The 71,703-nt window shown below is 39.5% G+C and overlaps 5 protein-coding genes and 1 long non-coding RNA gene across 8 annotated transcripts; 2 read left to right on the top strand and 4 right to left on the bottom strand.

Annotated features, from left to right (window-relative positions):
* Positions 1-28,992: 28,992 nt before the first annotated feature.
* On the bottom strand, positions 28,993-32,118 carry LOC147861634 (uncharacterized). Its single transcript, XM_087323123.1, has 2 exons — positions 31,888-32,118; positions 28,993-29,859 (listed from the first exon to the last, which is right to left on the bottom strand). Exons 1-2 carry the CDS (start codon positions 32,047-32,049, stop codon positions 29,299-29,301), a joined length of 723 nt encoding a protein of 240 aa, XP_087179249.1. The 5' UTR covers positions 32,050-32,118; the 3' UTR covers positions 28,993-29,298.
* Positions 32,119-35,515: 3,397 nt separating this feature from the next.
* Positions 35,516-40,286, bottom strand: LOC147861633 (esterase/lipase/thioesterase family protein). The gene is made up of 13 exons (XM_087323031.1): positions 40,072-40,286; positions 39,800-39,872; positions 39,123-39,193; positions 37,662-37,776; positions 37,486-37,565; positions 37,317-37,401; positions 37,143-37,223; positions 36,751-36,845; positions 36,539-36,589; positions 36,382-36,462; positions 36,201-36,273; positions 35,887-35,964; positions 35,516-35,771 (listed from the first exon to the last, which is right to left on the bottom strand). The coding sequence occupies exons 1-13, from the start codon at positions 40,236-40,238 to the stop codon at positions 35,736-35,738; spliced, it is 1,086 nt and encodes a 361-aa protein (XP_087179157.1). The 5' UTR covers positions 40,239-40,286; the 3' UTR covers positions 35,516-35,735.
* A 1,048-nt stretch (positions 40,287-41,334) lies between these two features.
* DPMS1 (Nucleotide-diphospho-sugar transferases superfamily protein) lies at positions 41,335-46,845 on the top strand. 3 transcript variants are annotated; one of them, XM_087322988.1, is made up of 9 exons: positions 41,335-41,415; positions 44,513-44,641; positions 45,031-45,130; positions 45,217-45,250; positions 45,342-45,418; positions 45,520-45,545; positions 45,821-45,985; positions 46,099-46,213; positions 46,468-46,845. In XM_087322988.1, the coding sequence occupies exons 2-9, from the start codon at positions 44,529-44,531 to the stop codon at positions 46,570-46,572; spliced, it is 735 nt and encodes a 244-aa protein (XP_087179114.1). In that variant the 5' UTR covers positions 41,335-41,415; positions 44,513-44,528; the 3' UTR covers positions 46,573-46,845. The 3 variants fall into 3 exon arrangements, with proteins under 3 accessions (XP_087179114.1, XP_087179113.1, XP_087179115.1); XM_087322987.1 differs by having other exon boundaries at positions 41,340-41,415; positions 44,527-44,641; XM_087322989.1 differs by having other exon boundaries at positions 41,353-41,372; positions 44,527-44,641.
* A 1,558-nt stretch (positions 46,846-48,403) lies between these two features.
* MEE50 (ARM repeat superfamily protein) lies at positions 48,404-51,178 on the bottom strand. The gene is made up of 2 exons (XM_087322850.1): positions 50,366-51,178; positions 48,404-49,415 (listed from the first exon to the last, which is right to left on the bottom strand). Exons 1-2 carry the CDS (start codon positions 51,159-51,161, stop codon positions 48,505-48,507), a joined length of 1,707 nt encoding a protein of 568 aa, XP_087178976.1. The 5' UTR covers positions 51,162-51,178; the 3' UTR covers positions 48,404-48,504.
* Positions 51,179-57,033: 5,855 nt separating this feature from the next.
* Positions 57,034-57,482, top strand: LOC147861630 (uncharacterized). The gene is made up of 2 exons (XR_015529993.1): positions 57,034-57,160; positions 57,194-57,482. It is a non-coding gene; the product is annotated as an uncharacterized LOC147861630 (long non-coding RNA).
* Positions 57,483-58,357: 875 nt separating this feature from the next.
* LOC147861629 (uncharacterized) lies at positions 58,358-70,867 on the bottom strand. Its single transcript, XM_087322276.1, has 13 exons — positions 70,738-70,867; positions 66,651-66,730; positions 66,347-66,439; positions 66,090-66,271; positions 65,859-65,994; positions 64,816-64,917; positions 64,527-64,583; positions 63,681-63,808; positions 63,323-63,521; positions 62,554-62,737; positions 62,382-62,437; positions 61,484-61,567; positions 58,358-58,749 (listed from the first exon to the last, which is right to left on the bottom strand). Exons 1-13 carry the CDS (start codon positions 70,829-70,831, stop codon positions 58,582-58,584), a joined length of 1,563 nt encoding a protein of 520 aa, XP_087178402.1. The 5' UTR covers positions 70,832-70,867; the 3' UTR covers positions 58,358-58,581.
* Between the last annotated feature and the right edge of the window lie 836 nt (positions 70,868-71,703).

Raw genomic sequence — 71,703 nt, 5'->3', positions numbered from 1 at the left:
ACTGGCACCTGAAGGTGTTTGGTTGTCTCACTTACGTGCATGTTGCAAAGGACCGGAGAGCAAAGTTGGATCCAAAGTCCCGGCCTTGCATATTCCTCGGATACGGCAATGATGAGTTTGGCTACCGAGTGTGGGACTCCGTCGACAAGAAGGTTCCGGAGTCGAGATATTATCTTCATGGAGGAAAAGACCCCTGCCGACTGGGAGTCGGAGAAGAAGATAATGAACTCCGAGTCGACTGGTAAGGATAGGATCGATGAGATTCGGACCTACTCGGCTAAGAGCCGGTTGACACTAGAAGAACCGGCCGGTTACGGAAAGGACACCGAAAGAAGAAGAAGAGGAAGCAGGAACTGGAACCGGCCAAGATCCCAAATCGGATTGGGATGAAGAACAAATAGAGGAGCCGGTTGCCGAAAACCGAAGACGCAGATACCCTCTCAGAGAGAGAAGAGCCCCCCAGAGATTTCCGGATGCAGAGCGCGTGTTGCTAACTGATGAGGGGGAGCAGGAAAGCTTTGAAGAAGCAAAGGAGGACACCCACAACCGCAAGTGGTTGAGTGCCATGCAGGACGAGATGGATTCCCTGCATGAGAACCACACGTATGAACTGGTGGAGTTGCCGAAAGTAAAGCGGGCACTCCGGAATAAGTGGGTGTACAAGTTGAAATCGGGAGATGCCGGCAACCCCCCAAGGTACAAAGCCAGGATCGTGGTGAAGGGGTTCCAGTAGAAGAAGGGAGTGGACTTCAACGAGATATTTGCCCTGGTAGTAAAGATGACTTCCATCCGGATGGTGCTGAGCATAGCGGCAAGCATGGACCTCGAGGTAGAGCAGTTAGACGTGAAGACGACATTCCTCCACGGCGACCTCGAAGAGGAGATCTACATGTAGCAACTGGAGGGATTTGTGAAGAAAGGGAAGGAGCACCTGGTTTGTCGGCTGAAGAAGAGCCTCTACGATTTGAAGCAAGCTCCCCGACAATGGTACCGGAAGTTCAACTCCTTTATGACCGATTAGGGGTACCACAAGACGCAGGCCGATCACTGCATGTGAAGAAGTTTGAAGATGGAGACTTCCTGATACTCCTCCTGTATGTGGACGATAGGTTGATCGTTGGACGAGACCAAGTCAAGATACGGGCGCTGAAGAAGGCTTTGAACTAGACCTTCTCAATGAAAGACTTGGGTTCAACAAGACAGATACTGGGGATGCATATCATCCGGGACCAGTCAAAGAAGCAATTGTGGCTGTCACAGGAGAAGTACGTGACAAAGGTGCTTTAGCGATTCAACATGTCAGATGCTAAACCGGTCGGATCGATACTCCCGGCAAACTGCAGGTTATCCGGTAAGCAAAGCCCGAAGACGAAGGTAGAGAAGGCGGATATGATATCTTTGAACATTTGGCACAAAAGCATAAGCATCACAACCAAAAATATGAAGGTTACTTAAGTTAGGTTTGTGACCATGCCATAATTCATAAGGGGTTTGGAGCCCCAAAGATTTATGAAATCCTCGATTTTGAATGTAGCAAGCGGTGCCAACCGCTTCCTCCCAAAATTGAGGCGATAATTGAGCAAATTGTAACATACACCGAACCATATTGAGAAGTGTTCTATTCTTCCTTTTAGATACACCATTTTGTTGTGGTGTTGATATTCTATGATGTATGCCTTCATTTTGATAGAGTGTTTGAAAATTCATGAGACATATACTCACCACCACCATCAGTTTGAAGACTTTTAATTTTTGTTGATGTTTTCACTTCGACTTGAACCTTGTATTCTTTAAATGCTTGATAAGCTTGACTTTTATACTTTTATGATTGTAAATCGACTAAAGACATCTATAAAGCTAATGAAGTATTTGGCTCCACTAAGAGAAGGGGTTGGAAAGGTCCGCATAGATCACTATGTACTAATGTAAGAGGGGTAGAGGCTCTAGATCTATGCGTTGGGGAGGGCTGTTGGGGCATTTTCCCAAGGATACAACTTTCACACAAAGAGATGGGCTTGAAAGGTTCTTTTGGCAAACCATGGACTAGATTATTACATTGTAATGTTTTTAGAGCATTGAAATGCATATGACCTAGATGAAAGTGCCAAAGAGAAGGAGAATGAAGATTGGTTAAAGATATGGAGGATTGTATTGGAGTAGAATGATGTGCTTCTAAAATAAGAGATGTAGGAATATATTTTATGGGATATAAGCCTCCTTCTCATTTACAACATGTTCTAATAAGTTCTCCATTGGAGGCTTTATGTTTAATAATGGCATGGTTAGGATGAAATTCAATGGTAATACCATTTGTCGTTGCTTGACTAATCGATAGCAAATGTTTGGTGATGCCCGAGACATAGAGAACTTCATTTATTGTGAAATGTCTTCCTCCTGTGACATCAAAAGAAATATCACCCTTGCCAATAGCTTGTTTAGTCCCATTATTTCCAAATCTTACAATAATAGGGGGTTCAACTTCCTTATAATTACATAACCAATCTTTCCTATTAGTTAAGTGGTTAGTGGCACTAGTGTCAAGATACCATATGCCATTTACATTACTTGGATTTGGAATCGTGGCGGAAAGTTATTCGGCAATGAATGCTTGATTCAGAACATTGTCATACTTGTCACCATTTTGATAACCATCTCCTATGGTTTTATCATCATCCATCTCTTCTTCAACAAGATGGGCTTGCACACACCTCCAAGTTTGATAATTCTTGAAATTTGACTTTGCGCGACAATCTTTTGTTGCATGATTAGTATGTTTGGATATTTTACAATAGGTGTTGTTGAACCGCATTCCTCTTTGTTTAGTGTTTTGATCTTTCTTTATCCATGGCTTTGAGCTTTCTCCTCTTTGAGTGAATTCTTTTTTTTTGTATGCTACCATTGCCACACTTGGAGTTGAATTTGAAGACCTTTGTGAACACATTGAAGATCAATTAGAGTTGGAAAATTTATAGAGTTTTGGGTGGTTCTGAAAGTGGACCACGAGTGAGGAAGAGCCCCAAGAAGGAGAATCTTTTGTAATTATCATGGATTTCTAATCTTGAAGTTAACACATCATCTAATTTCTTTTGCCATATTAATAGAAATTCACCAATCAGTTGTTTGTCATTCATCGTGTAATTAACAAGCGCTTGAAGTGTATGCACTTGTTGGGGATCGTTTTTCGGTTTGTAGATAGTTTGTAAGTGCTTCCACATTTCTTGAGCCGTCTCCATTTTTCGCAATGTTTCTCCAGTGCCATCACTTACATACATTAGAATTTCCGTTCTTGTGCATAAGTTTTTTTCCTCAAATTCTTCAAGTTCTTCACCTTTTTCAGGTTTTATCGACGATCCTGAAATTATGTCCCATAATTTATTATATTTAAAAAGTAATTCTAATCTTGCCTTCCATATTCGATAATTTGTGTCGGATAATTTCTCGATCGTAAATTTTCGCATGTTGAGTTGCAACGACAACATAGATTGTGCCATTATTGCAAAGGGTTGTCCGGATCAACGCACGACAAACACCAAATTGTCTTTCGTTATTTGACGATTCTGGACACTATGAATATGATTATTTTTGTATGGGCATGAAAGTTAAATTATGATAAGGGCATGTGTTTTGTGATTTAAGAAAGGCATAAGCTATGAGGCTATTAGGTCATTTGGCTCTGATACCATGTAGGAAAAGAAGAGAAAGAGAAATAGAAAGGAGAGAGAGAGAAAGAAAGATATATTAACGTCTTCTAAGGACAAAATTGACCCATGAGACAAATGGATTACAACAAAAAATTGGATATTTACCCATTCATCAAAAGTAAAAAATAAAAATAAAAATAGAGTTTTAAGCTAAATAGTTCTAGTAAAATAAAATAACAAACATGTTCTACAAGGAAAATGATGTTATACTAGGCCTAATTTCATTTCCATCCAAAGTCTCTCGAAGAGAAGCGGGAGGTCAAAGGGTTTCGATGTGGATGTGGCTCATGGCCCCAATGTAAAAGGTACCCCAACCATAGCTTCTAGTCGACGTAGCTCACGTTCCCTTATCTTTTTAATCCTTTCTACTCCGTGTCGACTTGTTTTGAACCCCAACATCCGAGGGCGTTTGGTTGTTCTTTGCATTTTGGCTTCCTCAAGAGAGAGGTCGGGTGGCATAAGTGTATCCACATTCATCGTCTCCCCTTGTTCCTGAAAAATTACACTAGTTACAAGTTGATGAATAGTAAAAAGGTTATGGTTAACACTATGTAATTTATTCTCCCTATGTTGTTTTAGCTCTAAGATATACCTACCTAGTCTCTTTACATCCGGGGTATCTAATAGTTTGGAGAGGGTGGGAGAGGGTCCTAATATGTCTTGGTATTCCACTCGTATCTCGGCATAAGTTGGGCACTTGCATGTGAAGTGATACTCATCCTCTATCTCTATGTGGCACAACCTACATAGCCTTTCCTCCCTAGGGACTCTATTAGCCCGACTATTCTCAATCTCAAGTTGGTGAGATGACATCCTAAGTTGTCCAATGGCCACCCTTAGTGCATTTGATAATAATGTATCTAGATATCTTGGTCGTGTAATAAAACCTAACTGAGAGAAGTGCAAGAAGTTTTCCTTATAGTACAACATTTTATATGGGAGTGGCTCTCGTGGGGTGATCCATTTATATCGAGTGTAAATTTGCCATATTTCTTGCCCTATCACTTTATTATGGTTTTCATGAGATATTAGATTTTGGTCAGTCCCATAGTTGTACTTAAGGGGGGGTAGGTTATTAATGTCTATGTCGTTTGCAAGTAACCTACTCACCACAGTGCTATACCAAGAGCTAGTGTCTCCAGACGCATGTAGGGATCGGGATGCCCCAAAGGCTCAACAGGATATCCTATTTTGTGGTTGGCTATGTATCCAATGAATAAAAACTACCACTGAAACAATGCTTCTACTAACATCAGGGGTAGACTGAACTCTGTTCTAATAATGTCATATGGTATTGTCGATTTGCTTCGGAGTTGACATGATAACATCGTCACCAAAGGTCTCTCTAGTTGTGTCCACATGAAAGATGGTAGACCTGGAACCCATACTAGTGATGCATACATGAGGGAAGGGGTCACTAATGAGTCGAAGAGCCATCCCTTAGTCTGTGCCTCTTGAAAGTATGCTTGGTGCCATTGTCTCTCTAAGAGTGGGAGGGATGCATACCCTCTTGCTAGCTTATCTTTGGTTTCCTAGGTCATCGAGAATTTACCTGAGCGAGCACTAAAAGTGACTCCCAAGTATACATATGATCCAACTACCTTAACTACCTTATGAGAGAGGATTAGGTGACATTTATTCCTAACTCGGGATGATGTATGAAAGATAAGTACTTTAGATTTCGTTAGATTCACTACCAGGCCTCGTTGTGTACAAAAGTCATCTAGGGCATTAAGATGCTTTTGTAGGTCATGTTCCGACTCCGAGAGCAAGACAATGTCGTTTGTGTAGAGTAAGAGACTAACTTGCGTATCCCCAATAGTCACTCCCTCCCGTACGAGCAATAAAATCAGTGATCTCATCAATGTAGATCCCAAAAAGAGTCGGTGATAGGGGGCAACCCTGTTTTACACCAATGGTGCTAGTGAAACAATCGGATAGGCCACCTGGGCATCTTACGCACCCAGAGACTTGCTCATATAGGGCATAAATGGCCCAGATCATGTCATTTGGTGTCTCCAAGTTGTTAAGTCTATCAAACAACTTCTCCCTAGGAATTGTGTCAAAGGCTTTGCGGAAGTCCACAAAGCAACAATATAGTTTCTTCTTACGAGCCTTCGTCTGGTCAATTAAGCACCTAAGTGTGAAGATATGGTCAATAGTGGAGAAGGCTCGTCTAAAGCTAGCCTACTCAGGTGCTCGAAGACTTAATGTTTCCATATAATCGCTGAGCTTAGCTTCCATTACTGCACCATATAGTTTAGCGACTGTATGACCTATCATAATGGTCCTATATGTATTTGGGTCCATTGGGTCCCTTCCTTTATGTATAGGGACCATTGTGTTCATGGTCCATTGTGGTGGAAAACCCTTCGTGAGGGCACGGTTGAAGATTAGAGTGAGAAAGGGGGCTAAGCACTCTCGAGCATATATGATGTGCTCGGCTCGCAATCCTGTGTGGTCCATGGATTTCCTATGTTGTAATTTTTTTATGACCTTTGTGACTCTAGAGGTCGTGAAAAGTGTCCCCATGTAAGGTCAGGGTGTGGAAGGCATTGGAATGGGTGGTTGGTTCGGGACATGGTAGAGTCTCTCGATATATGTGTGCCAAATATTGGGATCCTCAATGGGTGTTTGTGGTCGCGGTTCCTGTAGTCTCTTCCATGCAAGGGCGCAATCCCTACTCATGAGCATATGGTAGAGTTCCCAATATTGGGATGCTTCCCAAGCTCGTCTTTTACAACGTGTCATCTTGCGCATCTCTTTTCGAGCATGTACTGAGGAAATAGGACCACTAAGTCGCGACACTTTAAGTTGTCTAAACAACTCTCTACAATCCTCATCATACCACTTGTTCTATGGCATAGACCCTATTCTACTATGATTGGAGTGTTTCGTGTATGGGAAGCTACTAATTGCTGTTGAGTGAAGGGTGCGTGCAATTCTGTAGTGAGGTTCTCTAAAGGCAAGGAACAATCAAAAGAGGGGAGATGGGCTTGAACATGTCAGGAGTAGATGTCAGCAAGCTCATGCGTGAAATGTATTATGGTGTGATGGTTTGGTTTACTAGAGTTGTTGGTGTGGGAGATGTCGCATTTTAGCTCAAAGTATATGAAGCTATGGTCTGCACCAATGGGGCATGGGGCCACCCGGAAGGAGTTAACCATGTGGGTAGCTTCAGGGCGTCCTATTAGGTAATCAACTATGCTTTCCCCTCTTCCATGTGGGAAACATGTGAGCGCTTCCAAGCCCGGCCACTTGGCTAAGCCATTATATATGATCATCTGGTGTCGGCTTCCAAGTTCAAGCAGATGATGGCCAAAGTTTGTCCTTTGATGTACCTTTGATCCTTTGATGTACGTGACATTCACCATTTCGAGGTTTCTATCCATGTGAAATATTGTGCATTGTCGGGGTTGGGTTCTCGCATTGAAATCTCCTACAAGGAAGACTTCCCCTTGAGAAGAATATCGGATTATGTCATCCGATAAAGGTTCTTATGGAGAAGGTCCATGCGGCGTTCCTTCATCAACTATACTCGCCTCTCCAGCCATATTATACCAGAACCCTTTCGGGGGGAAGTAACACACGACGATAAATATCGCTTGATCCTTGCTAGTGAGGACTTTCACCCACATAAAACGGGCTTCTAGGACTTTCTTTAGTATTTCTATCCTATTATGTATCTCTCTCCGAAATAGTATCGCAACCCCTCCAGACTCTCTAGTAGTATGTCGATGTGAGGTTTGTCTAAAGACAAATTCCCAACGAGAACCGTCAACTCATGGCAGTCCTCGATTTGGACTCTAATGTTTTTCTACTAAAAAAACTATGTCAAATACCTTCAAAATCTCCTCTAGATGGCTAGGGTGTGTCCAATGTGCACCGTTACAGTTTCATAAAGTCATCCTAAGTTTATTGTCTGTCACATGGGCCACACGCCGTCAATTGGTGGCGCGATCATTTATTATCACATGCCCATCTCGGTAAAAAGTGTGATGCCCCTCTTTACGAGCTTGTATGACTCGCGGCATACAAGTTTTACGATGCTCAATTTGCATCTTGGTCAAGTCTTCATCGAGGTAGATAGGGATCCCGCCCAATCCTCGAAGAATTGGTCTCTTGTTAAAAAATGTGATTCATCGAGTCTGTAAAGAATCAATGGTGATTCTTGTGTGTTATGTGTGAGCGGAAGAGATGTGTGTTATGTGTATGTGTGAGAGGAATTAGAGGAGAGAAGAGAGAACACAAGATAGAGGGAAAAAGGAATACTCAAGAAGAAGATGTATATTCACACATACAATAGCAAATACAAAATGTAGCATTACAAGGATTCACAACCGACTTCGTATGAAGTGTGAGGGTGCTTTATATATAGTCACCCTCTCTCTTCATTAACTAACTACATCAACCACTCTCTCTCTTGGGGAATGTGAAGACTCATAGTCATGGGGAATATGTAACTCATTAGTTATGTGTCATAGAATATGATTCTATGACACAGTTTAATGTGTAGAGAGTGGTATGACTCTTGACCTTTGACTGCACATAGATTCTCAAAGGTGTGTTCACACGTTGTACTATGTTGAGCTTCATTCTCAACAAAGTCCTTGAACTGAAGGACCAAAGCTCTTTTCCTAGTGGTGTCACGTCCTACCCTCCAAATTTTAGTGATTGGTAGGGTTTCGTACCCCAACATTTTCCTTAATGTTTGTGCATCTTCGTCAGGAGATGTCCCTTCCTTGAGCCCAGTAGTTCGTACATTTAGGCGTCGAGCTTGACGTCGTATTTTTTCCTCCTCAAGGGTAGTGTTTACAATATTTTCATCCTTTAGTTCCTTTTTAATATTACGTTGTCGTGGAGAAAACCGGCCATAGGAGGAAACGGGGGAAAAAGACACAAGAACCGGCCCTTACGCGTGGCTGCACTATTTATTAAGTTGTACATAATTAGGTCTGATTCAGGCGATGTAAATATACTAGGTAGTACACATTAATGTCTAGGGGATCCAAGCGTATCTCTGTCCGACGAGACAGAGGATAAGTGCATGTAACCAAGGGTGTAACGATCTTCCTCGATGGCCTATAAAAGGGAGGGGAAAAGATTGATACAAGGATCACACATTTTTTTTGAGAGGACGAAGTGTTGTCGGACTGGGAACCGAGCTCTCTCCTCCACCATCGTTGTTGCTTCTGTAGGGATTTGGATTAAGTTGGTTGCCTTTTCTGCGTGAAAGACCATGTGCTTCCGGTAGAGGCTCCACTACGAATTTCAGTGTGTGTTCATCCATGTTGAGTCTATCGCCGGCTTGCCGGTTGTAACATTGCAAGCTCTTTAATCTATACTACGACTGGAATTGATTGTCTTGTTTCTGTCTCTCTGTGTTTTCTGCGACTCTCTCTCCCTCTCATCTCTCACGCTCCTCGGTTCAGGGCCCCCACGGTCCCGCCTTATTTCATACGCGAAAGCGTAACAACACGACATTAATTTGGTGAACCCGACGTGAAACAAGGCGGCAGAGGAGTTCAAGATGAGGGGATCGGAGCTCGCCGAAGCCATGGTGGCAGCGGTTGACCGGATAGTAACCTCTCGCGAGGGCACGGGCACCCTTGACAGGGCCATCCAAGTAGTTGTCGGCGCGATAGGCCAATTCCATGGTAAGAACGCCACGAGTTATTTGGAGGCCTACCGAGCCGAAATGGTGATGAGGGACGTTCCGGAAGATAGGCGATTGGCGGGTTTCCCTCGGGTGGTGACGCCAGGCATTCACGCATATGTGCTTGAGGTACAACCTGGATGTCGGACCTGGGGAGAGTTTGAAGGTCGGATCCTCGAGAAATACGGGCTCGATGACTCGCTTCGGCTATCAAAGCGAGAGTTCATGGAGTGGTTGGAGACCCCCGGAAAGGCGAGGAACACGTATGCGTTCCTCCAGGAATTTAAGAAATGGTTCGCTTGGTTGTCGGCACTGGACCGGACTGTGCTCAACACGAGCCGGGTCCTGTTGTTCGTCAAAGTGGTGGACGCATTGGACCGGGAGAAAGTGGGTCTCCTATTGGAGACGGACGAAGGGCTCACGATAGACTGGGCTGTGGTAAAACAAGTCTGTAGTCGTTTCGACAAACGGCGTGAATGGAGCGTCGAGGGATCACCAGCAGCAAGGCCGGTCCTGGCAAGGAAGTTCGAGGAGCCGGCATCGGTAAGGAAAGATGAGACTCGAACATGGCTTGAGTCGGGTGCGGGCCCATCCGACGTGGTCAAGGGTCTCTCTGGGGGATCGGCTCTAGCAGAGCTGACACAAATGGTGTGGGATCTCCAGATCGCGCAGACCCGGAGAGACAACGGCGAACAGCCTCGTGACCGGAGACCGCCGGCAAGGCAACGGTGCATGTGGTGTGACACGGTCGGTCACATTCGGAAGGAGTGCACAGATTTTGCAGAAGCACTTAGGACTAACGCAGTGTACCTCTAGAATGGGCGGGTACATGTGAGCAAGACTCAGAAAGCCCTGGAGTTGAATACCGGGCGCGGCGGAATGAAGTGGTTGATGAAGGAAGTCGCGGCGCGACACGCTGAGGCCGTCCACTACTCAGCGTCGGCGGGGATCCGGGTCGGGGGCGACGAGGATCAGAAGGCAAAAGACTCCGGGTTTTGGACGTTGGTGCTAAAGGGCCTCTCCGGGGTCCGGCTAAAGGAGGAAGAGGCAGAGCAGCGGATCCAGGAGGTCACCGGATGGGACAATCCGGTCGAGGAAAAGACTGGTTTCGTGGAAGCCACATGCCAAAACTATGAGGTTCTAGTGGAAGATAAACGTGCGGGTAAGGCCGTAGGGGCTGGACCCTCACAACGATACGAGACCCGGTTCTGCCCAAAGAAGAACGATGCCGCCAATCCCGGCGCGCCGGACAAACCCAAGCCAGCCGGTTACCGGCTAAGCACTCAGATTGAAAGAACCACGAACCTACGGAAGGTCCTAGAGGAGCGGATTCTCGACAGCAAGGTTGAGTTGTCGCTATGGGAAGTGCTTGGGATCGCAAAGAAGGAGTTCCACGATTCTATCGTGGACTTGGTGAAGCGGAAGCGGCTCTCGACAAAGCTAGAACCGGAGAAGCCCATGGAGGTGCGGACGACGCACCTGGAAGACACGGCCCTAGAGGACGAGTTGGCGGAAAGCCATTATTCGAAATTTACACTGGGCCAGGGCCACGCCAGAGACCCCTATTCGGATCGGCAACGTCCAGGAGCTGGTCGTGGCTTTGATAAACCACGGCTCAGAAATCAACTTGATGTCCATGGACTTTTACAAAAAGGGGAAATGGCCAATCAATACCAAGCACGACTAGAAGATACGCGCGGTGACCCGTGCTATAGAGTTACACGGGGCGTGCCCGAATGTACACATCAAGATCGGCAACGTTGAGATAGATCAACACTTTTTCGTGCAGGAGACGTCCTCGCACCCAGTGATTCTTGGCGAACCGTACATTACGGTAGCACGCATGGAAACAAAGGTGTTGGACAACGGTTCAGTGTACACGGGCGTCAAAAGCCAAGACGGACGACACTCCGTCCAATTCCTGACCGTACGACCGAACCATGAGCGTAACCACGAGACCCTCGACGGCGACAGCCGAGGGTATTTTTCAAGAGAGCTATCAAGTCGTGGGGCCGCGATAGTCCAGACACCCCAAAGGAACCCCACATGTGTATAATAGGTAGGAGGTTTTGGTTCTCCGAAAGCAGAGGTTGTACCATAACCGACATCAGCAGCCGGGAAAGGAAGCGGGCGGAGGGAAGACTCAGGGCGTCCGGAGTCCTCACCCCCGACGAGGAAATTAGCGACACCATGGAAGCGGTCTCTTTCAACGACACCTTAGGGGAATTACTAAAGGTATCTGAAGAAGGCCTCGATGAAGACCGGATGATTCCAGTTAGCTCGGTAAAAATGTATGAAGTCATTACCGACTTCGGGAAAAGGGTCGGGTCGGATCGGATGGCCCAAGTGGATACGAGGTACAAGACTGTGGACCGGAAGGTGAGGCCAATCGCGGCTCCCTTGCCGGAGGGCAACAAGGAGCGAATAAAGGGGGTCGCGTCCGACCCAAGTTTGCGGAATCCGGGCGGCATAGGACACTGGTTCACCGACGTAACGCTACGGGAGCTCAAGGTTGGTGGGGGTGGGTTTCTACTGCCGGCAGAAGAGAAACGGTTTTGGAGGATGCTCGGGAGGCACGGGAAAGCCTTCGCATTCTCGCCGGAGGAGATCGGCTGCGTAGACCCGACGATCATAGAACCGATGGTGATATTCACGGTGCCACATGTGAGGTGGAATCTCAAATCTCACATCCCGAAGTTGATGGAGTTGTTGAAGCAGAAGGTGGAGATGGGCATCCTTGAGCTGTCGAGTGCCCCATATTCGAACCGGTGGTTTACTGTGCCAAAGAAGAACGGCATGATGCGCTTCATTCAAGACTTGCAACCACTCAATAAAGTGACCATTCGAAATGCAGGTATCGGGCCGACCATTGATGAGTTTGCAGAGGCCTTCGTCGGAAGGTTGATCTATTCGGTCTGGGATCTATACTCGGGGTATGACCAGTTCCAACTAGCCGTGGAGAGCAGGGATATTACGATGATGCGGACTCCTCTCGGCCTAGTGCGGATGTGCACCTTGCCGCAAGGGGGACCAACTCGGTGGCGCACATGGTGAACGCTATGAACAAAGTACTGAGAGATTGCATCCCAGACATCACCATTCCGTTTTTGGACGACATACCGATAAAAGGGTGTCCAGTGGAGGATAAGGATGAGTCGGTTGCACCGGACGGTTGTCGGAGGTTTGTTGTGGACCACATCAAAGACTGCGAAAAGGTGCTACAAAGGTTAGAGAGCGCATGACTCACCTTCTCTGGAGAAAAATCGGCGTTCGGTCAATCAAAAATCTTAGTGTTCGGTCACTTGTGCGGGCCTTATGGCTGGAAACCATCACCGGCAAAGGTCGAAGCCATTTCCGCGATGAAGGAGGAATTCAAGTCGGTAACGGAGGTGCGGAGGTTCCTGGGGGCGTGTGCGTTCTACCACATCTAGGTTCCGCATTACGAACATATTGTGGAACCTCTCTACGGGCTGCTAAAGAAAGGACGCAAATTCGACTCGGGTGAGGAACATACGGAGTCAGTCCGGAGATTGAAAGAAGCGTTGACCGCGGCACCGGCACTCCGCAAAGCGGTTTATGGCAGAGACGTTCCAATCTATGTAACCGTAGATACGAGCCCGACCAGGATAGGATGGGTGATCAGTCAAGAAGACGAGGGCGGCACACGGTTCCTGATCCGGTTCGAGGCGAAGGTATTGAGCGCGCGGCAACGAGGATACGCCCAAGTCAAGCGCGAGCTCTGGGGTATTGTTTCAGCAGTCAAGGCAAACAAAGATCATCTTATCGGGAAGGAGGTAATAATCGAGACAGACTACCTACCGATCCTCCGAATGGTTTATGGATGCGCGATGCCGGACCTGGCAATGCTCAGATGAATAGCGTACATCAAATCTCTGAGTCCGAAGATACGGCACATCTCCGGAAAGGACAACGCCATGGCCGACATGCTTTCAAGAGCGCGGTTTGACGACGAGGACGACATGGTTTCGGAGAGCAAAGAAGTCGGTGAGGACTTCTTCAAGTCAGCTTACCTAGAAAGGGTAGGTAGCACCCCGATGCTTAACGAGTTTCACAAGGGTGAACACGAAGGGGAGTGGCTCAGGATTGGTAGATTCCTGAAGACAATGACGTCGGACAGTGTGTGGGCGAAAGACGAAGCTAACCGGGTCCGGAAGAAAGCGTACCGGTTCTTCTTACGGGAGGGAACCTATGGAAGCATCCAAGGAAGAGAGGCGGCATCCCACTACGAATAGTGGCAGGAAAGGAGGAGCGGGAGATGTTGCTCACGGCGTACCACGAGAGTCCTTGGGCCGGTCACCGCAAGACTTGGGCCACGTTTGAGAAGCTAAAGGAGAAGTATTGGTGGTCGGGGCTATACCGGGACGTGCACCAGTTCGTGACGACGTGCAAGAGTTGCCTGATGCACTACATGATCCGGCATCAAGACGAGCTACACCCAACCTACACCCCGACCGTCCATTTCAAATGGATGGTAGATTTGGTGACGATGCGGATGGGGGTAGGACAGATACGGTACCTGGTGCTGGCACAAGAAGACTTGATGAACCAAGTGGAGGGCCGCACACTACAAAATAAGACGACTACGGCGGTGTGCCAATTCCTGATTGAGGAGGTGGTGTGCCGGTACGGGTGCGTAGGGAAGATCGTGGCCAATCAGGGGGAGCTAGACGCGCGAGAAGCCGAAGAGTTGTTCGACCGGCTAGGGGTCAAGCTCTCCCTCACTACTGCGTACAATCCAAAGGCCAACGGGAAGATAGAACGAGAGCACGGCCCAATCGTGAAGGCGCTGGTGCGAGCGTGTGAAGGACAGGTCGGGAATTGGCCGTGGCTTCTACCTTACGCGTTGTGGGCAGACTGAACTACGCATCGTTCGATGACCGGGTACATGCTGGCAGAGCTAATGTACGGGTAGAAACCGGTCATGCCAGTGGAACGGACAGTTTCCTCGTGGGCGACGATAGATTGGAGGAACGAGATGAGCCGAGAAGAGTTGTTGGTGGCACGGATTCGACAACTCGAGCGAAAACCGGAGGACGTGGAGCGGGCAAAGGCGAAGTTGCAAACGGTGAGGGAGAGGAACAAAGGTTGGTTCGACTGAACACACCGGCTGCGGCCAAAGAAGATCGAAGAAGGCGACTAGGTGTTGGTGTACAACAGCAACCTCGACAACCAACACAAGGAGACGCGCAAATTCGCGAGTGTCATGATATGGCAAGACTCGAACCCATGACCTTATGCTACATGGGTCGAGCTCTTACCATTAGACTATGAATTGTAATTTGTAGGATATTATTTTCATTTATACTTTATCATAGAAAATTGATGTATATTCCAGATCTCTCTTGAACATTCTAGAAGCTTCAGGATTATTCCTAAAAACACTATAAAAGGAGGCACAAGGCATTGTTTTGAACCAAATTGGTTCAACACCAGTCTTAAGCCTCTTAGCCAATTTGTACTTATTTTTCATATAATATAAGAGTTGTTGTCATCATCCTATCTCTCTCTCTCCTCTTCTCACTTCCTCTCTCTCGGGAATCTTACGCAGTCCCGTCCTCTTAGTACTAATAGTACTACTCTTCTTAGTACTAATTCCATCTCTGCTTTAGTACTATTCCTGACAGTTTGAACCAATTTGCCTCTTTCCTCCAGCCTACTTGTCATTCTCCCTCATCCTCCTACCCTTTTCCCTCTACTATGGCTACTGTTAGCGCCCAAGAATATCAATCCGTTTTCTTCGAGTTACAGTGCCTAAAAGAAAAGTTTGTTGCCCTGGAACAAGAAAACCAACGGCTGATAGGGGATCCGCAACAAATCGCTCTAGAAAAGCAACAAATGCAGCAGAAGCATGGGGAGTTAGCGTTACGGGTGCAACAACTCGAAGCGGCATTGCAACAACAAGGATCAAGTCCCCAAGGATTTCATAAAGAGCCGAAGATTGGACTTCCTGTGAAATTTGATGGAACGCGATCGCAATTCAGGGGATTCCTTAATCAGGTACGATTAGTCCTCCAAATGCATCCTTCCCGATACCCCACTGACGCATCCCGAGTCGGCTTAATAGGCACGTTGCTTAGCGGCTCAGCCTTAGCATGGTTCGCTCCGCTTCTAGAAAAACAATCGCCCTTGCTTAATAACTTTGAAGATTTTATTGGTGAGTTCAAAGCCTGCTTTGGAGACACCGACAGCATCAGGACGGCGATCAACAAGATCCGGCGATTGCGTCAAGGTGATCGTCCAGCCTCTGCCTACGCGGCGGATTTCTGCCTACTCGCTTCCGACATACCCTGGGATGATCAAGCACTAATGGAGCAGTTTCGCTATGGCCTGCGAAATTATGTCAAAGATCTACTTCTAACCATCCCCGAAGAACCAAAGTCTCTTACGGAGGCAATCAGTCGAGCGGTCCGATGTGACAACCGCCTCTTCGAACGGCGTTTGGAACGTCAATTACAGATACCACTCGCTAGGCCGGAGCCCACTTACGCCGCAGTCGCGGCTAGACCATTTGCACGAGACATACCTCAAGCAAATACTTCGACACCGATGGAGATTGATACCATGCGTCGACGCGGCCCGTTCTCAGAAGAAGAAAAGCAACGACGACGTGCAAATCGATTATGTCTTTATTGCGGTGGACTAGGGCATATCGCAATCAATTGTCCCCATAGGCTAAGAAGACAGGTAAATCAAATTGTAGCCTGTACTAAACCCGAGTCAATTCTTCCCTTAGGAGTGTCTGATAGTATTAATAGTATTAATAGTACTAATAGAGTGTTTGATAGTATTCATAGTACTAATAGCCCAAGTATCTCAAATAAATTTGAAATCCTTAGTCAATTAGATGAAGAGTTAAACGATTGAGTCCAGCCAAAATAGGAGCCGTTTGGTTGGACAGCAGCCCTAGATCTGTACAGCCCATTAGTGGTTCCATTCCTTCCAAGCAAGTTAGCAATGTGTTCCTAGCCCAAGTCATTGTTAGTACTAAAAGTACTCCCCCAGTACCCGTCCTAGCACTTTTAGATTCCGGAGCTAATTCCTGTTTCATGGATCGAAATTTTGCCCAAGCTTCTCAGATATCCTTAAGAAAACTTCCCTGTCCCGCATCTGTAGTAGTCATTGATGGTCGTCCCATTGCTTCCAGGAATATTGTAGAAGAATCAGAACCCATTCAAGTTGTCCTAGGTAGTTTTGTGTGTGTAATATCATTTAATATAATTAGTGGTCTAGAGCATCCCATTGTCCTAGGATTACCTTGGTTTGAATTACATAATCCAGTCATAGATTGGAGAACAAGAGAAGTCCGATATCGACCACCCCAAGAATCAACTCACCAAGTTTCGACCATTTCACTCCATCAACTACGCGAAGAAGGACCCAAGGAGGCAATGTTCCTATCTGCAATATCAGTACATCCTTCCAACACTATTAAGAAGGACTCCTCAGTACAACTTCCAGCAAAATATCATCCTTATGCCGATGTATTTGACAAGGTAAAAGCCGGTACCCTTCCTCATCACCGTCCCTATGACTGTCCCATCGATTTACAACCAAGAACCGAGCCACCATGGGGACCAATTTACAACTTGTCACCCACCGAGTTAGAAGTCCTTCGAGCCTACATAGAGGAGAACTTGGCAAGCGGGTTCATCCGCCATTCGAAATCTCCGGCCGGTGCACCCATCTTCTTTGTCAAGAAGAAAGATGGCTCACTTCGTCTTGTCGTTGATTACCGCGGATTGAATAAAGTCACCATCCGGAATAGGTATGCACTTCCTCTTATATCAAGTCTTTTAGAGAGAGTTAATGGTGCCAAGTTTTTTACTAAAATCGACCTACGAGGAGCGTATAACCTCGTGCGGATCCGACCGGGAGATGAGTGGAAGACCGCCTTTCGCACGCGGTATGGGCATTTCGAGTATACTGTTATGCCGTTTGGCCTAACCAATGCACCCGCAGTCTTCCAACACATGGCAAATGATATATTCAGAGACCTCTTGGATATCTGTTTGATCATTTATCTGGATGATCTATTGATTTATTCAAAGACCCAGGAAGAGCACGATTCTCATGTACTATTAGTACTAAAGCGACTCCGCGAGAATGGTCTTTATGCCAAGCTAGAAAAATGTAGCTTTGACTGCAAGCAAGTGGAATTTCTAGGCTACGTCATCTCCTCAAAGGGCATCGCCACGGATCCAGCTAAAATCCAAACTGTACTAGAGTGGCAAATTCCACGGTCGGTACGAGATGTACAATGTTTTCTAGGTTTTGCTAACTTCTACCGTAAGTTTATACAAGATTACTCGAAGATTATTTTACCTCTCACACAACTTACGAAGAAGGGCCAAGCATTTCTTTGGTCCATAGAAGCAGATATGGCTTTTCGACATCTTAAGAAAGCCTTTACATCAGCATCGATTCTAGCTCATGTGGATACAAGCAAACCATTCATCATGGAGGCCAACGCATCAGATTTTGCCCTCGGTAGCATCCTTTCTCAACAAGGCGATAAAGAAGAGTTGCATCCGGTGGCTTTCCATTCGCGCAAATTCGATGTCGCAGAAATCAACTACGAAATACATGACAAGGAGTTATTAGCCATCGTGGATTCATTTGTACAATGGCGGCATTTCTTAGAGGGCTCTCCACATCAGGTCATTGTCTTTAGCGATCATAAAAATCTTGCTTATTTTCAGAACGCTCGCATACTAAATCGACGGCAAGCTCGGTGGGCGCAATTCCTCACGCGTTTCGACTTCAAAATCACATATCGACCGGGGAATCAGCAAGGAAAAGCAGATGCACTATCACGGCGTTCATATCTTGCACCTTGTCCTGGTGACGCAACATTTGATAATCAAAAGCAAGTAATCTTGGGACCAACACGATTGCACACGACGCGGATTTTTCACACCCCGATGGATTCACGGATTACCGATGACATACATGCAACCTTGAAGACGGATAGTTTTGCTCAAGACATCCTGGCGCACATTGATACTTCTCGGGCATCCTGTTCTCAGTCTCAACAACCAGGTATTGACTACCGACAATTCGAATATCATGATGGTTTGTTATTCTTTAAAAAGCGCGTATATGTCCCCGATTGCTCCTGTCGCCTTCAAATCGTCCAACATTGTCACGACACCCATACGGCGGGACATTTCGGTAGTACTAAGACGTTGGAGCTAGTGCAACGATCTTTTTGGTGGCCCCACATGCGCCGTTTTGTCGACGACTACGTTCGGACCTGTGATGCTTGCTGTCGAGCAAAGATGCCACGACACCATCCATATGGCTTGTTGAAACCCATACCGATTCCAAGTAAGCCGTGGCAGTCTATTTGTCTTGCTTTTATCACAGATCTGTCGGTCTCGAAGGGGTTCGATGCTATCCTAACCGTCGTCGATCGATATACGAAGATGGCACATTTTGTGCCATGTACTAAAGCCATCACTAGCGAGGAAACTGCCGCTCTTGTTATGCGTGAGGTATTTCGACATCATGGCCTCCCAGATAGTATTATCAGTGACCGAGGCCCGCAATTTGTCTCCAAATTTTGGCAGCATCTCTTCAAGATGCTCAAGGTCTCCTACAACCTCTCCTCCGGCTACCATCCTCAGACCGACGAGCAGGCGGAACAAACAAACCAAACGCTAGAGCAATATCTCTGGTGTTTCCTGAGTTATCAACAGGACGATTGGGCCGAGATTCTCCACTTTGCGGAGTTTGCGTATAATAATGCTATTCACTCCTCGACTCGGGTTTCGCTTATACCGGTTTCCATCCTCGCTGGTCGGTGATCGACACTTCAGAGCTACCTACCAACCCTCGTGCCGAGGATCATTTGGAGAGGCTACGCAAGATCCAGATGGATCTCTCTACTCACCTTCATCATGCTCAACACACACAGAAGACTTATGTGGATCGTCATCGGATTCCCTCCTCTTTTGCCATCGGAGATCGAGTATGGCTCTTACATCGTCACATCAAGACTACTCGACCGTGCGACAAGTTGGATTATCAACGACTCAGTCCCTTCCGTATTACGGGTAAGATTAATGATGTCACCTTTCGCCTTGATCTCCCTCCGCAGCTTCAGATACATCCGGTTTTCCATTGTTCTCTTCTTGAACCTTATAAAGCAAACACCATTCCCGATCGTGTGACACCACCGCCGCCCCCGCTGGAGTTGGACGTTGGCCCGGAGTATGAAGTTGCTGCCATCCTCGATTCCAAACTTGTTCGCAACAAACTTTATTACTTGGTCGATTGGCTTGGTTATAGTCCGAGCGAACGTACTTGGGAACCCGTCGAGCATGTTGCCAATGCACAGGATCTTCTTGCTGATTTCCACCGAAAGTATCCGGACAAACCCGGTCCGCAATTAGCGCCGACTTGTTCCACTCGTCGTCTTTAAGGGGGAGATAGTGTCATGATATGGCAAGACTCGAACCCATGACCTTATGCTACATGGGTCGAGCTCTTACCATTAGACTATGAATTGTAATTTGTAGGATATTATTTTCATTTATACTTTATCATAGAAAATTGATGTATATTCCAGATCTCTCTTGAACATTCTAGAAGCTTCAGGCTTATTCCTAAAAACACTATAAAAGGAGGCACAAGGCATTGTTTTGAACCAAATTGGTTCAACACCGGTCTTAAGCCTCTTAGCCGATTTGTACTTATCTTTTATATAATATAAGAGTTGTTGTCATCATCCTATCTCTCTCTCTCCTCTTCTCACTTCCTCTCTCTCGGGAATCTTACGCAGTCCCGTCCTCTTAGTACTAATAGTACTACTCTTCTTAGTACTAATTCCATCTCTACTTTAGTACTATTCCTGACAACGAGGAGGTGGTTCGGGCCCTACGCCGTTGTCGTGCCTTTCGGCGCCGGATCATTTGCGTGAGTCGGGTGGGAACCGTTGGGGTTTTGGACTAGGAGAAAGAAGAATATGCAATAATGTTAGTTAGGAAGAGATTGCAAGAAGAAGATATGAAACTCGTGAATCCCACGAGTATAGTGTATTAATTGATACTTAGATTGTAAGAGAGAAATAGATGGTAAAATCGTGAATCCCACGATTATTTTATATTATTCAAACCTTATAAAAATCAACAACACCTATACATCTTTCTCTCTTCCTTATATAGTGTTGGAAGAGTCTAAGTTTATCACATGCAAGCATCATGCTTTTCCTAACTTTAGTTTTCATGCACACTGCATGTGTATGATTAGCTTTCTATCCCATCTTTTCTTTTAACTCGAGTGTGTATGCATGAATAACTTTTTGTACCATGCATATCTAGAATATTTACATGGGATAAAGTTTAGTATAACTTTAAAATTCATAATATGCTAGTATAGTGGTAAGGCTTAAAAATCATTAACATGGAGGTACAAGGTTCGAATCTTGCCCTATGCATGTAACAATCTTTTCTTCTATTTACGAATTTGTCTCTTCATCCGGTGAGAGACTCTCACCGGCCTTCTTTATCCGGCTCTTTCCGGTTCTGCTTGATCCGGTTCTTACTGGGTCTCCTTACCGATTCCTCCTTCATCCAGTTCTCACCGGGTCTTCCTTACCGGTTCCTCCTTCCGGTTCTCACCGGGTACTCCATGTCCTATCCGGAGAGACAAAAAAAACAATTTTTCATGTAGTGTGGGAATTACACTACGACACCATAACAAGTGCGAACGACAATGGCACCTACCATCTTGCGGAGCTCGACGGGACGCGGTTAGCAGTACCGGTAGCCGGGAAGTAGATCAAGGCGTTCAAAAAGTGGCACGAGGACGAGCCGGACCCGGGGAACGAGGACGACGATGACGATCGGTTTGGAGCAGAAGAAGGATCGGGGAGCGACGAGTAGAGGCGAGCTGATTTCTCCAGTAATTGTTCCTCTCCGACGCATACTGGTGGATGAGCAGTTTGGTGGGGATGGATGTCGTGGAGAAAACTGGCCATAGGAGGAAACGGGGGAAAAAGACACAGGAACTGGCCCTTATGCATGGCCGCACTATTTATTAAGTTGTACATAACTAGGTCTGATTCAGCGGATGTAAATATACTAGGTAGTACGCATTAATTGTCTAGGGGATCCAAGCGTATCTCTGTCCGACGGGACAGAGGATAAGTGCATGTAACCAAGGGTGTAACGGTCTTCCTCGACGGCCTATAAAAGGGAGGGGAAAAGATTGATACAAGGATCACACATTTTTTTTGAGAGGACGAAGTGTTGTCGGACTGGGAACGGAGCTCTCTCCTCCACCATCATTGTTGCTTCTGCAGGGATTTGGGTTAAGTTGGCTACCTCTGCTGCGTGAAAGCCCGTGTGCTTCCAGTAGAGGCTCCACTGCGAATTTCAATGCGTGTGTTCGTCCATGTTGAGTCCGTTGCCGGCTTGCCGATTGTAACATTGCAAGCTCTGTAATCTATGCTGCTACTAGAACTGATTGTCTCGTTTCTATCTCTTTGTGTTTTCTGCAACTCTCTCTCCCTCTTATCTCTCACGCTCCTCGGTTTAGGGCCCTCGCGGTCCCACCTTATTTCATACGCGAAAGCGTAACAACAGAACGTTTTACTACATCAACCCACCTAGTTTTTGCTAATTCCATATCGCTTTTAACCTCTTCCTTAACCTTTTTTATCTCGTCCTTAATATCCTGGAGGGAAGATATTTCACCATCATCCCTAGATGTCTCAAGGTCCTTAACTTGTTTCTGAAGGTTCGTGTTGTCTACTTTAAGTTTCATTATTTCAGCAATAAGCACTTCTTTTTCTTCCTTATCTTTTTGATTTTCAGCGTCAATCTCTTTCGCCCATTTTTCTATTTTAACTAAACAGTTAAGGACATCTAAAAATTCTTCCTTACTTATAATTTCTTTGTGTGTTTCCTTATGGTTTCGTCTAGAAGTCATGTTGTAAATCAAAAGATAAAAGAAAGAAAAGACAAAGAGGACAGAAAAAACTTAGCCAAGCATCAATGCCTTGCGCGCTAGGTTCAAGTGTAAAAGCACATGTATGCTCTCTCGTTTACTTAGCCGATGACGTTATCAGAAGCGTAGATTATAGAGGCGACGGCCAAGAACTAACGACAACGGTGACAACGACAACGGTGGCAAACGACAAACGACGACGACGATGGCAGCTGATAGTGGCTGCAAACGACAACGACAGCAACAACAGAAAGAGTCGTTATAGAGAGAGAGAGAGGGGGGGGGGGAACCGAAAACCGTTATGAACTCATGCATGGAATGATTCATGCTATATCTATTTTAGACTTAAGTTTTAGTTAACAAGACTTCATGATGTAAATAATATGCATGCATCCCATTATCTTGTGGGTCATAAATTTATGTATCTCAATCATTTTGAATTATACATAGAAGAGCATAGCCTATAAGCTCAATCGAGAGATTATCTTGATATGTGATTAGTGATCTTGATTAATATCTAATCACTCTTTGATCTTGCTTAATAGTCTATTCTATAACACGTTATCAGCACAATTAGCCTCTACCATAGCAATTAATTATTCTCTTATACAAATCTACCTTATTGTTAGCATTAGCATGGCTTCTCAAGCTCTACAAATAGAGAAATGCTTCTTCCCACCACTTGCGTTCGATGGGTCAAATTATATGACTTGGATAGTTCATGTTGAAGGCCATCTCACGGCGAACGATCTCCTTCATACGGTAAGTGATAATTTTAATGATGCTGAGAACTCAAATGCTAGGAAGAAGGGAGCGGAAGCATTCATCTTCATCCTTCATCACCTTGATCTAAGCCTTCAGAATCAATACTTCTTCATCACGAATCCATCAACTCTCTAGAAGTAATTCAAAGCCCGCTTTGATCATCAACGAACAGTTCTCAACCCCAACACTTTGCATGAATGGAATCAACTTTGTTTTCAAGATTTCAAGAAAGTTGCTGAATATAATTCCTCACTATTTGGTATCGTTTGTAAACTTAAATTTTGTGGTCATGACAACCTTGTTCAAGAGGCGAATCTAATCAACAAAACGGTAACTACTTTTCATCCCTCAAATTTTAATCTTTTTGGACAACATCGTAATCGTGGTTTTAAAACCTATGTTGAACTTTTATTTGCACTTATTGTCACTGACCAACACCACCAAGTTCTCCTCAAGAACAACAAACTTCATCCAGTTAGTTCCTCTACAATTCAAGGATTTGACGCATGTCAAGAGTAATTATTCTAGACAGCAACATCGTCATTAACACCCATATGCACAAAGTCGAGGAAGAGGAAGAGGAAGAAGAAATCAACAAAGGAATCAATATCCCACAAGTAATCAAGTCAAGCCAATGCACCATCAATCAAACTCAAGTCAAGATAACCCTTCATCGAATTTATGTCTTCAATGTGGTTTACGAGGGGACTAGGCAAATACTTGTTGAACTTCTAAGTTTCATGTTGATCTTTACCAGAAGTATGGCAAGCAAGGTCAAGATAGGAAACCAGAGGCTAATATGGTAGTAGAAACATCAACGATCTCACCATCAATTCCAATCTTGGAATATAATTTTATGGATCAACCTTTGGAATTCGAGCCCGAAGCCAACATGATTGAAGCTCATATGATTGATTTGCATACAAGCTGTTTTCTTTGTCTTATTGATTGCGCCTCAACACACACTATTCTATGTCATAAAGAATCATTTCATCATATTAAAGATCAAGTCCCTTTCGACATCAAGACTATAGCTGGTTCTTGTATTGGACAAGGAAGAGGCCCCACCACTATCCAACCTCCAAATGGTGTTTTCTTGGAAATACATCCAGGTGTTATCTATGCGCCTACCTCTCTAAGAAATCTACTTGGATTTGCAGATGTGCGACGCAATGGATACCATCTCATGACATGGGAACAAGATGGGAAAGAGAAAATGCGAGTTGTCAAGCACCTGTCAAATACTACCCAAGTTATTGATGAGTTAGAAGTCATATCAGACCAATTGTTGTTTCAACCTTAAAGCCTCGAAGATCCGCATGGCTTCATTTGCCCACTACTCCAATATTTCCTCAAAGGTCAATACCGACATAGTGGATCTTTGGCATGATAGACTAGATCATCTTGGCCATACAATGATTAGGAGAATGATCAATAATGTTCAAGATCTACCTTTAAAGTTAGAATACTTGAATCGAGTTAAAACTCGTTTTTGTGTTCCATGCGCACAAGGAAAGCTAGTGATTTGTCCTTCCTTGGACCTAAGGAACTCTATGAGTCACCCAAATTTTTGGAGCGTATGCATGGTGATATCCATGGACCAATGCACCCTCCTTCTGGACCATTTTATTACTTCATGGGAGTCAAAGATGCTTCATCGCATTTTTCTCACATCACACTTCTTTCTACTCGCAACATGGTGTTGCCTTGACTCCTCATCCTTATCATCAAGTTGCGTGCTCAATTCCTAGATTTTCCAATTAAGTCAATTCGGATGGACAACACTACCGAGTTTACGTCAATAACCTTTATTCGCATATTGCAAATCTATCGGTATTAATTTTGAAGTTTCAACTCCTCATGTTCACATTCAAAATGGTATGGCTGAATATTTAATTAAACAAATCCAAGTAATTGTGCGACCGATTCTTCTCAAATCAAATTTGCCTAGTTCAACATGGGGACATGCAGTACTTCATGCAGCGCAACTTCTCCGACTACGGTCGTCATCATATCATGTTTACTCTCCCCATCAACTCATGACAGCTTTCGTGAACGAAATGGATCCTCAAACTATTCAAGAAGCAAAAGCATCTCCTTTTTGGGATAAATGGAAAGAAGTTATTCAAGTTGAGCTAAATAGTCTTCTCAAAAGATGAGTTTTTGGTAAAATTCAAGAGACGCCTATTGGTCATACACCTGTTGGCTATCATTGGGTTTTTGTGCGGAAGCATAATGATAAAAGAGATGTTATTTAAGGCAAGGTTTGTTGCTCAAGGTTTCACATGACGATTTGGTATTGATTATACTTATACATATTCTCCGGTTATGGATGCAACAAGTTTTCGTTGGTTGATTCATTTTACTCTTCAACGAAGTCTTCATATGCATCTCATGGATGTGGTTATAGTTTATCTTTATGACGGTATTTTTCATTGCATATTTATCAAGCATCATCTCAAAGAATTTGTCATCATCACTATTTATGTTGATGATCTCAATATTATTGGAACATCCAATGCTATGAAGATGTTGTTGCTATGGTTAGCCGCCAATTTGAAATGAAAGACCTCGATTTAACTACATTATGCTTGGGTCTTCAGATTGAGCACCTATCTAATGGAATTCTTCTTCATCAGAGCTCTGATATCCATAAAATATTAAAATGGTTTTCTATGTATCAAGCTCATTTTATTAGAACTCCTATAGTAGTGCGCTCTCTAGATCCTTCTCATGACCCATTTCGGCCAAGATCTTCTAACGAGTGAGCATTGGGACCACAATATCTTTACATGGTTGTTGTTGGTGCACTTATGTACTTGGCCAATTGTACGCGTCTGGACATTTCGTTCGCTGTCAATTTGTTGGCTTGGTATAGTCACGATCCTACCAGGTGACACTGTACTGGAATTGAGCAGATTTTCCGATATTCACGAGGCACTAAAGATATGGGTCTTTTCTTTACCAACGGTTCTATGCACGGTCAATTGACCGGTTATTCTGACATTGGGTTCTTATCTGGCCCTCATGTTGGCATATCACAAACAGGATATCTTTTCCTTGTTGGTGGCACAACAATCTCATGCATGAGGGGGAGTGTTATGAACTCATGCATGTAATGAGTCATGCTATATCTATTTTAGTCTTAAGCTTTAGTTAACAAGACTTCATGATGTAAATAGTATGCATGCATCCCATCGTCTTGTGGGTCATAAACTTATGTATCTCAATCATTTTGGATTATATATAGAAGAGCATAGCATATGAGCTCTATCGAGAGATTATCTTGATATGTGATTAGTGATCTTAATTCATATTTAATCACTCTTTGATCTTGCTTAAGAGTCTATTCTATAACAAAAACCAAATTTTATATTATTGGAACGCTGTAACTATTACATCATTGGTGGTGGCTTTATAAGACCACCATTGAGGCTCTTTCCTTCTTATTATTATTACGGGAAACTGTTTCATGTTTCATATTCATAGGAAGCTAATATTAATATGATTAAATTATTATTATTATTTCGCTTATTATTTACCACCAAGATGTACTTACTACCTAGAAAAGTTTTTCTGGATGCTTCCATTTGTATATTACAAGAAAAACGTTTGCTTAGCATTGATAATCCATTCATAAACCGTACAATTGAGAGAGGCAACTCAGGAAGTTTAATAAAGGGTCAATCCAAAAAGCACACAAAAACTTTTCACTCATTTAAGAAAATTATGTACCCCAATCAGAATTATGGGAAGTGAAGAATCGAAAAGAGAGAATCCAATCAGAAGTTGGGGCAAAGAACTACAACTACTAAAATTGGCGGTGGTGGTTAGCGCTTCCTAATCACAAACCACTAATTCCTTCATTATTTTGGATGAGCTATATATAGATAGATTTATGTAGACCTAAAGATGCAGGAGAGAGGAACATGATGATTGGATGATTGGATGATTAGGATGATGTTTGGAAGATGGCCGCAGATGAGTGGAGATGGCAGATTGAAGAAAGAAGACAGAACTTGAAAGATCAAAAATAAAAATAGAATAAATCTGTGCTAAGGTCCTCAATGTTATGAAATTAGAACCTACATTATGGTTTGTTTGTTTTTTTGGGTTTTTTTGGTTTTTTTTGGTTTTTTTTTGGTTTTTCTGTTGTAACTGTCATCGCGGCGCACCAGATCACACTGCCTGACAGACCTTCACGGATAACCAGATCCTGAGCCGCCTGAGCCTGAGCCTGAGCCTGAGCCTGAGACTGAGCCTGAGACTGAGACTGAGTCTGAGCCTGAGCCTGAGCCTGAGCTTGAGCTTGAGCCTGAGCCGAGGCCCTGATCGTCAGAATTGATGGGCTGCTGCGGTCCGGCGGCGAATTGCGCCGCAGTCGTCGTGGTTTGCTGTGGCGAAGATGAGTAGGGCCCAGCGGATGGGGCGCTAAAGGCAGCTGATGGTGGCGCTTGAGGACTCTGCGTATTGATGCTGGCAGGTACTGTTAAGACAGGCGGAGGCGGAGGCGGCGGCGGAGGAGGAGGCGGAGGCGGCGGCGGAGGAGGCGGCGGAGGAGGAGGCGGCGGCGGAGGAGGCGGAGGCGGCGGTGGCGGAGGAGGAGGCGGAGGATACATGACAGGAGATGGTTTATGTGGATAGGCAGGAGGAATAGGAAATGGGGCCAGCTGAGCTTGGGATGGTGGACATAAGAATGGCCGCTTCTCCCCCGGAATGTAAGCGCCACCACCACCATGGAACTCCCCCCCGAAACCACCTAGCCAGCGCCTTGCCCCCGCCCCCGCCCCCGACCCCGAAGAAGAAGAAGAAGAAGAAGAAGATTCGGCCGTCGTAGTAGTAAACACGGGGGGCGAGAATGCCGAGAACCCCAAGAAGAAGAAGAAGAAAAACTTGGTCATGGGCTGCATAAGAGCCATCATGCCGGTCTGTGTGTGTGGGAATTGGATTGGAATTGGATTGGAATTGGATTGTTTCCAAGGAAAATGAGCATGCATGAGGTTTGTTGTGTGTCTATTGGGTTTCATTTTATAGTCATTTTAAAACTTCTGTGCTCTTCCCAAACTCCAATCCAAGCCCACCCTTTTCTTCTTAAGTTCTTCTTCTAACTAGCTCTTCCTTTCCTTTCCTTCACTTTTTCTCTCCCCCCCCCCCCCCCTTTTTTATGTTCTTTCTGTTAAGAGTTTCCCCTGTCATTCTCTGCTTTTTTGCTTTCTTTCTCTACCTTTTCTTGCTTTTCTTCTCTCCCGCCCATTATCTTAAACTATTGAAGGTTGGGATGATCTCAAACAATTGGGAATGTCGACCATAACTTCACTTCATCTCACCCATAATGTCTACTACTCAATGCCCAAATATGATTGGAAGAAGTTGTGCAACCCCATATGAGAAGAACCTTACATCACATTAAGGTAGACTACTTGATGGAGAAGATGTATGAGATTTGGGTGCGGGAATATGATTTGGTCATTGCCCGCATTAATTAGTTTCAAGACTCCGTTCCGTGTTTGTGCATTTGGTCATTGCCCGCATTAATGAGTTTCAAGACTCCGTGTTTGTGCGAGCACACACACACGCGCGCTATATCATGACAACGTTATTGTTTAGTCGATTGGATATTCTTGATTACTTCATAATAGACAATGACAAAGAGAGTAATTATGACAATCAACATTATTATTGATGTCATGAGACTCAAAACTTGGAGCATCCCATTAACTTTCTTTCCTTTTATGTTTCTACATAGCGTTAACTTCAACATCTAAGAGGCCCTAGGCTTATACTTTGTTCTTTTGTTTTGCTTTTAGAAGCCTTAATAGTGAGCTATACAACTTGTACCTGTCAAAAGATTGAAGGCATCAAGTAGACAATTGGGATGGTCATGGTATGAAACATCTGTAAGTACCATGTTATATTGAGCAATTAACTGTGGTGATGTGATATTAACATATGCTCGTTACAAAAGCGGAGAACAAGAACAAAATCAGACTAATGCCTAGTTCTACTAACTAGTATACACCTTAAGGTTGGAGATGTATACAAACTCCTTGTTGTCACTACTACATGAGGATATATTGAGGATACCATGTGGTATCCGAGCTTTCAACAATTTTATCAATGTAGACATCGTCTTTCCGGATGGTGGCCTCGAGTCGAGGTTTCCCACTAGTACTATAAGAGAAATGAGGTAAGGACTAAGATTCATTACACCCGAGTGAGAGACGTTGGGTCGAGGAAGTCAGACATGTAGAGACCGGGGATGAGGGCGAGTGTGAAGGCGAGGAAAGCGAGAGATCCGAAGACCCAGAAGAGGAGGCAAGCTCCGAAGTAAAGGCTACGTGATCCGACAGTGTTGAGGAGGGTCGCGCGGTACAACAGATCAGACACCTCTTCCTCGTGGCCCCCACCCATCGTCATGAATTGTCCAACATTGTTATTGTTATCGTTGCAAGTGTTGTTGGGGCCTAGGGACATGGGCACATTGAGCAAGAAGTTAAGGCTACTGAGGAAGCGGATGGATTGCGCATTGCACAAGAAGGAGAACACGAAACAACCTAGTAGGATCGATGGCTTCACCCATCCGTCGCCTCCTTCGATGCCACCATGCAACACGGCCATATCAACTATGTCCTTGAACCGTGCCGTAAATGTCACGTACAAACCCATCGCAGCCGCCAACACGATTGCCGAAGTTGCCATCAATGTCGACTCCATTATGCTATTCCTCAATGTTTGCACCGCAAACACATTCTTCTTCATATTGCTCTGCCAAAAAAATATACACCCCCCAAACCTCGATTAAATCACCATTATTTATCTTTTAAAACTTTCATATTTGATCCCGCCCCCCTTTCTAGTGTAGTTGTTGACATGTTTATCTACGTGTAGTTTTTGTCATAAATTTCTTACCATGCAAGTTGGTCTACAATATATTGGGATACATTTTGATGTGTTAACATGTTCATTAAGTAAAATGTTTCGAGCAACATTTACGATATATTCATTTCACACTCATGCAGCATTGATCACATGCTTTTGTGCGGAAGGAACATCAAAGATCAAGCTACTAGTGTAATGTATGGAGTATAACACACAACGAATCTCTTGCCTTTTTGCAGCATACCTATTTAGCTATAGTAGGGCCACACATTTGGCACGTAAATCCTAATGTATATATTTTAACTCCTCGGCAAAAGCTCGTTTGATATGGAGTGCGAGAAACTTGAATACATATATATAAGTTTGATCGTACCCTCTCAAAGAATGGATAAACAAGCTCAATATCTCTTACCTTGTGTCATTGCAAATTATAGCTATTGGTTGCCTCCCATCTATCGTAGGCCTTATCATGCCAACACTAGTAACTTTCAATCACCTCACAAACTCATCAATACTAGCTCAAATGCACAATCTATAATTTAATGTACATGGGTGTTTACCATACCAAAGGCTAATTTCCAAGGATTTTGAAAACCTGACGCTGTTTCTATGGTTAAAAAATCGCACATTTTCACAAAATGAAGCATCACAAGTAATATTCCACAAAAGTAAGGTGAGTAACATATAACTTTTAAACATTAACCCAACCATTTATATATCGTAAGTCCATGAGGACCCTCAGTGCTTTCGGAGTCATGGATCTCTAAAGTATCAGTACGATTACATTATCTTCATAAATTCCTTCAACATTTGCACTAAAATGATCCATACAAGTACTTTCCAAGTACCATAAAGTAGGATCATCATGTCCTCTTAGTTTGGCTGAGTATTTGGTCACCTTACAAATTCCTTTCATTTTATAAAGTTGTTGATCACCCTTCATTATTCGCGCTCACAATCAATTGGATGACTACATCAATCTATTGGTTCGGAAAATGTGTTACCTTTGACCAAAAGCCCAAATTCGCAAGTGTGAAACCATGTGATTTGTGATATCGTTGCTTAGTGTTTATAGATAATCTCCAACTTTATCATTTGTAATGGCTCAAGCATTAATAATTTACCATATGATTAGTGATATTGCTGCTTAGCATTTATAGCTAATCTCCAACTTATCATTTGTGATGGCTCAAGCATCAATCACCACAAATTTTATGTTGTGTGTTAAAATCAGATATATCATTTACATAAGTTCTTGTAATCGGACTATTTGAATCAAGAAATGTATAATATTAGCATGGATTTAAATAGGGGAAATCAATAATATATTAGTATTAATTTTGAACATTACTACAAACTAATGTAAAGTTTGAAATAGTGTATAATCACTATTCATTTTTTACAAAGCTAATTTTTCTAGAGCAATTAAGTGCTCATTTAAATATGTTGCTACTTCTCGCAAATACTGAATAATAACAAAATTAGAGTTATGTGTTATTCATGCACAATTACATCATTCTAAAAAACCAAAAACAAACACAAATGGTTAATTTTGCTCTAAAATATGCATGGAAGTAAGTGTATACTAATTAGTGTTAAAGTACGCTAATTTTGGTATAAAATAAGTCTTGGTAAGAACTATGAGTACTTACAATTGATGCTTATTTATGCTAACTATGTATAAAATTACTTTGTGAAAAGAGAATGGTGATTTGTTTATCTTCGAATTTTTTGGTTCTTTTCGTTATAGTGATTTTCCGTTTAAAGATACATGAATTCATTTCGATTCAAACTAATGAATAGACTTACAAGCTCCTCATCCCAGTGAACAACAAAAGACTATCTTACCAATCATAAGTGAGATCAAGAATGTCACAAAATGAAAGTAAATGGATAAATGAATGAATGGCCTACATGAAGAATGTCGATTGCCCACAAGTGTCTAGCATGGTTTATGGCGCCAATTGTAGTGCAGAAAGGGGATGTGTGAATCTTGTAACAAAGGAAAACATGGTATCCCAACATTAGCAACAATGCTCCAGGTCCCAACATTGCCTCAAAAATCATTCCCTCCATCCTCCACAACTCTAATGAATACTTACTTACTTGAGATCAAATTGTGATCATTTTAACGTGGTGCGGCTCATACAAATTGTGCCTCATTTATATTATTCATTAAGACCTTAATCCTCACGTCTATGTACGTTATTTTAATCCCATTAGTGCCATCCACACTATGAAACCTTTTTCTTTTATTAAAGTCGATTCCCACAAAGTTGTTTTATTATCCAAACTAATTGGCTAAAAATATGTAATTCACTCAATCAAGTCATCGGCTCACAAGGTCTAAGTGGAACTATCCTCAATATCAACAAATAATAACTTTTTCCCATATTGCTCCTGTCATTATTTCTTTTTCCATATTGGTTATTTTGATGAGACTTGCATCTGAATCCTTAGATGAATGTTTTGGATAACCATGAGCTTGACGAAGACCTGGCTTCATTACACGATCTACCTTCCTAGGTGGATGAGGTAATGAAATCATGCATAGGTGGTATTTGTAAACATGGCATATTGGAATAATGACCATTAGTTAAGATAGTAGTGGGTTGAAAGGGATTTAAAATACTAGACAAACATGCCGTTCACATTGTATAATGGTCGTAAGATGCAAAGACTAAGTATGCAAAATGTCTTAATTATATTTAAAAATATTTTAGGAGGAAAGTGGTTTGGGAGGAGTTAAAGCATTATACTAAAAGCGAGGCATGGCATAATGGTCGTGGTAATACAAAATTCACGAAAATGGATCACACAAGCATCAGCACAATGTTTTTGAGACCGAGGTTTCAAAGGAATAAAAAATTTTGAATTAGAAGGTAAATACATGGTCCTACGTCAGACAAGAATCAATCAATAAGTGTTCAAGAGGAACTAAAACATTTTCACATGAAGCACGTGTATTGCATCACGAAAGTACCTAAATATGTTTCCAAAATGCAAAAATCAATATTAACAATAATAATAATATACAAGCTCAAAAAGATGCAACTGTCAAGCATGAAGTACCATACTAGTGCATTGAAGTTGTCAGCATCGTGAATGTTTTAACGTACTCAACATTGAATTTTTAGGTTAAACAATCTACCATGGTTTTTATGGACATGGCCAATGCTTATTCTTTATGGTTGCTTCACCCCTCAAAGAGCATTTTAACCTTCTCATGAAGGTTGCCTTGAAACTTGCCCTTCTAAATGAAGATGAAGCATAAGATCCTTTATAGTTTCTTGAAGTTGTATGGTGTGGTTTTCACTATCAAAATATAACAAAAATAAGCATATGTTGTTCTTTGGTGAAATATCAGACCTTACATGTCATATGAAACTATGAGAGCTTACTCCCTCGAAACGACGTGAATTGTTTTCCATTCAAATGGAAATATATCTCTGATACAAATTGTTAAGTGAACTAGTTATATCACCATTTCATAATTCTGCCTTTAGCTTGGGTCAAAATCCTTAATGATAGATCGCTTGAACAATAGGTGGTGACCCTCCCCACCCCAACTTTTTCTCTTTACAATAACGATGGTTGGAAAGGAGGTAGGTTGTTCATGACTCTATAGAATGAGGAAGTCATTGACAAAAGCAAAGCCCAACTAGATCACGATCTTGATGCCTCTTGATCCTCACAAGCAATGTCTTCCTCTTGAACATTAAATTCCTATCGAGTTGTTGGTTGTTTCATGCTTCATCTTGCCTTCTTTTCAATCATGCATCCTAAGATCTTTTGTATGATGATGTTGACCTTGGCCCGCGGTGTGACAACAAACATAAAGTAATATTGACAAAATTCTGGAAGCTCATTTGGTCATCAAAGTGTTATCATTAGGAACTTCATGAGTATTGTACTTAATCACTCAATTATATGGAATGACACCTAAATATCAATAAGAATATTTTTAACTGTGCTCAATATTCATCAAAATACGAAATTTATCAAGTATCTTGATCCTTCACATTAACAAAGTAGGAACCCTTTTGTTCAAAGATCTCGTGATGGGCTCAGTTACTCAGAAATAACTTGTAAATGATCAAACAATCGATCTGGAGCTTCAATATTTCCAACATCAATAAGATCTAGTCCATTCATAAATGTAGACAATTTTTTCTAAACCAACAAAGACTCTCTCCTATGCTTATGTTATTGCGCCAACACAAATAGTTTTTGTGTTAGGATGTACAACTACTCCTTACTCGTTTGACGAATAAAATTTTAAAAATATGTCAGTAGGAGATGGCACTTATCCTTAAATTCACGAACATTTTGTACTTGAAACGAGTTACCAAATATTAGTTAGCCATTGTTTCCTTCAAACATGTATCTTAAACATGGGTTGAGTTTGGTACAATACTTGTCAACCAATTTTGATTGTCATGTAATTATTTCTAGGCTTGGTGTAGAAGCTTGATTTCTTGTACATCTTTAATTCTCCAACAATCCCATTCGAAATTTCATTGGACTTTGACAAAGATCATCATAACTTGGCACCTCCCACAAATACGTTTCCTCCAACATCACCAATATTAATAGATCAAAATTCGTCACTCTTGAGTTCCACGTAGGGTTTTAGGAATTTTCTCCTTCCAATGGTATATGCATATTGTGTGGGAGATCCTTTTATCAAAAGACTTTGTTTGTGAGCATGTCAAGTGCCGCCACAAATAGCTCTTGTTGTGTTTTCTCATTTTGTTGTCATCCCATTCATAAAAACACTTCAAGAACTCACACTTTATGACATGACCAATTACTTTCTTATCAATTAACCATGCCTTGCACTACGAAATTGTAATTCAAGAACTCACACTTGGAAGTGTTAACGAATTGTATATTCAAGGTCAATGTTACTTGGTTATGTAAAAACAAATTTAGGGCTTATACACCTTTACCTTACAATTGGACTAATTTATGATCAACCTAAATGTTGTGTAAATCACCAAATTTGAAAATTCTTTTAGAGTTCTTTGAAGGTGAATATAAGTGGGCGAGATTGGCCCATGGTTCCAAATGAATTTACACAATAGTGTCTGACACAACAAACAATTAAACTTGATTTTGCAAAGAGTGAAAACATATGCCAACAAGCATAAAATGAACATAAGAGCATATTAATCTTGCACATGAGAACACCAATGAGTAACTTGTATCAACATAAGCTTTACAAATTGATATCTATAGCTTGCACAATTACTAGTGAGATCTAACAAGAAGATCATTGGCATGGCCAGAAGAAATGTCACGTGCATTTTTATTACTAGTAAGCATATTTCATTTAAATGAAAATTTAGATGAAGTGAATAGATTCCAAGAACCGATGAAACCAATGCCCCGAGAACTCAACATACATTGGTCATCATAAATAAGATAAAAAATCATAAGAAAACGCTCGAAGATTTCTTACTCTACCATCATACGTATCCATGCGACACCTTTAATCTTCCATGCCAATTTATCTTTTCTCCAACCAAATTAAGTATAATAATAAAACTCTTTTTCTTGTGCTCTTTCTCAAATTGAAAAGTACAAGAACAAAAACCCTTTTACTCAAGACTTCCACCAAGTGAACCAAGATTTCCACTTCAATTTAACAAAAAAAAGTGGTAGCCACATCGTATGTTCAATACTTTCTTTTAAAACGATCACTGAATGTCTTGTATCCTTTACATATTGTTTATGAGTGTCTGTATTGTATGTCTAAATCAATTTATGGGTCTTAGGTGTTGTATATTCGGCATCTGTTGATAGAAAAGAACGGAACACATCAACTAAATATTATTTTTTATGTTAAAGAGCAAAACACGACAACTTATTGGTTCATGCGACAAAGATTTCAAAAATACACACAGATACCTTGACACCCGATGCCGTTATGCAATTCCGGGTAATAAAACCCAATACAATCCTTGCAAGCTCATCAGGCACATCTTCCTACACAATTACATAATTTGTATACTTCAACAAAACAACATGGAAACAACATAATTACATAATTATTAGAATCCCCTCTGTAAAGATACACTTAGAGAGGGGGGCATTCTACTAATCTTGAATACTTGGGGTTATTCCAATAAATATCCAAAGCAAAAGCTGTAGTAGGGGATATTCTTGAGTATTTTGCCCTAAATCCCATGTACAATTTAAGAGTCAAGATTTCATAGCAAAACCTGAATTGCATGCCCCGTGTTTTTCATCACAACCATCTGAAACTTTCCTTGCATTTGACCAATTGTCAAAGCCCTGAAGATGGTTCAAAACTGTTAGAAAAAAAAAAATAGCAAAGAGGAAAAATGGAGTCGAATTCTTATACAAAAATGATGAGTTTAAGAGCCAATATTTTTTTTTCACCGATCGAGCCTATCAGTTCCCGCTAATAGGAGCATTTTTTGCACTGGTGAGGATAGAAATAAATCAGATAATCCTTGATACCTGCATCTAAAAACAACCTAAATTACAAAGTCTGATCAATGTAACCTAAAAGTAGCATTATTAAATAATCAATTACCATCCATTCCAATATGGTTCAGTTTCTTCAAGTGGTGTAATCCAAGTATAGCTATGCCAGAAAGCCAACAGATAATCAACTGGATGAAATATTGAAGAACAGATGTTTACACTTTCCTCATAACCATATGATTGCAATTACTTGGAACCACCAATTGCACACTCACAGAAAAGGAAGTTGTATTCATAATATGTATGCATTTGGCAATTTACCATTGTTTTTCCTCAATGTACTTGAGAGTTGACCCAACAGACACACGTGCAGAATCCACGTTCCTCAACGAGCCTCCCCTCACACTCCATTCAATCTAGTAAACCAACTTGAAACTGAATAAGATTCCATAAATAATTACAGCAATCCCAGAAATAATTATGTGCCATGTGTGCATGGTACATATAAGAATATGGTGTTGGTGACAGCATGTCATTGCAATGACGATCAAATATATATATATATATATATATATATATATATATATATATATATATATAATCTATATAGGAAAACTTTTTACTCATTTAAATTATGTACCCTTCAATTTTTGAATATACAACCGAAATTCATTAAATAATTCTAAGGTGATATTTATTTACATGTTACGCACCGCCTTATCCAATGACGGGAAATAAAGAGGGCGATTTGATAGAAAAGTTTGCATATACCCCAAGGACGCTATTGCAGTACCCTGCAATATTCACACTTTGTTACATATGATATTGATCTGCAGAATAGTAAACATTCAGTACATTTATAAAGTGCACATGGGTAAGTCTATCACCTCAACCACATCAAGAACTACAAGGGCTGCTAAAGTTGGAAGCCTCCTTTTGGCTGCACAGTGCACAGCTACTGCACCACCCAAACTGTTTTGCAAAAGACTATTATGTGCCTCATTCTATCATAAGAAATTTTTTCAAAGTTAATATCAACAGAAAGATGTGACAAACCTATGTCCAATAAGGATAATGGCAGGAGCATAATTGCCATAAAGTGAATCTATGACAGCAAAAACATCACTGCACAAAGTCTAGTTCCTCGAATTGTAAAAAATCAGAATCAAAAGTCATGAAAATGGAAAAAGGTATCAATACATTTATTCTTTACAACATGCATGGCTACATACCCCAATAGAAAGATCAGCATTATTTTCTGTTTGAGTTAAACCATGGCCCCTTAAATCCATAGCCACCACTCTTGCTTCACGTTTCATTAAACCAGCAGCCAAAGCATATGAAAGCCTTCAACACAAGAAACAACATAATGACGCAAATCGTAACCTAACTTTTGACATCATGCCAACGAATTTTCACTGATTAACCTAGCATACAGATTTCACGTTAAATAAAGCATCTACAAGAGAAATACTCTTATTGATATAATTTGCATGGTCTATGGCCGTTGCAGGAATTCAAACAACAAACAATTCAATATTCACCTTTTGAGGACCCAAACCTGGATTAAATGCTATATAATCTCTATTCACTTTTGGCATTGCCAAACACCCATAAAACTATTCATCGGGATAGTTAGAAGCACAATGAGTATCCATCTAACTATACTACACGGTCACAAGGAAACAGGAATAAGAATAGTTACAGGTATGGAAGGTCCATATGGTATGAAACAGTGAGCAACAAACAAGCCAAGGTTATGCACAATATATTGGAGGTGGCAGAATACCGATTTATATTAGCAGTATGCTGAAACAGAATTTTGGGGACTTGATGGAAAAGATATAAGAGAACCAAAACATATTTCAGAACAAAAGTTATCAATGAAAACGAGAAACACTTACACAGTCTCAGATGTCAGCGGCAACTGAGAATGAATAGCAGCTCACAGAGATGAGAGTTAACAGATCCAAACAAAAAAGTACTACCAACTGGTGGGAGAAGGATGTGGCTCTATTTATAAAGCTACACTTAATTTACTTGCTTAATTCTTCAAGATGTTTTATTGATTTGGCTGAAAACGTGTGAAATTTATAGAAAAAGGCAGTGTTGGATATATGGGTGACAATGCAACTCACTTTATGTGGCAGTCAGCCTGTTAACACATCAATCTCAAAGGATGGTCATGTAAAGAAAATTAGCCCCAATACGCCTCCATAAGTCTGCTAAGACACAAGGCAAGTAGGTGCCATGGATTCTCATTGGTCTGTGGCATGTTCCTGGTTATCTATCTTATTCAGTGTATTGAGGGTTCACCCCGACCAAATGTCAGGTTTTTCTATCAGGATCCATGTGTTTGTGTCTTTTAGTTGTATGCATGAATAAAGAACTCTTGTTCGCCTATAGAACAGTGCAGAACCACAGGAGGAGTGTGTGAGTGGATGTGAATGAAATGTAAAAGAAGCTTTATGAGCCCTGTTATTGAATGGTTTTAAAATCTTTGACTTGGGCTTGTTTGTTTAACAATATACTATGAGAAATGATATTATACAATGAATCTTCATCAATGAAAATGATGTGGCATAGCCTCCATATTTCTCCAAGTCATGATACAACATGATTTTGACATTAAAAACAATAATTAGGGTGCCACTTTAGCTTAGCCATTAAAATATGGATGGGGATTTACTTACCCTGAATATCCACCTCCATGGATGCAGAACACGACAGGGCCCTCATTCCCAGCCAAGTACACATGAAACTTCTATTTCTCAATAAAAGAAAAGCAAAGCAAAGATTATAGCTAAATTTTTCAGAATGCACAAAAAAAGTCCGTTTGCTTATATGCATAAATCTGTTTAGCTTGAATCCTGACATCAACCACAAAAATGACTTAAAATAATATGAAATACAATTAGCTGGTTGAAACCAATTTAATGTAAATTGAGTTAGTATGCATTATTGAATGTTGCAAATGAACAATGATCAACTGGATATTTAATGCCATAATATAGAGTATAGTTTTGCTAATGTTTACTTTATTAGTATCTATCATAGATCTATGTGTCTGAATTTTATCAAGTTCATTTTGCCACTTGTGAGAGAATCTATTCTTACAAAAAGTGAATTGGACTTCTTATATTACTTGATTTTCTATTGATTGTGGTGTTTATATTCAGCGAATCAGAGTGGGATCATTCTTCTTTTAAATAGTAATTACGATTTACCATTAATTCTTCTATTTTTGGCAATCTACCAGTATGTAATATTCATAATTCATCTCTAGTTTTCACAAAATAAGAGGCCTGCTCATGACAACATACAATTCAACCAAATGTCTTGTTTATAATACAATAATTGAAATACCCACATTTCCTGAGCTTGGAATGATAATGTCTCGTTCTTCATCAAAATGACCTTGCCATGGCATTGGTGAGAATTTGCTACAAGATACCAGAAAGAATAAAGAAAGGTACATATATATAACCCCCTTTTTCATGAATAGATCAATCAAGTAAAAATAAAAATGAAAGATAAATAAGTATGGAAATGAAAGAAAGAAACATATATGTATACACACGCACATTATATAAGTATGGAAAGACAAAAAAGACATTGATCTGAGCAAATTTGTATTCTTACTGCGAGGATTGAAGTTGTTGCTTTTGCTGTTGTTGATTTTGTAGTGGTTCTTCGATGGTGGTGTTCATGGCTGCTAAGTCATCTTCTTCTTCCTCCTCTTCTTTCGATTCTTCTTCTTCCTCTTCCGGAAGGTCGGGAGTGGAGTCTGATTTCTCAGAGCTCTGCATTCTACACTTCGAAATTGTGTTGATTTTCTTCTTCTTCTTCTTCTTCTTCTTCTTCTCTCTATTTGGCTTCTTAAATTTGGCGAGCCAAAAACAAGTTCCCCCTAGAAAACAGAGAGCTCTGCTCCAGGACTTTTCCCTATTTCCCCAAATGCCCTCCAATGAATTTTCACTAAGACAAAGACCATAGCACCATACATACATACATACATACATACATACATACTGAAGTCTCATACCATATGGCATATACATACATAACATACATAACATACATCCATGCATACAATCAAGAATGACATGTGCCCATCAATCAATGAATCAACCAATCCACGACCCTTGTTGCCGGATCAAACATTTGATAGCACAAAACTCTTGGTAGAGAAAAACACATTGTCTCAACTTCGAACCCAACAAGTCTGGTGGGCACAACTCTTTATTCACATGCACATCATACGCTCTTCGCAACTGAAACGCTTTTGCAAAGAGAACTTTATATTTGTGGCACTTTCCATTGGCCCCATTGCTCATGTGCCACAACGTGCTACCCCTTTTTTAACTTACTCAAAGACGGGTCCATTACATGGGCAATCATCATCTATATATGGCTTTTCCGCACACAAACACAACAAAAATCTCACGAAAAATTGCTCGTCGAAGAAAAGGTCAGCAAATGAGAGATGCACGTAGAGCACAGTGTGTGACACACTACATAGCCACCGATAAAAAGAGACCCATGGAAACCATAAGAGAAAAGGAGACAACGTACGCGGTTGCGAAATTTGCATCGGGTTCATGGGATCTGGCAATAAAACATGCATCTAAGCTCTCTTGGTTCATATGTTGTCGTGTCCAAGACACGGGACGGGACGAGCAAGTTTTTCTCTATGTTCTAGAGAATAGGGAGGAATATCCCCACCTCATGTATGTATGTATGTATGTATGTATGTATGTATATGTATGTTTATGTATGTATGTATGTATGTAAGTAAATAGAGTGTGGTGGTGGAGAGGTCAGGGGTTCAAAACCGGCTACCTCCATTTTCCATACATCAAATGCTTTTAGGCCCAAGAAATACATACATACATACTGGTATATATATATGTATGTATTGGAGAGAAGCAAAGAACTGTCAGGTATTCTCTCCACGTTCAAAATCAGAGAATAAACAATGTGAAGGTACTCTCCCCTCTCTCTGTGTATTTCGATTCTGTGTTTTTCCATCTGTTCCTCCATCTCTCTCTCTCTCTCTCTCGGGTTGTATGTGAAACCAGTGCATGCCTGTTGCTTGAATAAGATCAGTGATTCTTCGAGGATCTAATATTTGTACACATCATTAGATCGAATAAGATGAATAAGCCTAAGGATCTGTATGAAAAAGACAGCACCAAGATACGTCCAGACCTTATTGTGGAGGAAAAAAATAAATTATTTGATTTGTCTTGGAAGAATTTTAGTGTTGGAAAGTCAGCCTCGAAGGATAAATATATCATCTCATGGAAAGCTATCCGTCTAATGACTCTTGATTCTTGTACATGCACAAAACACCCCCATCTGTTTGGATATTTCCCAAATACCCCCAAGTTTTTGGACATTCACCAGCATAGCTCTCAGTTTAGATAGGATGATAAAAGGAACCGATGGGTAGCCTGGTAGATGTCCAAAAGGTTCTTTTGGCGGTATTATGGTGCGCTTTCCCTAACTGTATAGGCCCAAAAATCAAAGTTTCCTCTCTAATATCTCTCTCAGTTTTGAAAAGTGATGAGAGAACCTGAGTGTTAGTCTGTTAAATACCCTACAAGTTTTGGGGTCTATTATGATGGAAATAATGATTTGCATTGTTTCTGGCTTGATGCACACTTTTTGTGCTCTTTTTGATGAAGGGTATGCACTATTTCTTCCATTTTGAAGCCATGTGTTCAATATTCATGGGCATAATTAAATATGGGTTAAGGAAATGATCTGAAACACTAGCTTTTTCTTTTTGTCGTTAAAATGTGTAAAAAATTATATATCATGACAACAAGATCATGAACTAGCTTTACAAATGATAATAAACATATTTTAATTGGAATTTTACCTATCCAAAGAAATTGAATCAGGCATAAATATCATCACACACTTCTTGTAGTCTCACACAGTTATGGGTAGGCAAGTCAAGATATAGAAAAGATAGGGAAAAGTATATCTTGATTCATTCTCTGTTTCTGTTAACAATTTTCTGAATTTCGATAACTAGCCTTGAACCCAACTAACGGAGACAAAGTAACCATGGGGAAAAGTATATCTGGATTCATTCTCTGTTTCTGTTAACAAGTTTCTGAATTTCGATAACTAGCCTTGAACCCAACTAACAAAGACAAAGTAACCATGGCCAATGGTTGTGAATTTCTGAATTTCATTGCAATTGAAGACTTCCAAAAGGTATTCATGTAAATAGTAGTAAATAAACCAAAAAGGAAGATAATCAGCAAGGGCCAAGGTGGATGTGTAAGGGCACCCCTGTATACCACAGGTGTCGGAATGACGTAAATTTCTACACTAGTGCAAAGAGAATGTTCTCATTCTGGAAGAGAATTGGAAGTTCAACAAGTCAATAATCATTTAAGAAAGTAGAGAAGAAAATGGGAATGAAAACATCGAGAATTCAATTCAAGCTCTGTTTCGGAAACTGAAAGCAAACTGGTGCATGCTGAAAGAACAGGACGAAAATTAAATTTCATGAATCAGATTTTAAGTTTTGATGAAGAATCAGACACTGGGTAGCTCCCTATGTGAAGATGCGGTGCCCATCGAGAGTTTCTTAGCATCTCTATCATGGTTCATGAGAGTGGCTATCAACATAATCTCTCGCCATAGACAGCAATCAGTCCTCTTTCTCATACTGTTCTTCGCTATCTCCATGGGTCAAAAGATTTTTTTTGTGACCGCCATTGGCATCTTGTGGGATCTTATATATATCTCATCAAGATTATCTTGCTAATTGACACACTAGGAGACTGTCCTGTATGGCCAGTAACTTCTAGCCAGAGCTATTCCTTCATGACCTCTCACAAACTTGACTCTGGAGGATCAAGATGAGACATGGTCTTTGGTCTAGATGATCATATCTCAAATATCGCCCAATGCATTTTGCTTTCTTTCACAGAACCTGAACTATGAGAAACAATTTTGAGTGTAGAATCTGGGGTTTGTCCAGGTTATGATGAATTTGCCCATCTATGCTTCTCGGTGCTCATCCAGGAACCTTTTTTTCAGAAGCATTTAGAGTACTTTTGGTAAAGTTGCTATCCCTTCATCTGTACTCCAAGAGGCTAGACCATTCAATTCATTGTATAAAATAGTAGTCCATCACGATGTTGTCCATGACTAGTCACAGCAGATTTGTTAAATAACATTGTATCTCAGGGCCAGGGGAGTTGGCTTAGTGGTTTGTATTCGTACTGTAAGATTTTGATCGATACTGTAATCTGACCATATGTGAATAGGAAAAAGACCCTTGTATCTCGACTAATATTTTTTGCTTCTATGAGGTGCTTTAGCCTGAAAGAGACTCATGTCAATGATTGCTATTCTTCATGTAGATTTTTACAGGGGTGGGAGGACATTAAATTACACATGTATTTTCAAAGTGCAGGATCACAAGGGTCTCAGTGTTCAACTGACTTATAATGTCTTGATGCTCTCCCTCTTGGATACAGAATTCATTTCGCTGCACTATAGTATGGCTAGGGGAGCTTTCCAACTGGGTTTGGAGATTTCTGATAAGATACATGCTTCCTTGTTAAAGATTTCTACGTACATTTCATCTGGGTGGAGGGATTTTTTTGGATGATGTGTTCTCAGCTCTGCCATATGAACGAGTTTCAATTGCATGGTTCACACTTTATTACATATACAAAGTAGATACCTTATCATGTACCCACATTCAGATGGTTGGCTCCTTGAGAAGCACTTCTTCAGTTGGACCACCCAAATTCGGAACAGACAACTATTGGGTTGCCTAGTTTGGAATCAAATTGAGTGAACTCCACCCACGGATATACAGCCAAAGCAAGTTCGACAATATCTGCATCTCCATGAAGATATTGTTCGATGCACATATGTAGGGTCTTCCCTTGTGGACGTAACTAGGCTAAATAAATTAGAGGACATAATTTTTACATATTTATTCCAACAGAAAGTAGGTAATTGTATTAGATACTAATTTATATATGTCCATCTTTGTATGTGCTCATAAATTGACTTGTTATTTTGATTTTATCATCTTATCTAGCCTTATATATTTAGGTATGATGGATGATCAAAGCACAACTTTTCGTCCCAAGTATAGCATATTGGTGCCGACCTATTGTGAACGCCTCAACATATCATTGCTTGTTTATCTTTTGTTCAAAGAACTCAAGTAGGTTTCCTCATCCCTCCCCTTTCCTCTCCCATTCACTCGTTTGCAAAAACACTGCTAGCCAAGATTATGAATATTCTTATAATAAAGTTATATACTCTATACGGGTAATATAGTATACACATGCAGATATGCATATATATATATATATATACATTGTAAGCTTTACCAGTCTCTATTTTTATCAATATCATCTCTTTTAAAAATAATATGTAATTGGAGTGTATTTAGTCAGTTATTCCAATCATACCATTCCTGTAAACATTACCATTAGAGAGCGCTGAAGAAATATGCTTTATTAGTCTTTTCACGTCTCCAAAATCACTTAACTGTTCGATTAAAAGGTTACACATACTTTCTTCCTCTTTTTTCTTTTGATAAAAAAACAGGGATGTTAGCTTTGAAGTGATTGTCATTGATGATGCGAGTCCAGATGGAACACAAGACATTGTAAAACAGCTCCAAAAGCTTTATGGAGATAACCGAATTGTATGTAATCATCATACCTAATAAAAGTTTTGTTCATGGGGACTGTAAATCATCACTAACAATCCTTGCTGATTTATAATACACAGCTTCTTAGACCAAGACCTGCAAAACTAGGGCTAGGTGAGGCTCTTATATAGATCTTATTAGATTTAAATTTTGGTCCTGGCTATTATATGTATATAAGCATGTAACTTTGATGTTTATGTTTCAGGAACAGCATATGTTCATGGTTTGAAGTACGCTTCTGGAGATTTTATCATAATAATGGATGCTGACCTTTCTCATCATGTATATACTTCTTTGTTTCTGAATTTTTGTTGAACATGTTCTCTACGGGAGACGTTTACTCATTTTTGGTTGTATGTTTGTTCTTTGCTCTCCTTGTGCAGCCAAAATATCTTCCAACTTTTATAAGGTTTGTTTTCTCTCACATCTGGACACCAAATTGAATTTGCATCCCAATGTTCTTCATAGCATCCTTTCTTCTTAATGTTTTTGTCCTCTTCTTCTTGTTAATAACAACTCTTCCTTTATAATTTACTCCATAGCTTAATGTGGCACCCACTTCTTCACAATGTCTTTTCTTCTTATTGTTGCAATCTCTGCTTAATGTTTGCATCACTTCTTCTAAATGTTGCAATCTCATCTTCGTAACATCTTTTGATGGATAGTTTCTTGTTTCTTTTCAAGGAAGCAAGAGGAAACTAGGGCTGATATAGTAACGGGCACACGTTATGTGAAAGGGGGAGGTGTGCATGGATGGGATCTCCGACGCAAGCTTACCAGTAGAGGAGCCAATGTGCTTGCACAAACACTATTATGGCCTGGAGTGTCGGACTTGACGGGTTCTTTTCGGTAAACATTCTTTAAATTACTTGGCATACAAAGCTAATGGGCTCTATTTATTGGCTTTAATTGCTCAATTAAATACAACCATATATATAATATATACATGCTCACTTCTGCAGGCTATATAGAAGAGAGGTTTTTGAGGAGTTGGTAAGTGCATGTGTAAGCAAAGGCTATGTGTTCCAGATGGAATTAATCGTTCGAGCTTCTCGTAAAGGTGTTAAAATTGAGGAGGTACTTGGCCCAAGCAAAACCCACTTGAAATGCTATGTATAATTGGGCAAAGCACCAAAACACCCCTAATTGTTATTTGCCAGATGCCCCTAAGCTTTAAAAATTTACCAAAATACTCTTTTGTAGTGGTGAATGTTATACCACAAAGGGCAGTTTTGCAAGTTTTGAAAATACCATACAAGGGCATCCTTAGTGTTTTTCCCATTGTATTTTATGTTGCTTGATTTGTCTCTGATTATTAATTGTCTTTCCAGGTGCCTATCACATTTGTGGATCGAGTCTATGGTATATCAAAGCTCGGTGGCTCTGAGATACTGCAATACTTGAAGGGACTAGTGTGGTTGGTTCTGACTACTTAAATTCCATTTCCCATTAACTTCTTCACTTTTTTAAAATATCTGACGGTTGAAGTGAATTCATCCTTATTTTCTCAAATAAAATATCCAGTGAAACAAAATCACCCTCATCAGTTAAACACCACATGAAAATTTAAAATGAAATTCATTCAAGTCAAAAGATAAAGAGGGCAACTCTCAAAGGTGAGGAAAAAAGAGGGTTTACCTGTCAAAGTGTCAGAACAAACAACAGAGGGATGTGAAAGAAATTGCTCTAATTTAATTTTACTTCGGAAATCTGGCCATCAGCAAAATATAACTTGGCATCATCTTGAAGTCTTGGATATGATCAATTTAAGTATGATTTTGGATACACTTATCTAGCTAGAGATCACATAATCTATCTCATGCTTTTGTGTAATATGTGCATGTCAATACGATCAGAAGCAAAAGCTAGTGCAGTATCAAGTGTATGTTTCAGTTAACATTGTTATCTTTTCATGCCCTCACTCCCTCTCTCTCTCTAGTGTTCAAGTTTCAGTTAACATTGTTATCTTTTCATGCCCTCACTCCCTCTCTCTCTCTCTAGTGTTCAACACCAATGTCACAACTCTACTTGGAAATCTGGCCATCAGCAAAAATATAATGTTGCATCATCTTGAAGTCTTGGATATGATCAATTTAAGTATTGATTTGGGATACACTTATCTAGCTAGAGATCAGATAATCTATCTCATGCTTTTGTGTAATATGTGCATGTCAATACGATCAGAAGCAAAAGCTAGAGCAGCATCAAGTGTATGGTTAAGTTAAGATTTTTATCTTTTCATGCCTTCACCTCATATTTTAAAAACTCACAATTGCTTGTGTTTAACAAGCTCCCTCCCTCTCTCTCTACTTGTGTTCAAGATCAATGTCACAACTCTACTTGTTCACACAGATAGAGTCACTGGTAACATTCTCACAGATATTTACATACCAAATCACCCACCCCAGGAGGACGTAAGGCACATGGGGATACTATCACCAAATCTTGGATATCATTGCTGACAATGCCTGCTATCACGCAAATGCACTTATTAAAACATGGGGATACTATCACCAAATCTTGGATATCATTGCTGACCATGCCTGCTATCACCCAAATGCACTTATTAAAACTTGTCCTAGCTTTGTGTCAGTTCAATCTGTCACCACTAATACATATTAGTTGCGTACTTCATGCTTGCAAACCATGTCTAAAATCATTCCACCATGAGTTAAGATTATGATTATGGAAAGAAGTTTATGATCATGGAGCTTTCAAAAACCATTGTGTGTTAAATCTTGTTTGAGTCTTGATGGCATAAATTCAACCATATTTGTAAAACAACGATGTCTCATACTTTCAGTTTCTAGTAAACATATTTCATGCATATCATACTTTGATACAATGGCTTAGATCACATTCAATTACGCCTTCCACATATTTGAACCAACCCAATCCTTACAAGAATCAAAATGTGCACTCTCAATTGGAATATTCATCTGACCTTGGGGCTTGGAGATCAAGTCACTTCTCACTTTCATGTGTATTAGATGAAAACATTATATTTTTAGTCTCCTATATAATATTCAACCTCTAAAGACAATAATATATACTCTCTCTGGTGAAATACTCTATTCTTGCCTCATGTTAACAAATCGGTGTCATTTATACACTCTTCTTGCTCTTAATTGAACAGAAGATAACTAATGAATAAAAAGAATTCCATAAAGCATCACAAAGATGATCAAGAACAATAACCGGTGGAAAAAATGACTATGTAATCTTGTGAGGAAAAGTCAATCTAGGATACAAAAAATGTGTTTAAACTGTACACAATTACATTACCCCAGAGTATCTGATAAAACAGACTTTTAGTCATTATTTCCTTTCGTATTAATTGATTTATGTATCAGTATGGTTCATTCTTTTTAGCCTTCTTTCAAAGAAGACACATTAACCAGCTTTGGCCTCCCAATCGCTTGATCCATCTCCACCTTATACCCTCTTTGCTCCAACTCGACAGGGGTTACCAACCCTTTCAACTGCATTTCTGAGATTTCTTTCACATTATCCAAATTATCATCCAAAAGGTTCCGAACTGCCCAGAAGCCCCATTCCCTCAAAAATGGGTTTTCCTCATCAATAACACATTGTTGTAGGATGAGAGGAAGCCCTCCAAGGCTCCGAATCTCATCTTGTACAAACCGATTCTTGTATGATACATTTGCAACTATTGCTACAATATCCTTACGATATCCTTTATAGGGATTATTACTTGTGGACAAGTTTAAACGACCATTTCTTGTTGTCCATTCAGCTTCACCATGCTTTTCTATTGCGTTTTGAATAAGCTCTGGTGGTCCGAGGTCTTTGAGAAGCTCTAAGCATAACCTAATGAACCCAATGGACAAAAGCTCGGTTGCTATTGAATACCTAAACCCATGTTCACATGCAACGAGGATTTTGAAAAGTTCAAGAGACTTTCGTAATACATCAACCATGGAAGGACTCATCCCATGAATATTTTCACATTGTAGCTCTTTTGAAGAAACTTGTATCAAATCTTTCAAGTATAGTATTGTCTCTCTTGGCAAAGGAAGTTGCATTTCATCGGTCACAAATGTATCTTCCTTTAGCTCATCTTCAAGAAGATCCACCACATAGCCCAATAGAATCACTTGTTCAGTGCAAAAAGAAATCTTTGATTGGTTTTCAGAGAATTCTGTTGTACCGGAAGACAGCCTATGAGAATGACCCAAATGTGTGAAGAGGCGAGGGAGCAGGGGCTCTTGGAGGCATAACTCGAACAAGAGGGAAGATATCCAATGACTTGAAGCACCTGATACATTAGCACATAAATATTTTTAACACATAAATATTAACCCTCAAAAGCAAGCGAGAATCTAATGCTCAGCCAAAATCTCTGACACATCTGAATGCATTCATTCCTCACATTTTATAATGGACCATGGCATTAAATTCTCATTGCAACAGCTCATGACATTAGACATGAAGCTATGGAGCCAAGCTATTGTTCCACATGAAGTGATTTCACATGAAAATTATCCATGAATCTGTCACATTGGAAATGCATATGAATAAGATTCAGACCCCTCTTAAAACAACATTGAGATATATGCTTAAGACAATGTAAAAAGAAACCGTCAAAATCAGTATAAATATTGAACCAGATAAAAAAAACTCTTTTTTAACCAGAAGATCTCTTCATTCTGGAGTAATGAAAAGTGTCTTCATAACTGCCCATAAGTGGACATTCCCAATGTATTTGGTTGCCCACAAATAATACACATACAAGCAAAATCCATTAATAGATTAGCTATTTCATTAGCACAAATAGTAATAAGACCATCCATGGTATTACCTTAGATGGCAATAACATTATCAATGGCATTAACTCCCATGGAAATAGTACATCCAACCATGGATTAATTTAAATGGATGGCATGGTAAGTCACGACCAATCATACTCGCATTAATGGCATGGTCACAAAACCAGATACGGCATTCTCTCACAAGGCATGACACAATAATCAGATCAATCATTGATTAGCTGGGACATAAAACATGGCAATACAACCAATTATTGGCAGCGGCTCAATGGGTAATAAGACCAACCATAACATTATCTCACATGGGATGACAAGGTCATAAAACAACCTACAGCGTTAAACCTCACTGCTTTGATGAACACAAAACCATGAACAAGCCCATTTTTTCACAAAAAGAAAAGAAAACTTAACACGGAATAAGGATAAAGAAAAGACTTACCATCATCTCCATTGAAGGATCCAATGCAATCAAAGACAAGCATAGCTCCTTCTCCATGGCACAAATCCATTAATCTGTCTCTAACTCCATAGCTACATGTGTAGATAATCATACAAAGTGGGTCTATAACAGTTAATTTACCATATTCTTTCACTATTGAGACAAGAGTTCGAAGCTTGGTAGGGAAGAAACAAATCCAAACAGCTTCCCTTTGAGCTTCCCCTGCTGCACACACATTCCCGAGAAGCTGCAAAGATATTTTAAGAGCAGAGCAAAATAATTCTTCATTTTCATTTTCTTCTTCTGCCTTCACGTTTCCTTCTTGAACATGAACGTTATCTTCTTCATTACTTGGTCCTTGTTTTGCTTTTGCTTTTCCTTCTTTTCCTTTGAGGATTTCTGTGATGATGAAAGATATACAAGAGACACCATCGCTATCCAAGAAAGATTGCTGATTCGAGGGTTCGGCTGCACAGAGGTTTCTCAGTAGCTTGAGGAGCAAGATAAGGGTGTGAAAACGAGAGAGATTTAGGGTTAAGAGAGGAAGAAGACGGGGTACTGCATGGCGGGCAGCTAGGAAAGCACGTTGCGAAGGAGAACGGGACAGATGGATCAAACGGTGAAGAACAAATGGAGAAGAAGAAGAAGAAGAAGACAAAGCAGGAAATCCTTCTTCTTCTTCCTGTGGTGAGAGGAGGAGGAGGAAGAGCCTCTGTGTTTCTTCTGTTTCTCCCTCTTCTTCTTCTTCTTCTTCTTCTTCTTCTTCTGCTGCTGCTGCTGCTGCAGATGCTTCCATTTTTTTTAGGGTTTCAGAAGCCATGGATCCTGCACACCATCAGTTTACCAACAATTTTTTCACGCCTTCTGAGAGTTTCCATTAAATTCCACCGATGCCCCTCTTCACATCTTCCTTTAATTACAAATATACCCCTCTTCCCATTCTCCTTTAATTACAGAAATGCCCCCCTCTTCACATTTTTCCTTTAATTACAAACATACCCCTCTTCCCATTCTCCTTTAATTACAAAAATGTCCCTCTTCAGATTTTCCTTTAATTACAAACATACCCCTCTTCCCATTCTCCTTTAATTACAAAAATGTCCTTCTTCACATTTTCCATTAATTACAAACATACCCCTCTTCCCATTCTCCTTTAATTACAGAAATGCCCCCCCTCTTCACATTTTTCCTTTAATTACAAACATACCCCTCTTCCCATTCTCCTTTAATTACAGAAATGCCCCCCCCTCTTCACATTTTTCCTTCGTTACAGAAATGAATGTAATGGTAATGGCCCCTTTTTGCATGCTATTTCTTCTCGATCACCTTTGCTCTCATCCCCGTGACCAACCCTGACTGAGGGTTCAGTTCTTCCACCCAAACAAACACTCACTCGCCATTTAGTGAATCCGATGTGCCTACTACTGTGATTCGTGTTATTGCTACCGGAAAATTATTGACATATGTGGGCTTCTTCGGTTGGGATGAATGAATTCCAGATGTAATGTCCGTTTTGTTATGGTTTTTCCTTCCCCCCCTCTGAAACGAACAAGGAAATGAAATGCTCGCATGAAAACTAAGATTAGACGGGTGTGGTGCTATGTAGGTTTGTCCTATCTAATACTCATATTGACTCTAGTTAGTCAATTACATTTCCTTTCGAGGTTCCTAAGTGCATGAAAACTAAGATTAGAAGGGTGTGGTGTTGTGTCGGATTGTGCCTCTCTAATATGTATATTGACTCTTAGTTAGTCGACTCCATTTCCTTTCATTGTGACTCTTATTTCGCCTTGCCATGTCTTGCCTTAGGTTTGTATCTCGGTCCTCTCCCTACGTGGCCTAGTCTACCTACTTTGATGGAGGGGTCAAATATTTATTTGTCAACAATTTGTTGGAATTTCACCAAAGTCATCGTCAGAATGAATATCATGATTAAGGCCACAAATACACCTCATTTAGTGATCGATGTGACCTCTTTTCCTGATCTATTACAGCCATACATAGTTGAGTATAGCACACAAGCCATCGATAACGTTGAATGTGCCATTAACGTAGATCAACTGACTTTGATGATCATACACAAACAATCCAAGCAATATATTGATTAGCACACAATGAACTCAAACCATTTAATAATTTCTTAGCTTAAAACATTGTAGAAACATGATTAAATTGGATTAAAACCTTCTCTATGCTATATATCTATTGCATGGTATGGTTGTGACTCCTTACCCTCCTATTCATCTCAATTATCTAGTTGGCCAAAAATTGTTTTGATCTTATAGTAGTACTCCTTGTATTAAAGAGCATTATTCTTCCTATTTTGCACCTAGTGTTATGATTTCTGACCTTTTGACTATGTACATCCTCGTCAAAGAACCCACACGATCACCTCAAGAACAAGCTCATAAACTCGAAGGACTTGTTAGAACCACTTTGATGTCATTGTGTGCATCCTTTGTGCCCTAGATACTTTGGCACTACCTTTTTATGTGTGATTTACCCAAGTTTATGGAAATTTTAACACATAAAAACACAAATAAGTAATTAACCCTAATATTAACTATCAAATGCTAATGACAATGAAAAAAGCCAAAACATGACCACACTAATAAAAACTTTAGCATTATTTGTCATGGATTCTTTCTCAAGTAGTGTTACATATGCCCTATTCTTACAAAAATCTTGACCCCTATTTTATGCCCACAAGACGTCATATAGTGATGCCAAATGTCAAGTAAAAAGGTTGGTCCATTAACATATGAGGGCATATATATTTTGTCGATTCATTGCTACAGAGTTTCCATGGGCAAACACCCTATTGTTGGCGAGAGAAGCAAGTGAGGGTGTCCATGTGTCCACCATTCTCAAGTGCGCTGACAAAGCGAACTAACTCACTCGATGAACCATATTCCGAAATTCATTATAACACTATTAAACAATGAGAAACACATGAATGCAAGAGCCTTACCCTATGCGTTCACGTCTAATAATTCTGTTAACTAAATAGAAGGCAACAAAAGAAATCATTAACCACAAGGAACTCTTACTAATGACTAGAAAACCAACCATGTTCACAAGGTAAAGCTCAAACACTTAAGATGGAACCTTAAGGTTTGACCTCAAGGTTTAAGATGAGATCAAGTTTTATGGCAAGATTAGGAAATCATGTCCACCATTTGCATTGGCTCTAAGGTAACATGACTGAATAGGTCTATCCAAAGGAATTAAGTGATAAGGGATATAGTTTGGAACTGGGTTTGGTTCACTTGATTTAGCACCCCATCCATTGTAGTTAATACATTTGTTATTAATACAATTACAAAAAACTGGAAAAATGGAGAGAAGCAAGTTAAGGTTGTGGCTCAAAGTGACCTTTATAGGCTTTAACATTATTTAGGTCCTTTCACAGTATGGTGCCCACAAGTTCTTTGGTTCTTCGTTTTTGTCTTTCTTGGCTCTTTTATCATGCCTATATACTTGTCTCTTTAGTACCAATGTCAACGTCAACATTGGCAAAAAGGCCTTGCAAGTTAAATGCACTTTGTTAAGTACAAGATTAGATGGAGATATCGTCTTGCAAAGGAAGGACAATTATAACAAACAAGAACAATATCTCATATGCCCCTGGAATGTTAAACTTCAAGACTCTTTCAATTGAAAAGGAAGAAATAACAAAACTCACCTTTCATAAAGATATCGTGATTTAATTTAATTAGTTCAGGGTAGACTTTCAAGAAGAAAATTATTCAAATATTATATTTTTTCAAAGCATAATGATTGCATACATATGTTATGTGAAAGAACAATATGAGGTGCTACGCTTTCATTTTCGTATTCGACTTTCCATTCTAAAACTTTATCCACACACAAATTACATCTCCATGGATAATGCAACATAACAATAAATAAATGGCTTTCCCAAGAAACTACATGGTAATATTTTTTTATTACTGAATGGTGGCCTTGTAATGATTGAATTTCATATGTTACACAATGTAGCAATATATGTCATACAATCACAACTGAAAAAGTGGGGTTTTAACATTTGGCAGACAAGATATTGAGCTGAAAACGATGGTGAGAAAAATAATAAGGAAATGATCACATTGTGTGTCACCGCCTAGAAGCTGGCCTTCGTTCTCTTTTGAGGACCCCGCTAACTAAATAAAGAAAGAGGATGGCAAGTGTGATGGAGTCTTTAGGGGAAACTCGTATTACTAAGGGAAGTTAATGAAGCCAAATGATTTTTATTATAATTGTTTTGTTTTGTTTTGCTTCAACTTTCTTGTTGAAGAGTCTGTCACATCTCAATTTTCTTCATTAACTTCCTTGTCCCCAACGTTACATTAGAATAAGAATTGATAACTGTATGCAAATGAAACATACAATATTTGTTGCACTCTATAATAATATTGGAATAAGTGATTATATCTTGTGAACATATAATACATGCTAGGGTTTCTACAAGTCATGAGACAATATGTAGAATAAGCATTGATTGGCTGCACATGAATTATACAATGGTTTGTTGACTCAAGGCTATTATAATACATGCTAGGGTTTCTACAATGGACATTATAATATTGCATCCAATTTTTAATGTCCATGGACTTACCTAATTTTGGAACTTGTCCTAGGCATGAGATGTGTAAGTTAAGTCATCTTACATTCTTGAGATAATTGAAGTGTTATCATTCAAGTAATGTAAATTTCATTATTTTTTCAAGTAATGAAAGTATTCAGATTTCACTTCATTATATATTGAAGTAATAAAAGCATTCAGTTTTCACTTCATCACCTTTGGGCATCATCAATTCCACATAATCCCATGCTCTTTCCCCAAACCATTTCCCATACTTCTCTCCGATCTTCCCTTGAATAAAAACTTGTTTGCTTCTAGGGTATGTCCATGCCAAAAAAAGCATGATGTATGAAACGGAGGAGAAGATCGAGGTTCGAAACTTGATGGGCACGATACGTCACATGTGCTTCGTAAGGGGTTGACTAACATTTTATCGGTTCCATTGAAGGGTCATGAACCAAAAAGGATCGATCCATCGAGCAAGCCTAAGAAAGTCAAGATCGATCAAGCAAGTCTAAGAAGGCCAAGATTGATAGAGCAAGCCTAAGAAAGTCAAGATCAATCGAGGAAGCCTAAGGAAGTCAAGTCAAGCACCATGCTTTCAATGACTTGAGAAAGGATTAATAGCTGTAAAAATGTTTCAATGACTTGAGAAAGGATTAATAGCTGTAAAAATGTTTCAATGAATTGAGAAAGGGTCATGAACCAAAAAGGATCGATCCATCGAGCAAGCCTAAGAAAGTCAAGATCGATCGGGGAAGCCTAAGGAAGTCAAGTCAAGCACCATGCTTTCAATGACTTGAGAAAGGGTTAATAGCTGTAAAAATGTTTCAATGGAAAAAGCATACTACTGCACATTATATTATGTTGATGATTGTTGTTGTTGTTGATGATGATGATGGACCCACCCATTAATTATGCAAAAGTATAAAGATTTGTTACCCTGTTCCGAGGAGATGTTTTTTATCACTGAAGAGTTCTGCTGAATTTCTGTGCTCTGGGACGATTTGTTTGATGATGTGTGGCTTCCTTTCTAAGCTATCTTGTTGGGATACTAGGAAGCAGCATGAAGCTGAAGATGCAGGTGGTATGGAGATTATCCACAGGACGAAGAAGGGATTAAAAGAAGAGACGCATCCACAGCAGCAGGAGAAGAAGTATTCCGTGTTATGCAGGATGAGAATGAGACTGATGAAACACAAGGAGGAGGAGGAAAAGGGAAAGCTTTTCCTTCCTAACCCATACCCTAATTCTTATCCAAATTCTAGTGCTAATTCTATTCGTAACCCTAACCGCCCTATTTCTCATTCCATCCCTAACCCAAACCCTACTTCTAATTCTAATTCTAAACCAAAATCTAAACATAAAACTAAACCTAATTCTAGCCCAAACCGTAATTTTAACTCCACCCATGAACCCAATTCTTACCCAAGCCCTAATTCTCATTTTAACCCTACTTCTAATTCTAAACCAAAATCTAAACATAAAACTAAACCTAATTCTAGCCCAAACCGTAATTTTAACTCCACCCATGAACCCAATTCTTACCCAAGCCCTAATTCTCATTTTAACCCTACTCCAATCATGGACACCATGCCTCGAGCTTCTTCTTCTTCTTCTTCTTCTTCCTCTCATGCTAACCCCAACCCTAATCCAAACCCTAATCAACACACTGGCAACACCATAATGATACCTCAACACTGCCCATCCCATCAAATTTTGCCTGATGGTGAAGAGAAAGAAACCCTAGTTCATCCGCACCCTCCATCATTTGCTGCATTCTTTGCCCACAAGGTTCTCCGAGTCATCATCAGCTCCGTCTCCACACTTATCAAGTTTGAGCAGAGGATGATGAGGGTTCCCATCTGTGCTCTCTTGACATGCATGGTTGCAATATTGCTTGGGGGCAAAGTTCTGGCTATAGTATCCATGGTTCTGTTGTGGTATTCTACACCCTATCTCATCGTTAGGGTTTAGGTTTAGGGTGGAGATGACATTAGTGCAAGAGAGTGACTTGTGAAATGGAATGTGTTTTGTGCTATTTGGTGTTGGGCACTCATTCCACCACTACCATTATTTGAAGAAGAGTCCTAGAGAGTTAGATTTGAGTGTCTCTTCCTTATAGACATAGAGTCGGCATCGACACCATGGGCTTCGATGGAGTAATATGATGTGGATTCATTGCTCGTAATGAAAACAAGGACTCTAGCGTTCCAAGAACTCTCATATATTTGTGAAGAAAGATCTCAAGATTGAGACATCCCTCTTGGGATAGCAATGCAAGCGACTCCATCACCATGCATTCCAATGTGCTAGAAGTTCTATAGATCTCACAACCAAGTGGAGAAGCATATAACTATTGGTTTACATAACTCAAGGCATGATAATTGGGACATTATTTTCGACCATCAAAGTGTTCATTGGTAACAATCAATGATTTCTCTAATGTGTGGAATTTGTAACATAGATATACATACACATGTATATTTTATCAACTTAATTGTCAAAAGCATACAATTATCGATCACATAACTTAGGGCATGATTAATAGATCATCATACTCGACCATCAAAGTATTCATTGGTAATTTGATATGTTGAAATTGTAACATACATATACACACATATGCATATTTTATCAACTTAATTGTCTTTATGTGTAATTGTAGTTATAGCTTTTGGAACTTTAGCTTAGCGAATGACTCATATTTCTTTTGACATGATGAACGTATCACCCTTCAACGAAAAAAACAAAGCCTTAATCACTATCTTCATTTGAAGACATCTTTGTATGGAATCATCCACATATTCATCCACTAATGGAGTCCAAAGAAGATTGAAATGGACTATGAAGGTTATAAATTTGCATGTTGGAACTAACAAATAAAAGAAAGTGATTTGAGGCAGAAGCTTTGAGGCATGGAGTAGAAACAAGAACAAAAGGATGGCAGGGAATAAAGATGATGAGATGAAGCCAGCCTCAGAAAATCTCTAATCACTTGATTTGTTTTTCTTATATGGAGGCTTTGGCCGGCCTTTCAAATATGTTTTATATATATTGAGGCATTGAGGCATTTCTTCTTTATGGTCTCATCAAAAGAGGGACAGCCTTCGTTGGAGAAGGAAGACTGACCCACATGCTGATAATTAAAGTAAATATGACAAAGGCATTTAGACATTCAAACTTCCATCTGAAATAGGTATGTCGTGAAAGCATTATAAATCAAAATCCTTCTTACAAAAACAAAAATCTACCTTCACACTCTCTAAAAACTGAGGCTTCCAAAGAATGATCATCATATGCTTTATGGATTTAACTATTGACCAAATGGTTAAATCTCCACAAATATAAATATAAGTGTAAGGCATTGCAACAAGACTGTCGAATTTACCACTCTACTACATACAAACTTTGGCTGCAGTTATCCTTTATTATAGTCCCAATATTTGTTAGAATAGACAAAGTAATTGTTCACCTATAATGGATGCTACTATGCAAAGATACAAAATCCTTACAGACTTTGAAGAACTAAAACCAGAGAAACAAAGGGTCTGACTGACCTTAAGAATATTCTCATGTTTAAGATGGTCATTGAATGAAATATGAACTTTGTTACACAGATTTTTGTTGATTAGTATCCATCCCATGATAAAGAAACTTTATGCAGTGGATACCGCTGTCGTAAGAGAGCTGCAGTAACTTCATGATTTGCTCTTCCAAAAGCTTGTGAGAATCCATACACATGAATCAGATATTCACTTGGGACATGTTTTATTCGTCCACCGCCCAACACTTCTACCTGCAAACCGTCATGCTATTTTTACCATCAGATCTGTCATTTTATATTTATTTATTGATCTATAAATAAAACGACATGCATTATAGATGTGTGTGTGTGTGTGTGTGAGAGAGAGAGAGAGAGAGAGAGTCTGTATGAATTTATGCAGCTGTCCTGTATGTTTCTAATGGTGAATTGCTTTTACCATCAAATCTGTTAGTCTATATCTATCCATCTATAGAAAAACAAATAAAGACACAGACATATAACAATAGCTATATATATATATATATACACAATATTTTCTGAGAAAAAAAATGCCATTATTATAATTTAACTGAAAGGAACATATTGGTATATAGAAAGACAGAAATACACATTAATTCTGAGAAAGGAAAATATTATTATAAAATAGCTCGTGCTGTGTAAAAGTAACATTTGTCATATTAAAACAAGTAATTACATAGTGCACAAGTCACAACATGACATTACAAAACTTAAATGACCACTGCAGCACAAGGACAAATGACTAGGAGATGCATGACAGCTCGAGAATAGTAGCTTGCTTGACAGCCACAGGATCATTTAACTACGAGGAAATGCATGACGCCAAACAAGAGGTCACATCTGAACAATGTCTAATCTTGGAGGGAAACTGCCAACGTATAGTGATCCCTTAAGCCTTTGGTTGACCATCTAAACCAGCCCAAGCCAGGTGTTATCCAAAGCGAGGAAATCATCTTCAGAGTTGGGTTGATAATAAATATTATTTTTTTATTCAAGGCTGTATGCATGCCAAATTTTATTGTTCAATCTATTATGACCCCTGTAGATACTGCAGTCATGGAGTGGGAGGGTAATTTGAAGAAGGTTATTAGAGTTCTTTGGTAATTTGGGTTTGTAATGCAGGTTGATGATTTGACTTTGTAATGTGATTGTTTTTTAACATCTTTCTATGCCTGTTGATTTCCAGTAAAACAGCCCCAGGCATTGTTGTCCTTTATATTCTATTACAATGATGAGTCAACCAATGTCTCTAGTTCAGTTCTGAGGAAGAAGGTTGCATGAATATCCATACATCCTAACTGAGGGGAGAAATCCATTCAGGAAAGGGACTCAGAAAATTCAGAATCTCGGTTATATCAGCCTCACAATTAACAGAGAAAGCAGTATGTGTGATGCGGAGGCAATATTTCCCCTCATTTCATAAAACAATGACATATCAGCCTCACAATTAACAGAGAACGCACTATGGCAAACATGATATTCCCCTGATTCCACTCCTAGATGGCATAACTGGCAGATCCGTTCCCCCAGATCCTTATTTTTTGAGCCAGGGCCAAGGGCAGAGGGTGGCTGATATGTAGTTGCATTTCCATCAACTAGTAGCACGAAATTGGGGAATGATCATGAACGCAACATTGTAGTTGTCACCGATATCAACTTATGCTTTGCTAAAGGCACTTCATTTGCACAATCATTCTGTTGGTGGGTCAACTGGATAACAATGGTTATATAACCACAAAGGTAGCTAGCATGAAAGATCCACAAAGAGTTAATTACTTTGCATCAATCTCTAGTAAGTTCCTCAATAGCACAAGGATATAAACTAATGAATTGCTCTGCACATATAAGATAGTACAAGACACGAACTAGGGAAGAATTAGAAAAATTAAATCCCAGCAAGCCCTTAGATGAAAGGTGATTTGCACTTACAAGATGAATGAGGGGTGAAAAATGAATGTATAACTAGAGGGGGATCTTACCTAAAGCAACAATGTCTAATCTTGTAGAACAATTCATGAAGATGGAAAGTGAATGATCCATGTCAAGAGGTGGTGTCTACACTCATACATATTACATCAAGTTGGCTTTGAACGTATTATGTGGAAACTGTTTATGTTGACTTGACAATGCATGTAACACTCAGAAGGTTAGCAAATAATGTTCACCCTAGAAACTAAAATATAACATGGTAAATGGAAATGCACACAAGCTGCCATCGGTTTCACAACCTTATTTGATTCAAAATGAATGATCCAATGAAGGTATGTGAATTCAAAAGCAAAATAATGTTCAGTAAATAATCGATTTTGGTTTTGTCTACCACCTCTTCATTTGGATACAATATTATTTCCTATTTAGCATGATTCTTCTCTTGTATGTGGCACTCTCTGTAATATGGGGTCAATTGTGTGACCAAGTCCTTTAGAATAGCTACACCTGCAGGTTTATTTACTGATTTTGAAGCATATACAATCTCCAATTGCGTGACTTTTACTTTCGGAAATCAAAAGCAGCTAACTAGATGATTTAACAAGAAGAGATCTTCCAGCATCTGCTAAAGTTTATGTATGAAAAGTATATGTTGGAGTTCACATATTATCTCATATGTAAAGACGTTTGACACGTTGAAATAAGGTACAAAAGGGAGTGTTAAGGGAGGAATATAATATGACATCCATGGAAAGGTGACATCCAACAATTGGCAGTGAAGAATTCTAGAGCACCATAGATCCATGCAATGTTTTCATGACAACTATTGGAGACGTATGAGGTGCTAATCTTTGGGCACATCCCTCCCTCTACCAATAATATTTGTTAGCGATCACCCTAGGCAGTTTAGAGCGTTTTTTCTATACAAGTTCATGTTTCAATCCTTCCTCATTGTGCTTACATGAATCAAGCTTTTTCATCACATATATCAAGATTTTATGGTGAATTTGTGTTCGATAGGACAAGGTTAAGGTTATACCTGGAGTTGCATATCTTGAAGTTCTCCCTTGATATTGTTCAATATTTCACCATGAAAGGAAAACTTCTTATCACCGCGCACAATCTGACAATATAGAATTCTATTATCAGAAAGATGTGCAAGATTAGCTGAAAAAAACAGTAACATCCTAAGCCAAGTATTCATAATTCCATCCAACAAATATATGTATGTTCGAACACTTTGAGCTCCACAAGAATACAGAAAATAAATAAGTGCAGTTCAAAAAGTTACACAAAATATTGAATAAACTCTTCATTGCTAGTTTCCTATGCCACCTTCACCAACAAAGGCGAGCAAAGAGACAAAGAGAGCATTAAAAAAAGGTTTGTGTATCAAAAATCGCAAAAGCCTTTTATATCTAAGAGGAAAAGGAATGAATATATACAATAATAATTGTAGCCAACATTTCATCATAGATGGTAACAAAGAAAATCTGCAATGGGTAACTTCACACATCCTAGGATGGTTCCAAAAACTTCCAATACAACATTAGATCATCACACACTGTCAGTGTCAGCCCAGCAGAGAGTCTTTGCCTTTGATGTCATTTCCTATCTCTACGCATTTCACCTCTAATTCTTTTCCTTATATCAAAATCAGATTCTGTAACACCTATTGGGAAGGAATAAATTTAGAATATCTTTCAACATAGAAATTAAATTTGCTCAAAAAAAAGTATGTCTTTTTGCAGTATTAGATGGTTTTATTAAAAGAGCGCAATAGACAGAAGAGATCAAATGTTATATTAAGGTCTCTGAAAGGTTTAAGGGTGTATGAGACCAAAGACATTACCCCAGTCAGACCTTATATGATAACAAGATTTGTATTGGGAGGTAGTAGAATATAAATCTGACTGAACTAGAAAGAGATCAATTACCAATTTCTCATTCCCATGATCATCATATACACGAGCAAGAACATACTTGAAAACCCCTGAAATTGTAAAGAATGGGGACACTTGTGAATATCAAATACATAAGTCAGTTGAATTAGAATTCATGCTTAAAAATTTGCTATAAATTGGATAGTATTGTATAATCTGGACAAACCTTCATCAATCTCAGTAGTAGAAAGTTGATTTCCTGCCCATTCAATTTTCTTATCACGAGCAATCCATTCTCTCATGAGGAAATGTGCAATGGCATGCTTTCCAGGTACACTAAATTTAGTACCAGCAGGTTGTGTGCCTTGGAGGATTACATGCAAGAAACTTTTATGAATCCATTTGGCATCCTATAACAGTAGATTAGGTGATATAAATTACTTATTCCTGTAAAAAATAAGATTTAAACCCAGAGTTGTGTTGCCCTAGGTTATAAATAGGCAATAAGTAGGCCACAGTAATCACAGAGTCGTGACAACGGTAAATCCAAAACACATCAAAACTCTTGCTGCACACGAAGATTAAGTAATAGATAAGAAAATAGTTTCAATCAGATGGAGAAAAAAGGATATATTAAGGCCTTTTAAAAGGCCAAAATGGCCTATGAAAACAAGCGATTACATCTAAATATATTTTTTCGTCTTTGAGAACAACAAACCAGAATAAAACTAATTAATATTGGGTACTAAAGAATCTGGTTTAAGTTCTTAAGATCTGAACTTAGATAGGCTGAAACTTCAAAAGATCTTCAACATTGGCCACTCCAAGATGATACCATAAACAAACAATAAAAATTAAACTATAACAGAGATCAAATTAAGGAAGAAACATTGTTGTTTCTGTTTTCCAAAATCGAGAGCATGGTAAATAAAACCAATGTATACTCTCACTCTTAAATCATATAAAAAGTTTAAAACAAATCATAAAGTTAGTACCTCAAGCTCATTCATATCAACAAAAATGTCGGGAAGGCTCCTTTGCTGTCTCAAAATATTGAGACCCTGAATACCGACTGGAACCACATCATCTGGCATTTCATAATGTAGCTTTGACATGTCAAGTTTGTGTTTTGCTGATGCAATAAATCCGACCATTAAAGATGATGGAAATGGCCAGGGCTGACTTGCAATATACCTGGATATAGAATTAATGCAATTAAAAGGCTTGCTCAATCAGTGTACACTGCTACAAAAATACATTCAATGCATAGCTGCTTTGATATTAAAACTATTGTGCAACAAGTTGAATTTACTTGACACATCCAAAAACTAATTTCAAAGACAAGCACCATGCCTGATAGTTTTATGCTCTAGATGTACACCAGCCTCTTCATGTACTTCCCTTGCAGCAGCAGTCTCAAATGTCTCCCCAACCTCCACAAATCCTGCCAACAAAGAGTAGCGACCTTCATCCCACTTGCTCTGCTTACAAACAAAATGTTGATTATGTCTATATCTCTCCCTCTCTTTTTATCTCTCCCCATTTCTTTTAGAAAGTTAGATTAGCATATCCTATTTTAATAGACATTTGGGTATAAATTTGATATTATAGGAGTCATCTCCATGATACAGGAAAAGGAAGAAAAGCTCACTAAAGGGCATCAGGGACCAGCAATAATTTATATACAGTGTCCATACGCACACCATTGAGAATCAGATATTTTGAAATAGTTGTTCTATTAACCCCAGGCAGCACAATTAAGGTACCTAACCTCTCTACCTATTTCCAGTGTTATATACATACACATATATACGTACATACAATTGTGTTATATATGCATTTATACATAGATAGGTACATAAAATTGTATATGTGTGTATATATTGAAATGAACCTTAATAAAAAACAATAAACGTTATTCTACAACTTGTTCATTCAAGAATTGAGAAGATAATCAGCTTGAGAAAAAAAAATGAGCATCTTTGGAAACTAGTATTGCAAAAAGAATATGAAAGAAAGAAAAAAATATTAATTTTCTCTAAAAGATCACAATGGGCTATGAGACCTAACAAAGATTATAACAGTTTATGTTGAACAGAAAACTACTAACAAGCTCGAGAATAGGGAAATAAAGTACGTAATCTAGACTCTACACCATAACAATGACTAGTTATTGAGTTTTATTCACACTGGAATTACCTGTCTACCAAGGAGGACAAAGTCACCACAGGTAACGAGTACTATAATTGCTGGATCCTGGATAGACGTAACAGATATTACTCATGTTAAGTAGGAATTCAAATCAAAGGACATAACCCTTTTGCATTTCAAATGTGATATAACATCGCCATACAAAAGACAAATGGAGAATTTCAATAGAACAGTATAAATCTTTACTTCACACTCTAGGTACAGCATTGTAATTATTTACAGTTATTTCATATTGATTGTATGGAGATGTTACGAATACAAATTGAAGAAATCCAACCAGTCGAGGATAGGCAGAAGTTCCACATGATGTAGAGCGGCATTGCAAGTTGTGACCTCCTCCTTTTGGCTCCATTTTCTCACCACAATGGCCACAGAATTTCTAATTCCAAATGGAAACCAAATATGTTCTATTTTAATTAAAATATGATATTTCAAAGAGACTAAATAAAAACTTCCAATCAATGAACAAAAAACAAAGTAGGAGCATTGCAAGTCGTGACCTCCTCTGACTCCATTTTCTCAACAGTGGCCACAGAATTTCTAACTCCAAATGGAGACCAATGCATTCTATTTTTAATTATAGTATGATATTTCTGAGGGACTTAAGTAAAACATTTCAATCAGTGAACAAAGAAACAAACTGAAAATCAATTTATAGAGGGACAAAGTTGAACATATGAAAGGGATAAACTTAAGGTGTATAAGATTTATTCTGCCAGATGTGCCTCCACATGTTTATACTGATTCATAAATGCCATAAAAAATTATTTACTACATTGGCATATGTGCTGCTACTCATTTTCAGGCATGAATGATATGTCGCCAGGTCATCTATGGTTACTGACTTTTCCAAACATGCCTCGTGGGGGGTAGTTTATTACTACTCTTTAAAATCATCAGAATATGATATAATCATATATCTAGAAGATGAACTTGAAGCATTTGAGAATGTGATGTAGAGAAACATAACGAGCCCAGTAAATGAACCTTGACTATAGTCAATTCCAGTAAATGCCCCCAACTATTCTTTATTTCTCAAATGCCCTTGTCAACCGCAGAAAGAGAAAAAGGGATGAAGTAGGCATATAACTGCTCAAATACAAGATATAATTGAGAGCAAAGGAATGAATTGGTCAAATAGCATAAACAAGTGCCGAAGACAAAAGCATTTGGAGAAATAGCAGAAACTCGGTTGCATTTGGAGAACCAGATAAAATTCAGATATTTTGGAGTCCTCCTTAAATGAATATGCAAGATTAAATTGCATCTCTTCCAATAATAAGGGATCTACTTATTTTAGGGATGCAAAAATTTTCTAACATTTCTCCTGTGCCATTCCACCATCCCCCTGGCATACGCCAAAAGGCCAGCATCAGCAATGGGTAATTGTGATCCATACCGACGAAGATCTACCCATTCAGTTCCTTCTAGCCCTCGCAGTGCATTTAGATCTGTACTGTTCACATAGGCAAAAAGTGCATGTTTCATCTTGATGCGTGAAAGCTATCCTAACTGATTTCCCATAACATTATTCATTTCGTAACATTATACCTGGAAAATGTACTGATATCAACTGCAAAAATTGGTTGATTTGTATCTTGCGCTAAACCCAAGAAGATAGGTTTGCTAAGACATCCCATATCTGTAAATTTCCTTGTTGAAAAGCTTGCAGATGATAAAAAGACAGGTTCCTCACATTTAACCAAATTTTTGGTTCCTAACAACGGAATAATCTGCACAAACATTATGCCTGATGAAGACCATACAAGAAACATTGATAACGTGCAAAGAAAAAAGGTGGTTCTTACAAGAGCTGAGGTCTCAAATACTTCAGAGAGCCAATTAGAATCCAAACGTTTTTCTACAGCCCTATTGAATTCTGGTTGGGGCGGAGCACCAGCCTGCGAAACTCAATCTTTTTAGACAGCCCATTTCCACAACCATCTTTTCATCAATAGCACAAAAACATATGTATTTGTTCATTAGCAATCTAACTTTTCTCAAGCATTTCGTTTAAAATATTTGTACAAAGACATACAGGCCCTTGCATACAAGTGTGTAAGCACAATGAAGAAAACTGAAGAAAGTATGTTACATAGAGCATGAACTCACCTCAGTAATATCAAAAGCATTTGTAGAAAGATGCAAATAACACTGCGCGTTAATGCCATTTCTCCCTCTCCTCCATAATCCTGATCATGATCACTGTTCTAAATTGAGAATGATATACCTCCTTGGAAAACACACTTTTTGGTATTAACATACACCATACTATATCTCCACGGCCATACAAATGTACCCGACACAGTGAAGATGTACAATGCTGGACTTCTATCACATCAAAAAATGATTCGTAAAACTATTAAAATATCATTAAACTAAATATAGCTCCATGATACAAGGATCAGTTTGTAAAACTATGGGGGTCCACTATAGTTGACATAGCTGCATGTACAAGTCTAACTGAGAAAAAGTATGAAACATAGAATGATAGTCCGTCTCCAATACTTGCTTGAATGACATCAGCTGCTGAAACTATTGCATCATTGCAACATTGCAGATAGTTCCACGTTATGAGAAACAGACAAACATTATTGAATCCTTTATCTTTGAATTACGTAACCAAAAATCCAAATGGAAAACCCAAGAGCATCAACAGAAAACAGAATAAATGTTTCAGTGATGGTAGCTGGGGTTAATGCACCCACTGTGCCCAATGTTGAGTGTACAGAAGTTCTGATAAGGAAACCATGTAAGTGGCACGTGATCCACATAAGCAGTAAATGGAGAGAGGCAATCTATCTCAAGACAGTGACAAAATGTCTGTTTCAATGTCTGTATAACTTCTTGGAAAATGGTTTTAAGCCTTGGGAATCATAGAATAGGATTGCATGCTAGATTTGTAAGAGCGTTATGAATAAGCATAGAAAGAGTATGAATGCATTAAAAAATGTGTCAATTGTGTGATGGATTCCTATTAGTGCCTTTATAGGCATGCAATTATCATTCGCTTCCTCAAGAAAAGAGAATATACTGACATTGCCGTCACAGATTCATAAGAACGTGCAGAGTATGAATGCATTCAAGAACATGGCAATTACATAATACATTACTATCATACCTTTATAGACATGAAGGAACATTTTTTTACTCAACAAAAGAGATTATCTTCATTAAATATCTAACAGGACAAGAAAAGCATAACATAATATGTTACATCTACCTCAGAGGTGTGTGCATAGTCTGTCCAGATGCAGTGATCATATCAAGTGTAAAAATCCTGATATACATTCATATGTATCTACGTGTACAGATGCAAAATGCTGTAATTCCAGCAATAATTCCTCAATGGTGCTCAAGCAACTATACTATGTGCTAGCAGGAATAAGAGGCATCATCATCATCATAATCCCTTATGGATCCTAGTGCCCAATGCATGCGTGTGCATTTATACTCGAAACAAATTGGATCACCATTTGACAAAATTATTACCAAATCTAATCAACACATCTGGCACAATCATACTTAAACTGGTTTTGTGCCCTTGTTAAATTAAGGCACTATAACCCCTTTAGATGTATTATGATTTAAAGCTTGGAGAAAGTGATAAAGATACATTAACGTCTCTAAAAGAACATAATGACTTATAAAACCTCACATATGAGACTCATCAATGCATGTAACCAAAAAAATGATTTTTCTATGCACACTTCCTAAAAGCCAATGGCTTGAAATGTAATAATGAATCATGGAAAGACAAAAAACAGATTTGATGCCTTATGGTTGGCACCGAAAATGCTATGCACGGTTGCCACTTTGTCTGGTTCAACAGCACTAAATATCCTAACGAAATTTCAGGATTGGGGAACCCTCCTGTAGTCATATAGGATCAGCCTCCATGCATTTTTTTAAGAATTCTCTCCCCCAGCTGCACCTTAGCCTTATGGGTTCCTCCTCATCCCTCAAATTGCATAACTTGCAATTGCACCAATCAAATGTGCAGAAACAATTCCTAGCATTTCATTTATTCATGGCATGTAACATGCATGGCTCTGGCGTCTTCCATCACATTTTGCCTAATCGAGGCTTAGTTTCTAAAACCTCTTAAAGAATGAATCTAAACCAGAAAACAAGAATGGAACATGAGTTCTGTCTCCATAATGCATAGCTGTTAGCTGATTTAGGAGATGGTTGTCTCCACTTTTACAGTGTAATGGGGTTTCAAAACTGATAGAAAATATAATCTCAAATTATTTTTACAAATTCATAGCAAAAAGAAAGAGAAGGCTGTTGCTGAATGCTCTATCACAGCATGCTAGGCTTTCAAAACTGATAAAGAAATGTAATCTCAAATGACCTTCACAACTTCATCACTAAAAGAAACAGGAGCTATTGGCCTCTTTCACATCATAATGATCTCCAGAACAAAAAGAATGATAGAATACACTTACAGCTCTAATGAGTTCAGAATGATCTATGAGACCAACAAAGGCTGTACAATACAAATTCACCCAGAAAAAAAAATGTAAATAGAACTAAATTTAGGTTCTGCTTGTTCACCTTACTCTTGTTTTTGTTTCACTTTATATATTCTTCATCTCAAAGGAACTTTGTGAGGATCTTCTCTGGGGAGAAGACATGAATGAATAAAACACAGCTATTAGAACTTTTCTTGGAAGTTATGCATCAATCCTTTAAGAATACACTATAAGAATTAATTCATTGCTCTTACAACTTGAAAACTTCGCATTGTGCAAAGGATTCACTTATTACTTCTACGAGGCCAACGCATAAGGAAATCATCATATAAATACATTTGCTTTTCAAAACCTTGTATATATGGATTTTATAGGACATCAATCAAATATTGTTCCTACGGCTTAGTGAAAATAACATATAGCTCTTTTCCACCTCTTGTATATGGATTTCATGAAGTTCAACTGAATGTCTCTATGATTAGTTTGATAAATGAGAAAGCATGTCTTCAACTGAAGATCAAACTATTCATGTTATTCTCTAGGCAAAATGACAGCTGCATGTGGACCTGTTATGCATCTCTCCATTCATATCATCACTTTGGTATGATTTCCTCAGGTAATGACTCGCAATGCATGAGAGTCAATTTAAGAATTAGTTTTATTAAAATATGAGTTTTGATTAACTAATGCTCCTAAATCCTTTATTACTCATCCCATTTGAAGGTTTTAGACAGTAGCTTGAGAGAGAACAAAGCAGCTAAATTTAACAAAATGCAAAGACATGTTTCAAGATAAAGCTCCTCAAATTCAGTAGGATAAACTCTAAGTTGGAAATATTACTTAAAACGTAATGGAATGTGGCTCTAGGTTCCAATTCAACCAAAGATACTTTGCAAGTCCTAATGTAATGTGATACAAAATTTATATGCGTGGAAAAGGAGAATTGGTATCTTTTTTAGTCTCTTTACTTTGACTGAGATATCCCATCAATCACCCCCAATCGGGGAAGGAAGCCACCATAGAAAGCACTCACAAATGGTTTAAATATAGAACCAAAACAAGGCTCCGAAATATAAGGATAGCAAAAAAGACAAGGCATAGCAAGCTTTGTAAATGTTACACTGAAATTCAGACAGCGATCAAATGAATGAAAGAAAGACCAAATATTCCTTTTTTCCTTTAAACATATTATATGCATGGCAAGCATCAAAAATTTGGAATAAACTATGGAAGATATTCCTTCCTTTTCTTAAAAACTGTAAACAAAATAGGGCAAGAATTATGAATACGAACATGAATTCAGATAATCTATATATGAAACAAAAATAATAATGAATCTTCCTTCTTTTCTTTAGTGATCCATGAGAAACAAAACACAAATGCAGTCTAGGGAATAAACTATAGAAGATATTCCTTCCTTTTCTTAAAAACTGTAAACAAAATTGGGCAAGAATTATGAATACGAACATGAATTCAGATAAGCTATATATGAAACAAAAATAATAATGAATCTTCCTTCTTTTCTTTAGTGATCCATGAGAAACAAAACACAGATCAAACACTTCAATTCTTTCCAATCGTAAAAAACCGTGAGTACATTACATTGAAATCATTCCTTTATTTCCATTTACAATGCTCACGAGATGAGGTTCACCGTGTGTTCGTGAAAGAGAGAGAGAGAGAGAGAGAGATGAAGACTGATGAGTGATGAAGGAGGATACCTGTAATTCGAGCCGAGATCGCTGTGGATGGAGATAAAGGATGAGGCGATTGCAGAAGAAGAAGAGTTCGAGGTAAGCTACGCCACGATGCCATCGCTCAGCTTCCGCTAGTGCTTCAGCTTCATAAAACAAAACTCTGATCTAAGCTTTTATGTATGTACATAGTACATACTACTTACTACACATACTACATAGGGAAAGGCCAATAGTGGAATAGAAGGATATATTCAACCAAGAAAGAGTGTCATGTATGTATGGATATGAGGTAGAGTGCACATATTGAGTGGATCTCGCCAATATTACAATCCAAGCAATGGAAAAAGCCGGGAAAGATCTTAGCATCTTCTAGTGCTAATGCGCACAATCGATATTGAATGTGTATTCTTTTGGAATACGGCTGCTGAGAGGCCGAGATGTTTGCAATTTGCATGCTCCCGTATGCCTCCTATGTATTTTTTAGCTTAAATGGGGTGCATCTACATGACATTGTTTCAGTTTGTGGCATGTTAGGGCATTTTATTGTTGAATGTCGTCAAAAAAGAAGTAATGCAATGGAAGTTGTACGTGAAGAGCATGCAAACAATGATCGGGTTCAAACTTTATCTGTAATCTCAGAGCAAATCAAAGAACATGTGAATGACAAGAATGGAAAGATTCTAGAGGAACAACATGTGAATGACAAGGATGGAAAGACTCTAGAGGATGAAGGGCAGTGGAACTCAATAGTTTCTAGAAGATGATGAAATTTAATAAGAATGTTGGGCATAATGTATATATGAAGAAGGTAACATCAATTCAACAAACAATTTTCCATCTATTTTGGAGGTTGTAGCTGATATGCCTTTTTTTAAACTAATTGAAAGATATTTTGTTTGATAAAAAAAAACATCAATTCAACAAACAAATTTCAAGCAAAATAGACTTGAGGTCGTCAAGAAGACGATCCAAAGAAATTTTCTTTTGATA

Source organism: Azolla caroliniana, unplaced genomic scaffold, assembly GCF_043228905.1.
Source record: "Azolla caroliniana isolate FFs.n. ecotype wild unplaced genomic scaffold, voAzoCaro1.0.p SCAF_7, whole genome shotgun sequence".
In the NCBI taxonomy this organism is placed as follows: domain Eukaryota; kingdom Viridiplantae; phylum Streptophyta; class Polypodiopsida; order Salviniales; family Salviniaceae; genus Azolla; species Azolla caroliniana.
The sequence above is the reverse complement of the archived record's forward strand: the minus strand, read 5'-3'. Positions and strand labels throughout refer to the sequence as shown.

Excerpts from the sequence above, each read along its gene's own strand:
- LOC147861634 (XM_087323123.1), bottom strand. The coding sequence starts at position 32,049 with ATGGAGGGAATGATTTTTGAGGCAATGTTGGGACCTGGAGCATTGTTG. Across the intron at positions 29,860-31,887 it reads GGGCAATCGACATTCTTCAT|AGCAATATGAAGAAGAATGT; the intron begins GTAGGCCATTCA and ends TTTTTTTGGCAG.
- LOC147861633 (XM_087323031.1), bottom strand. The coding sequence starts at position 40,238 with ATGCAGAGCTCTGAGAAATCAGACTCCACTCCCGACCTTCCGGAAGAG. Across the intron at positions 37,777-39,122 it reads CATGGAGGTGGATATTCAGG|GCTTTCATATGCTTTGGCTG; the intron begins GTAAGTAAATCC and ends CTTGTGTTGAAG. Across the intron at positions 35,772-35,886 it reads TAACGGCATCGGGTGTCAAG|ATGCCGAATATACAACACCT; the intron begins GTATCTGTGTGT and ends TTCTATCAACAG.
- DPMS1 (XM_087322987.1), top strand. The coding sequence starts at position 41,343 with ATGTATTGGAGAGAAGCAAAGAACTGTCAGGTATTCTCTCCACGTTCA. Across the intron at positions 45,546-45,820 it reads TATCTTCCAACTTTTATAAG|GAAGCAAGAGGAAACTAGGG; the intron begins GTTTGTTTTCTC and ends TTTCTTTTCAAG. Across the intron at positions 45,986-46,098 it reads GACTTGACGGGTTCTTTTCG|GCTATATAGAAGAGAGGTTT; the intron begins GTAAACATTCTT and ends TCACTTCTGCAG.
- MEE50 (XM_087322850.1), bottom strand. The coding sequence starts at position 51,161 with ATGGAAGCATCTGCAGCAGCAGCAGCAGCAGAAGAAGAAGAAGAAGAA. Across the intron at positions 49,416-50,365 it reads ATCCTTCAATGGAGATGATG|GTGCTTCAAGTCATTGGATA; the intron begins GTAAGTCTTTTC and ends CTAATGTATCAG.
- LOC147861629 (XM_087322276.1), bottom strand. The coding sequence starts at position 70,831 with ATGGCATCGTGGCGTAGCTTACCTCGAACTCTTCTTCTTCTGCAATCG. Across the intron at positions 63,522-63,680 it reads CTAGAGCATAAAACTATCAG|GTATATTGCAAGTCAGCCCT; the intron begins GCATGGTGCTTG and ends TTCTATATCCAG. Across the intron at positions 62,438-62,553 it reads TACTACTGAGATTGATGAAG|GGGTTTTCAAGTATGTTCTT; the intron begins GTTTGTCCAGAT and ends TTACAATTTCAG.